The following is a 71,589-nucleotide window of genomic DNA, read 5'->3' on the forward strand; positions in this document are numbered from 1 at the left end:
ACTGCTTTCTCTCCAGGATGACTGCAGGTGAGGAGATCCTGGGTTGCCTGATGAAGGCCCACGAGAGATAACATTTCTTACTATGTCAGCCTCCCGGAATCTCTATCTGTGGGGTCTGGTAGAAGCAAGTGGTGAGAATTTTTTTCTCTTTCTAAATTTAGATTGGCAGGAGAAAATATTTGGGAAACTAGTTTCTTGTGCTTTTAGTGACTGGCAAATTTGGTCGAGTACTCTTGCCTTTATTGATCCTTTCCTCCCAGAGATAGCCAGAGAGCTCTCATCACAAGCAGCTGCATTATTTATGGGGAGATCAAGTTGAAAAGAAAACCCCCTAAAATGTAATGGCTAGCATTAGGGAATCTCTTAATAAAATGAAAGAACAGAAGTCAGACTTAGAACAAAGATTAAAATGGATATTTAATGAAATTCCCCTTCTCGTCCCTCCTGTACTCCCTTATTTCCCCAACTCCCTTTCCCTGATCCCCTAGAAGATCTTTTGGATCTCTTGGGCCCCTGGTTTAAACTCCCCATCTCAAGACTCAGCTCCTCAGCCAGCTCCTCCACCAGTTCCCTTAGGTCCTAAAGCTCCAACTTCTCCAAAAGGCATTTGGCTGTCTATTTTCACTTCCCTCTCTTCAGAAGATTTACAGGGGGCACTCAGGCCTGACCTGCAGGCTAGGGGCATACAGGTTACTTGTGTAAATGCTGAACTCCAGGAAGTGAATTCACTGGAAGCAGCCAGGAAAGGCAGGAAGTCTAGCTTTGCTGTCTCTTATAAAACCTCCTACTTTCCAGGGCTCTGTAATCAGGCTCTGCCAGCTTTAGGGGTTCATATGCAGTGTCCGTTGCAGATGTATCTTAGACCTCTTCTGCAGAGAATTCATGTCCCCTGGACAGCAGCTGATCTATTAAATTACAAAACTCTCCTGCCTCCACTGTTAGAAGATCCTGTTAAATTTAGAGAGGAATTAGAAAGATTAGTGTCTGTTCATAACCCCACCCACAGAGATCTTGACTGGCTGCTGAGGGGCGTTCTTCCAGCCCGTGAGTACACTGTAGTTATCAGACAGGCCAGATGACCCCCTGGAGAAAACCCCCTCACAGGGGAAATAGACGGCCAGACCCTCTCCCAGGCCCTCCTGCAAATGACCAGGAAGTGGCGCAACTAGAGGCTGATTTTCAAGGCTTAATAGGAGTGATTTTAGAGGAGTTTCCTCCTAAAGTTAATTGGTCAAAAATTGAATTATGCACTCAGAATGAAGGGGAGCACCCAAAAGCCTTTGTTGAATGTTTTATGTAAACTTTTCAAAGGCACACTGCACTAAACCCTAAAGCCCCAGAACACAGGAATCTCCTAATTTCTGCTTTAGTTGGAAACTTTCTTCCTGATATAAAAAAACAAATACAAAATAGTGTGATTGGTTCGTCAGGCCCTTAAGCATAATAATGGAGGCTGCCACACAATTCTCTGAAAATGGTCAACAGGAAAGCAAAAGAAAAAGAGAACTAAAGACAACTGTCCTCTCATTACAACTTTAATCTTTAGAGAAGCAAAAATGTAACTGAAAGGAAACTAAAGCCCCCTCAGAGGCCTCCTTATTGGCCTCCAGACAATTGCAGGTGTTGCAAGAAACCAGGTCATTGGAAAAGAGAATGTCCTGCTCTTAAGAGAAAGGAAAGTTTAAAAAATGTCCCCGCTTGGCCCAAGCACCCCCAGAAGGCTCTTTTTTCTCCTCCTGAGGGGCATTTCTCATTTCTCCCTTAAATGATGGGGTGAGCCGATCCTCAGTCGCACCCCTGAGCCTACCATTAAACTTAACATAGAGAATCAGGAACTGGATTTCTTAATTGACACTGGTGCGACTTTCTCTACTATCCATTTGAAGGATTTATCTCTACCTGTCATCTCTCATTCTATACAAGCTGTTGGAGTCTCTGGGCAGCCTATTTCACTGCCCATATCTCAGCCCACTCCAGTTTCTTTAGGCCCCCTTAATGCTCATCATGCCTCTCTAGTCTCCCGCTGTTCACCAGCAAACCTTTTTGGCAGAGATTTGTTATGTAAATTTAATGCCACTATAAATTGTAATGAAAAAGATGTTTTTATCTTCCTGCCCTCTAACCAAACCCAAGTCTCCTACTTTCTTTGCTAGAAACGCATCTTGATTTAAATTCTTCTGAAGAAGATGAGTTTTTAAAAGATGTCCCAGTTAGTCTCTTGTCTACACATGCAAATGAAGTAGGATTGTTGCTTAGCGCAGAACGCATGCACGTTACTTGGAAAAAGAATAAACTGTGTCCATCAGTAGCCCAATACCCACTCTCCAGAGATGCAGAGAAAGGAATTCCATTTTGCAACAGGGTGTACTAGTTTTTAGTTCCTCACCCTGTAACACTCCAATCTTGCCAGTTAAAAAAGAAGGCAAATTTGACTCAGATGGGAACCAAATCTATAGATGTGTCCAAGACCTCAGAGCCATAAACTCTTTTGTAATTCCTCAGCATCCTGTGGTCCCCAATCCAGCTGTCATCCTGACCTCAATACCTGCTGCTGCAGCCTGGTTTACAGTCGCTGACCTCTGCTCAGCTTTCTTTTCAATCCCGTTGCACCCTGACTCACAGTTTCTTTTTGCATTTACATTTAAAGGGAAACAATTAACATGGACTCATACCTTAGGGACATTGTGAGTCCCCCTCAATATTTTCCCAAGTCCTTAAAGCTGACTTGGATTCTGTAGCCTTTACTCAAGGTTCTGCTCTTGTTCAATATGTGGGTGACCTTCTACTCTGTAATCAAGCTGAGCAGGGAGCCCTTACAGACCCCCTCATTCTCCTGAAGGCACGAGCTGAACGAGCTGAAGGAGGCCATAAAGCCTCCAGATCTAAACTTCAGTGGGTGCAAATGACAGTTACCTGCTTAGGACATGAGATATCTCAAGGCATTCAAAAGCTACCCCCAAACACCTTGAGTCCATTTTATCCATCCCTCTCCTCCAAACAAACAGCTACATGAGTTTCTAGGGGCAGCTGGTTACTGCCACCAATGGATTCCTAATTCTGCAACCTTTGCTAAACCTCTGTATGCTGTTCTCCTGGATATCACCCCAGAGTCTATTTCCTGGCCTTCAGAGGCATTAAACTCCTTTGAAGCCTTAAAAATAGCTTTGTCCATACCCCCAGCTCTCGGCTTACCTAATTTTGACAAACCTTTTCATCTATACTGTCATGAAAATGATGGAATTTTTGCAGGCATTTTAGGGCAATCTTTTGCCTCTCAGATACATCCTATAGCATATTTCTCATGCCAACTAGACCCTGTGGCATCCGGTATGCCCCATGCTTACATGTAGTGGCCGCAGCTGCCACCTTGATAGACAAAGCCAGTACTCTAACATTAGGCTCTCCCATTCATCTGTATGTCACCCACGCTGTGTCCGCTGGTTTGTAAATATATAGGACCTAACACCTCTCTACACAGCAACAGACCACCTGTGAGCAGACTGTTTTAACTAACCCTTCCATCATCTTACATCATTGTAGCACTTTAAATCCAGCTACTCTTCTGCCCCTTCCTGATGATGGAGAGCCCCATCCATTCCTCATGATTGCCTTCTATAGAACTGTAGAACTGGTTTCACAACTATAGAAATGGTTTCAAAGCCATGAGAGGTTCTCTCGGACATCCCTTTAGACAATCCAGACTTACTTCTGTCTTGTGATGGCTCCTGTAAATGAAATTTCCAGGGAAACATAATAACTGGTTTACCATATTTTCCCCACATGAAACACTTGAAGCTTTTTCCTTGCCCACTGTAAAATAAGCCCAAGCTGCTGAACTCAGAGCTCTTGCTAGAGTTTGCATATTAGCAAAAGGAAAAACTGCCACTCTGTACACAGACTCTGGATATGCTTTTGGAGTCTGCCATGCTGTTCACACAATTTGAAAGTCCCGTGGACTCTTAACTTCTGCAGGAAATCCTATTGCTAATGGACACTTAATTGCTGCTTTATTACGAGTGACTCACCTCCCTTTTAAAATTGCCACTGTTCATTGTTCAGCCTGTACTAAGGAAGCAGGTATTACAACTTTAGGAAATGACAGGACTGACAGAGCTGCTAAATATGCAGCTCACAATGAACCCTTTTATCCTTTTTCCACCCAATTTTTAAACTTGCCTTTATCCCTGACTGATATCATTAACTATCAGACAAATGCCCCACAATCTGAAAAAGACAATTGGATACAAAAGGGTGCCAAAGAGTTATCAGATGGATTATACACTGGATCAAATGGACTTCCTGTAGCTCCTTTTCTTTTGACTTTTTGGTTTGCACTTACCTCCCACCAAATGGAACATATGTGCAGATAGGGGATAGTTAAGGAACTAAAAGATAATTGGCTTTGCCCTGGCATCCATAAATTTATGACTAAATTATTCCCGGGTGCACTAGTTGCAAATCTCACCAAGTTTCTGGGAGAAATCAGTGTGTTCCAGGAAGTCCTCCCAGGCCCCCACTGCCCTTGCAGCACTCCAAATGGACTTTCTAGACTTGCCCCCAGCTTTAGGCTACTCTCACTCTTTGGCTATCGTCTGCATGTTTAGTGGATGGACTGGATGCTATCCAACTAGACGTGCAGATGCCACAACAACGGTAAAGACTAACTGAAGTTATTCCTCGCTTTGGCATTCCCTTATGGACTGAGTCAGACTAAGAAACTCATTTTGCAGCAGAGATAAACCACTTGCTTGCAAAAACTCTGGGGTACTCATTAAAATTCCCTACCCAATATCATCCTCAGTCATCAGGGCAAGTGGAATGTAAAAATCTAGACATAAAAGGAATTTAGGAAAGGTCTGTCAAGAAACTGGACTTTAGTGGCCAGCAGCTATGCCCTTGGCCCTTATAAACATTCAAAATACTCCAAATGGGAGACATGGATTGACTCCTTTTGAAATAGTTTTTGGATGCCTGATGCCTACTGGCATCTCTAAACCTTCCATTCCTGGATTAAGTGAATATTATGGGAACTTAAGTGAACAATTTGATGACATGACTAGCTATATACAAAAATTAACTAGTGTACTTGAAGCGTATCATCAACAAGTAAAATAGGCATGGCCCACACCTTCTGACAAGACTTGCTCTCCCTTTGGACCAGGATATTGGGTGTACATCAAGATCTTTAGAAGAAAACATGCACCGTCACCTCGCTGGGAAGGACCTTATGAAGTCTTACTGACCAACTACGCTGCCATCAAAATAAAGGAAAAATCTTTTTGGATCCATGCAAGCCATGCCCAAATTGTACAAGGGTGGCTTGTACAATTGTACAAGCTTGTACAATTGTACGAGAACATCACTCCCAAGACAACTGGGAGACAGTCCCCACAGGTGACCTTAAACTAAGGATTTCCAGGGCCAATTCCCATGCCCCAGAAGCAGCTGGCATCATGAAGTAAACAGCTCTTCCCAAGATCACGAATCAAGAAAGCTCACTTTTTATGCTTGCTTTTAAAACTCCCTACACATGCACACACACACACACAATTAGTGAATATATATATTCCTTTTAATCATTTATTAGGAAGCTGACCGGAGAGTGCTGGTCTCTGTCTATCCTACTTCCTCTCTCTTAGTTTCCACTATGGGCTCTTTTCCAATCTGTGTCTTGCTTTTACTAACCCTCTCTTTTTCAACAAGTCGAGCACAGACCAAACACCCCCTTATACCAGTTTACCAAACCCTGGCCAAGCCAACTAATCAATCTGGCTGTTGGCTATGTCAACAGTTAGATAACATAAAAGAACGTGAAGTAGTCTTTGTTCCTGCTGATGTCAACACCTGGTGGACTAAGTACAGAAGATTGGAAGATGGATGAACAACAGGGTATGGTATCCACAACAAGGAAAACTTCACTCTGCCTCTTCTCCTGGTGTGTTACTTGGGCCCCAGAAAGTCTTTCTAGAAGCTCAAGGACTGTCCCTTGCCCAGCTAAAGACAATAGGTAAAAAATTTTCCCTTTGCATTGACCGTAAACATGACACTGGACCTTCCTGGGTGACATACCAGGACAATATTGCAGTCAAACCCTGTGGTTTGATTCCACAGGTGACATCCTCAAATCTCTCAAGGGAATTTTAAGTGACTCTAACACTACTCCCCTTGGCACAGTCATTTTTACCAAGTCACCAAACGTTCTGGATGGCTTATGAGCCACCCTTGTACAACTTGGGGCATTACAGCTGCCCATATGAGAACCACAAACTATATATGGGTGGGTCAATTATCTGGAGTCACTTGGCCAGGTGACAGGACTAGGCTTTATAGATGCCAAAATCAGACTGCAGGCCTGCTGTGCCAGCTGTTCCACAGTCTGTTCTCCTCTCACAGATTGACAGGAGCACACGGAAAATGGAGGTATTTAGGAACTAATAGTACCAGTCACAAAGGTCATGGAATATTCCAGATCCTGGGAGTTACAGATTCAGTTCTAACCTTGTCTGTAAACATTATTTTATGTGGCAACAAAGTATATAAAGGATTCCCACCTAATTGATGAGGACGATGTGGACTCGGATACCTGGCCCCTTCCGTCACCAAATACTCCACTCTAAATGCAAGCCAAATTGCAAACTGGGGTTCTTTTGTGCCACATAAAAGTGCCAGTTGGGAAATCATGGAGAATCCACTTGTGTATCACCACTTCAAGTTCTTTTCAGCATTGCAAGTCTTATTCCCCTGCTTTGGAGATTACAAGTTGGAAAAGGTGATCTTAAATCTCTCCATAGTAATGGAACAAGAGTTCAATACCACCATGCAAACTCTAAAAATACTCTTGTCAAAGGTTAACAGCCTAGCCTCTGTGGTACTCCACAATGAACGTGCTCTGGATACATTGCCCAGCAAGGAGGAACTTGTGCAATCATTGGTGAAAAATATTGTTTTTATGTGAACCAAACAGGGCAAGTGTCACCCAGGGAAATCCCTAAGACATTTTCCATGTCTAATGCTTTGATTTAAGTTGTGCTTGCTTATAGGAAACAAGGCAGAACCATGCCAGATGGCCAAATGACGGAACCGATACAAACCAGAAAAGTCCAAGATGGCGATGGGATGCCATGTACAAAACGAAATGTGCAAAAGGTGTCATGTGCAAGAAGGGAAGATCTGTGCATGTCCCAAATGCCCCTGCCCCGAACAATGACATGGAGACCCTTCCCACTTCATATCCCATAAGAACCCTTCTCACTTTCCCTTGGGGAGAGGGTGTTTTAGAGCAGGAGCTCTGCATCCTCCATTTGTTGATCAATGAATAAAGTTTCTGCTCTGCTACTCTGAACCCAGTCCCGTTCTATTGACATGAGTGGTTCTGGGCAAAAGGATCCACTTGAGGGTCACTGGTCCCTTAGGGCTTGGTAACAAAATATGGCAACTATGGTGGTCAAAAAATGGTCACTGGCTCTTCCCCTTGCTTCCTGCCTTTCAGCTCCCAACAGGTGAAGCAATGGGCTGCAGCAGCCATCCAGGGCTGACTTAATTATGTTGCCGGAGGCTTACGAATAGGAGGGAGACCAGGACTGTCCTGCCTGGTGCTTGTCCACCAGACTCTCCTCACTCTTACCGAAGCTGCACCTGCAGCCGCACTTAAATTTCTGTCTTCTGCCACTTTGTTTGAGTCAAGGGGGATCTCCTGTGAGCCAACATAAAGTCTACCTTTGGTTTAGCATCAGAACAGGGTGTGTGCACACTTGCATGTCTTAAGGAGAAGAGGGGATTCTCCTCAGGAATGGACTGAGGGAGCCTCTCTCCCCAAGAATGGTTTCCCCAGTCCCTTAAGGGAACCCCTCTCCTGAGGACTGGTACCAGTTCGTGAGGGATGGATTGGGTGAAGGACCAGGGAGGCTTGATCAGCCCAGGTCACAGTTGGGGGAGCCCAACCTTACAGCCAAGACACCTCAGTTGGAGGTTTCAAGGTGGCAACAGAGGAGGTAAGGACAGCTGTTGAGAGTTTTGTTTTATTTTTGTCTTTGTGCTATTCTTCTAACAGGACCGGTCAGGAATGATGGGCTTATGTAAAAATGATTACATCTCTTATGCTTGATTGTATTTTAAATTATATTGTGGGGATAAATATTGTGTCTCACTGGGAAACGTTTCCCTTGCCTGATATTGTGAGGGCATATGAACACCCTTCAGGCAATGTTAATTAAGCATGGTAAAGGAGATCTCACTTTAAAATGATCAAGTTGACTTCAAAAACAGCTATATAAATGGTCCTTACCACAAAAGAAAAGAATCTTTGGATAACCCAGGATAATTTAAAATTACAGTGTCCACTTTGGGGCTCCTTGGAGCCTCCAAAACTTGTACATTGGCTACTAAAAGGAACGTTATAGGGGGCCAACCCAATGGCACAGTGGTTAAGTTCACGCACTCTGGTTTGGCAGCCCAGAGTTCACAGGTTCAGATCCCAGGTACAGACCTAGCAGTGCTCATCAAGCCACACTGTGGCAGTATCCCACATAAAGTGGAGGAAGATTGGCACAGATGTTAGCTCAGCGACAATCTTCTTCAAGCAAAAAGAGGAAGATTGGCAACAGATGTTAGCTCAGGGTCAGTCTTCCTCACACACACACACACAAAAGGAACATTCCAATTAGGTAAGATCATTTAAGAAGTATACCACTTAAGTCATGGCTTTAAGGACACCCCTGTAATCTACCTTAGAGGGAGGACACAATATGAGCCCCTCCAAGGGTTAATGAGACTCTGATAGATTTTCTGGGAAACCACTACCCTTAAAAAGTCAAGGGGAGGACCAGCCCTGTGACCATGTGATAAAGTTCACATGTTCACCTTCGACGGCCCAGGGTTTTGCTGGTTGAGATCCTGGGTGCAGACCTAGCACCACTCATCAAACCATGCTGAGGTGACATGCCACAGAGTGGAGCCAGAAGGACCTACAACTAATATATTCTATAACTAGAATATACAGCTATGTACTGGGGGGCTTTGGGGAGAAGAAGAAAAAAGAAAAAGAAAAAACAAGTCAAGGGGAAACTAAAATTAAAAAAATTAATAGAGTTGTTTAATGCTGTCAAGAATAGTTAGTGTTTTTCCCGCCTGAGACTTGACAAGATGTGGTAACTAATGATCAGAAATTTGGCCAAACCATAAGCTGATACTTAAAACCTGGTAGGAATTTTTTAGGCCTTCTTCCCCAAATTAAGACAAAGCTATGTACTCATAGGGAAAGAAGCAAATTAAGGATAATGTAATTGGATGAGCCTGTCAATCCTTTGATAAGTAACTAACTACCCCTGTTAAGCTCAAAAACTTGTGACCTGTCTGGGAGCTATTATCTAGATCATTCCAGATTCCTAAGACTTAAAGAAAGGAAAAAAATGGGAAAAGAAGTTTTTGGAGATACAGACTGCTATGAAAGCACCCTTGATCAAAAATCTGGGGAAAAATTTTAAAACAGCCTATAAAATCTTTGTTGCATCTGTCCATTCATGTGTATGTGTTTGTGTTATGTGAGATATTTTTCTACCTCTGGATGGCATGGCCAAAATTAAGAGCTCTGTTTAATTGGATTAAAGTAAGCACTTACATGAATTATTTCTAAATGTAATAGAAACTAACCCAAATGTTTTTCAAGTTAACATGATAAAATTGAACTTTGGTAAATGAAAGCTTATTTAAGATTGTTGGTTTGATTAAAATGGACATGTCCTTAGAGTTGTCAGCATTGGATACAATGTAGACATGCAGCCTTTATTCTTTATAGGTCAAATAAGCTGATGTTATCTTCATTGCAAATCTGGGTAGCAATAATAATAACTTAAAATGATAGCTAATTTTGTCTAATGTCTCATGAAGTTTTATAGGCAATCTAAATAATTATTGGAAACAGGTAAACTAAATAAATGTAAAAAAAGTAAAAGTTTTTGGGGAAACTTTTTAACAATGATTATGTGTTACGATGTATATATTTAAAACAACTTAAGATGATGGCTAACTGCTTTAGCATCACACAAAGTTTTTGTGAGTAACCTAAATATGATTTTTACAAACAAATTGTCTAGATGTAAGGGAGATAAGAGTTTATAGATAAACTTTTAGCAATAATTATAATTTATGACATGTGTATTTAAAATAACTTCCAAAATCTCTTTGGAAACTTGAAACTTTAAAGTTTTTCTAGGTTAATTTAAATGATAAAAGTTCATTGAATATCTAGATCATTTCCAAATAAGATAAAATACTGAAACAGTAATTGCTAAACATATCTAAGTTTACCTACTTTTGTCCTATTACAGAGAAACTAAGAAGTTTTTGGGTCTATTAGAAAACACGGTGTGCTTTACTAAAAGAGTGTACTATAAAGTAACGTTTCTAGAAATTATAAAAAGTATTTATAAATCTGTCAAGCCAGAGAATGCTAATGTAAGAGACAGTTCATAATTGCTTACTTCTTAGTTTTCACTAAAAATTAAGGTCTATAAAGACTAAAAATTTTAGTTAATACATGTGATTAAGGGTACTAAAGTTAATAAGGGAAACATTCTTGTATTTAAGGAAAGTAAAATTTATGTTTTAAGTAAAGAAGGTATAAAAGATGAAAATGTTTTTGTTCTGTTAAGAAAGATAAATTTGTCCCAAATCACTAGAAGGTAAGAAAGAAGGCATGGGGCAAATTATGAATGTAAAAAGAAAGTTATAGAAGGCTTGTGAAGGAGGAATTCTGAAAAAAGAGTTTTGTACATGGTCAAGTTAGCTAAGACTGAAATGAATTTAATTAAGTAAATAAGTTTTAATATCAAAAGTAAACTGGTGCAAAATTAGAATTTGTTTTTTTCCTTCTCAAAAGGATAATTTTCTTGAACTTTTAGTCTGCTCTTGATAAAGAGATTAGAAAAAGTTTTTTCTTTGAGTAGTCTACCAGAAGGGTAGGGATTTTATATTTCATCAAAATAAATTTCCTATATTGTTTTTGTCAGGTCTTTAATCACAGGTGCTACGGTTTTTCTTACAGCTGCCTATGATATTATGTGGGTAATATTATTGATGTAATAAGTGTTTTAAAGATTATATAACATTCTTAAAATTCTGATCTGTCCTGATTATCAGTCATAATTCTAGTTATTATTTTAAAGTGTTGTATGTTACAGAAATAACCAAATTTCTATGTTAATTGCCATTTGTGTGTGTGTGTGAGGAAGATTTGCCCTGAGCTAACATCATTGCCAATCTTCCCCTTTTTTTTTGTTTGTTTGAGGAAGATTAGCCCTAAGCTAACATCTGTGCCAATCCTCCTCTACTTTGTACGTGGGATGCCTCCCCAGCATGGCTGATGAATGGAGCAGATCCACACCCAGGATCTGAACCCATGAACCTGGGCTGCCAAAGGGGAGTGCACAAAACTTTAACCACTCAACCATGGGGCTGGCCCCATCAATTGCCATTTTTAAGTCTTTTGTCATTTACAGACAGTTTTGTCTTGCTCTGCTTTTATAAATGTTTTTATCTTTAGAGAGATTCATGGAAAAGACTCTGACACTTACTCTAGAATACAGATTTCTGGTAAACTTTCATATCATAAAAGTGAGCTGGGTAAAAAAATTACAGAACTCTGAGAAACTGATGACGATGAAATTACTAACAAAAGATTAAGGTCAAGACTTGATTATATGGGACTGAGTGAACTGATGAGGATGATTATAATTTTTATGACTTTTTGTTTGAAATATTGCTGACTTTTTAAGTGTTTTGTTTTTTCAGGTCTAAGGAAAATTTTTCTCTTTTCTCTTAAGCTAACTATGACTGATAGCAATTTGATAAATTATACCTTTGTAAGCAGAATTGAAACATTTGTCTTTTTCTCCCTACCTGATCCCTCCAGAATTTGGAAACTCTTAGTGAGTGAATATTCTTGTTTCATGGTAATATAGTTATTTGCATATGTTTAATAAGAATCTATTCTCCTTATAGCAGGACACAATTGGAAATATTGGTTATATTGCCAAGCCTTTCACTGGAATGTCATATTTGAGAAAAACATGCAGACTCAGATATGACAAGACAATTTTTGAGGAACAAAGTTGACTTTATGGAATGAAACTACCTGGAAATATTTGCCTGGTGCCCTGTTTACAGGGTTCTCAGCATACTTAGTAGGTGAGTAAAGAAGGTCATTTCTCTGGAAGGTGCAGGGAACCTTAGGATATTTTGAGGAACCTCAACAGAAGAGAGGAATCCACCCAAATCTATAGGCTTTACAGGCAGAGTCTGATGACAAGTCCTTGGCTTTGTTGGCATTGAGAGGCCTTTAAAGTTCAATTTGAGATTCCTTATGAGAAGTTCCAGCAAAGTAGATTTAAAAGAGCCTATATGATCAAATACTATTCTTGCTTTACTTATGTGAATAACTGGGCCAAATTTATTGAAACTAGCCTCATTTTGCTCACCAATTAGTCCTAATTTGGCTATCTTTAGTAAAAATGAAGGGATTTTAGAGAGAAAAATTATGTTTCAGTAGAAGCTATAATACATAAATGTGGATATTAGATTTTAGTTCTATTAATTATCTTTAAGGTTTTTGTTTTCTACCTGTAAACTGGACTGGATCTTAAATTCTTCTAGTTTCCACAAATATCTTTCTATGCATCTCCAAAGTTATTAGCCAGAGATGTAATATAGTTGGGGTACTAGAGGCCCCAGAGGACAAGTGGGTTATTGAATGTCCAAGCTACAAATTAGGTGAAAAACGGTTAACCCATTCCTTTCTATATGTGCTGAAATGCCCTATTCCTTTGCTGGGTTGGGACCTACTGCATAAATTAGGAGCCTCCATTTATTTGAAAGGGTAAGTGAAGGTAAATATCGCCACAGCATTTGGTCACCAGCTGATGATACTCCTGACAAAAGGGACTGAGTCAAAAGACTTAAAGGGAAATAATAGAATTACCAGAGGTAAATCCCTGAGCCATCTGAGTGGACCCCATGATTGTCAAACTAAAACCTGGGCACAAGTGCCCAAATGTTAAACAATATCTTCTCAGACAGGATGCCCTAAATGACATGGCCCCTGTCATAAAGAACTTGTCCAAGTCATGATGTGGTACCAGCTGATGGCACAATGAGAGCAATGGGGGTGAACCATGGAACCAAGGGTGGGTTTCTACTGGGGCTGAGATTCTATTTGCTCGTGAAAGTTCCTGGATCCTTTAGAATTGGTTTTCCTTCCCTAGTATTGTGAGGCCATGAGGACCCCGTGTAAGAGCTCCAGGGGGGCCTCTCACACGGGTCATTCTCTGGTTCAGCTCTCAGCTGCTGACTGCAGGACTGGCTCCATGGCCTTCCCATCTTCTGAGTTACAGGCATTCATGGTTGGTGGCTCCTGTGGTGACCAGAACAGAAACTGCCACTTGCTGAAAGAGGAAATGACAGCAACAGCCTCGGGTCAGGGAGGTGACCACCAGGAAATGAGGTGGGACACAGGTGTGTGAGCAAGAGCCAGAATGTTCTGTAATGGAATTCTGCATCTAAGTAGGGGAGAAAACTTTTCTTCTGAGAGTGAAGATATGTGAAAGGGCACAGACAGGTGTGACAGTGATGAGTCCTGGGGGAATTTTGTGAGCATTTGTTAACACCAGCTTCCACGATTTGAAGTTTACCTCCTAGCAGGCACTGCAAAGGGCATTGGACACACATCGTCTCATTTGACCCCTGAACAGCCCTGCGGGAGAGAGATGGCTGTTACCACTTTATAGACGAGAAAACCAATGCACAGAAATCAAGTAATCTGTCTGAAGTTGCACAGCGAGTAAACAGCAGAAGGGAGATTTTTAACCCAGGTCCTGAGTTCACTCTCTGTGGTCTGAGGCTGTCCAAGCTCTCTGATGTGTATTCAACATGGGGCCAGAGGGAGGGTGACAACTGTGACAGCATTAGAGGTGCAGCCCTGACCTGTGTGTAGCTGTCTCTCTGGAAGGTGATATTCACAAGAGAAAGCCAGAAGTGAACGTTCAGAATGACAAGATGCCCGAATGCTGAGCTCCTTCCTGAGGGAAGCAGCCCATGACTGAGGGAGCCCAAGCAAGCGAAGAGCTAGGGGTGTTCATCAGCTAGGCCTCCAGGGGCCGGGAGGCAGGCCCCCTTGTCCCTGGTCTCAGATGTGCAACCAGCTCTGACAGTCACACCTCTAGCCTGGATCTTAGAGGTTGGGGCCATTGAGGGGAGGGGGAAGAAGAATGACATTTCCAGATGTGGGAAGCTCAGGGATCCAAGGTCTACTGCCCCAGTCAGCCGGCTCTGCTGCATGCAGGAGTGCTGGCATGGCAGAACGGAGGGATGTCCACAGGTCAGCAGGTGGAGCCCGATGTGCCTTCCTTAATGGGTTTTCCAGTTACAAGTTCTGTCTTCTATGTCTACTCTTTAAGGGAAAGTGACGTCTCTCTTCTACCCTCAGCCCTACCTCTCTGTCACCCACAGATCTGCATCCCCAGAGGGAACCACTGTGAAAAGTGTGGCTTCTGTCCTTCTAGATAATCACCTATGAATTTATAAGCATATTTTCTTAACAGAGAAACATGGGTTATGCTTTATGTATTACTCTGCAACTTCCTCTTTTCACTTCCAAAAGATGCTCTCCTGGCCCTCCTCCTGTGTCAGCACACAGATGTCCACTGTCCCTTTTCGAGCACTAACGTGCTATCCCACAGTATGGACACAGACCTTGTGTGTCTGGGTGACTTATTCTGTCCTGAGTGGATGTGGTCACAAGGCTTTCTAGAGAATGAGCTGTCTTTTCTCACAGACCTGCTCGCTCTGAGTGACTGACCAGAGGTGGGGGAGGTGGGAGAGGATGTCGTGTCTCAGAGAACCTGACAGTGCCAGGATTCTGGTCTCCCTGAGGATTAAGGGGTTGAGGGGAGTTGTTGGATCTGAGAGGTGATGAGGTCTAGGAAGTGACGGTTTGGGAGAATGATGGGGTCTGGGAAGTCTTGGGTTTGGGAGGTGATGGGATCTGAATCATTTCCCATGATGCAACGGGCAGCTCTACACAGTCAGGACTGGTCCCAGACCAGCTGAATTGGTCAGAGGAGCATTCATCCCTCCTCCCCACAGGCTGTGGTTTTCATCCACCCTCTTCAGACAGGCTGTTTCCTGCCCACCTCTGGGGTGACCTCTCTGGAGCTTCTTCCTCTGTCATCCAGGTGAGGCAGCCACGGGTCCCCTCTCTTCCTTCCAAGGGCTTGGCTGCTCTGAGTCATAGACCAAGACCTAGAGCTGCCAAAAGCTTTTCCTGCCTTTTCCTTTAGGACACACTTCCTTTAGGACACACTTCCTTTAGGACACACAAGTTTAGGAACCAATGGAACGCAGTCCCTGTGGAGTCTGAGGGTTCCTTGGCTTTCCAGAAGCCTGTCTGCATGCTTCATTTCCCTTCCTTCTTTCCTTCTTTCCCTTCCTCCACTCTGTCTCCTTGTCCTTCAGCAAACACTCATGTCCCTCCCATGGACCAGGCACTGTGCTAAGCACTGGGCACTGAGAGGTGAATCTGAAAGTCCCTCCTGCTCTCCCTGAGAACATGCTGCTCTTCTCTGCACCAAGTTTCATCCTCTACTTGGCTGAGTTCTATGATTTCATTGTATTCTCTGATCTCAGGCTGTTCAAGGTCTCCTTGCTCCCTAGATCAATTCAGAGACCTCTGGGCTGGAGCTTGGACTTCTGTTTCTTTTGGTGTTGTTCCAAGCTCTTGGCACTGACCAAGCATTCTGAGGACTAAGACAGATGGGCACCTGCTGGACTCCCCTCTTTTCCTCCAGAGAGGCCCTCATACTGGCCTTGGCAAGGGCCTTGACGGCCCCCACCTTGGAATGCTTGCAGGGACAGTGGCCTCACCCCCACCACTGAGGATCCCACATGCACCTTCTTTTCCAGCCTGGTTACCTGTGCTCAGACAGCTTGGACGTGGTACTCAGAGGGTGCCTTTGAAGCTGGATGAATGGACAAGTCACTACATGGAAATAGAAGCTCAGAGAGGTAACAAGTCTCCTCTCCATGAGTTCTAGTAGATAATAGGCAGAGATGAAAACAGTTGCCTTGATTTGGAAGAATCCAGGCATCAGTACCATTTCCTTTGCTCTGTTTTCTAAGTGTAAGTGTATTTTTTCCAACAGAAAGCAGAAATGCCAAGAAGAACAGATAGCCGACAGGGCCCACTGGTACGGTAGGTGGGAGGTTAGAGGTTCCCTCACTCTCTCAGTGACTGCAGGGCAGGTGGTTTCTCTAGAAGGTGTGTTCCTGGTCATCATGAGGGTCCATTCCCATGGGGAGGCCTTTGGAGGAAGCCCAGGTAGCAGGATGAGTGTGAGAGTGAAAGGTGGGGGCCAGGGCTGTCCCAAGAGGCATCTGCTAGATTCTGATCCTCCCTCAGGAACCGCTTCCCTGTCTAAGAAGCTCGCTGTGTGGCAAAGGCGCTCTGCAGGGGCTGTAGGTGAAACCTGGGAGGAAAGCGCTAAACTGGGGAGCAGGCAGCCCAGCCCCAACCTGCTGAGGCTGCATTCTGAGGACCCACTGGCCCAGCCCTGTTCTGTGCGTTTGTTTCCCGCAACTTGGGCCAAATTCCCAGTGAAACTCACTGGGTAGGTCGTGAGTTCTCACTCAGAGGTGCAGGGTCTGACCCCTCTCTGGGCAGAGAGAATGAGCTCTGTCACTCTCAGGGCCAAACACGGGACATGACTGAGCTTGATGGATGCCTTATGTTCTTTGAATTTTGCCTCTTTCTCCTTAGCCCAGCCTGCCCTTGGCCTTTCCAGCTCTGCCCCAGGAGCCACCCTGCTCCCCACGGAGATCAAAGGCTCTCTGGCCTCTGGGACTCACCCATGCTGCTCCCTGGCCTGGCACATCCCTCCTCCCTCTTCTCTGCACAGGCCCTCCTCACACTGCCCTGTGGGCATCAGTCCTGTCTCTTCTTCCAGAACTCGCTGCCTGTGCCTGCTTCCTCCTGCCCTGGACCCCCGTGGCTGTCCACGTTCTACATCCTGCGCCCCCCAACCCCCACCCCGCCATGTGCCCCCGATTCTCCTGATGGATTTCTTTATTTATTATTGTTGCCCTGCAGTGTGGGGAGCAGTGCCTGATGCTCCTCCAGGAGATGGCCTGGGGCCTGGCACAGGCTGCTCCTCTGTAGGGAAGCTCTCTCCCCCTCCCCCCAGTTAACCACTGCTCACTCACTCAAGGGGCCCTTCCTCCCACAAGCTCCCCAACCCCCAGGCCAAGCCCGGCTGTGCTGGTGGATGCTCTTGGGGCTCCCTTCCAGCAGCAACCTCGTTACACATTTATGACGCAGGTGTGTGAATGGTGCCCATCTCCTGCCCCCGTGAGAAGCTTCACAAAGGCAGGGGGCACGTCCGCCCTGCTCCCACTGCCCGGCACTCACTGACCTGGTGCTGATGCGGCACTGAGGGCAGGGCCTCTATTACTGCTGCATCTTCAGAGCACCCAAGACGTGCTCAGAAATGGGGGTCTGTCCCCACCCCAGCCTGATTGCAGAATGACTGGCCCGTGTGCCTCCTCTCACCGTCTGGCCTGCAGAGACGGGGAAAGTGCCCAGTGTAGGCCCAGCCCAGGGGTCTATTGACTCTGAGTGTGCTGTCCCTTTGGGAGGGAACTCACCTAGGGAGCAGGGACTCTGTCTTCCCTACTCGCAGACCCTCCGCCCTCTGTTCCTATCCCTGAGACACGTAGACAATGCCAGCCCCTGCTGTGTGCTCAGAATCTGGAGATTGGTGATGACTCTCAGGCGGTGGGGGAGTGCCAATCTCCCTGGAACTAGGAAACACGAGCCTGGAAGAGGGTGGGAACAAGTGAAAAAGATTACATGTGGTGGCTCATTGTCACTGGAGGCCACAGGGCACAGGTGCCCCGTCGGCCCATCACAGCACAGCTCTCTGGTGAGCGAGCACTCACCACCCTGGTTTTCAAGTGTATGGACTTTATGCAGTAGGCAACGAGGCAGTGGCCACAGTCCACCTTCTGGAGTCCAGCGGGCCAGGTGTCCTCCATGTGGCCTGGGTACGTTCCCTCCCCATCTGAGCCTGCAGGGTGGGGTGACAGCTGTCAGAAAGGCTCCATGGGATTAATGAGGTCACGTGGGCAAAGTGCCTATGGTGGGGCCGGGCACTTAGTAGGCCCTCAGCAGTGCTGTCTCTTCTCTGACCTCCTGGGGTCAACGCCGCTGGGACTCCATTAGTCCATTGGGCCAGCAGGTGCCCTTGTTGCTTCTGCCAGGAGTGGGAATCCAGGGCTGCGGGTGACTGTGAAACAGACACAATCCCTTGGGGTCAGTGCTGGCCCAGGGCAGCTCTCTGAACTCAGCCTTCATCCAGCCTCCCCGTCCATAATGAGGGTGATGGCCTCCAACCTTGTGTTCCCAGTCAGGGAGGAAAAGTCCAGAGCCCTGTGAGCCGGGCAGAGATGCCTCAGGGAGCCAATGCTCAGGGCCACGTTTGAGATGAGCACGAAGACTGGATTTGGTGGCTGCCTATGGTCTGCTTGCAACATGGCATTTGATTCACAATTATTCATCTTAAGCATAGTTCTTTTTTTTATTTCTGTTTTGTTTGAATTTTTCCAAGTTTTACTGAGAAATAATCGACATCACTGTATGTCTCAGGCATACAGCATGATGGTTTGATTTACATATAAATGTGAAGTGATTACCACAATAGGTTACTGAACATCCATCATCTGATACAGATACAATAAAAAGAAAAGAAAAAGAAAGTTCTCCTTGTGATGAGAACTCTTAGGCTCTACTCTCTTAACAACTTTCCTGCACCTCACACAGCTGTGTTCGCTGTAGTCACCGTGCTGGACACTACGTCCCTGGTACTTATTCATCTTAGAACTGAAAGTTTGTACCTTTTGACCTTCTTCCAATCCCCCCACCTCCCAGCACCCATCTCTGTCTGATCTCTTTTTCTATGAGTTTGGTAGGATTTTTGTTGGTTTTTTTTTTAGATTCCACATATAAATGAGATCATAGAGTATTTGTGTTTCTCTGCCTGACATTTGATAATAATATAATAAAAATAATATAATATAATATAACATAACAATATAATATAATATAGTATATATAATATAATAATAGTAACAATGCCTTTAAGATCCATACATATTGTCAGAAATGATAGAATTTACTTGTTTTCTATGGCTGAATAATATTTCGTTGTCTGTATATACCACGACTTCCTCCTCCATCCATCCATCCATTAAGTACGGTCTTGATCAGGGGCTTGCAGCTGTGGAGGCGCAGCGTCACTCAGGTTCAAGGCTGAGCTCCACCACTCACCTGCTGTGTGGCCTTGGGCAGCGACTTAACCTTTCTGAGCCTCCATCACCTCATCAGTAAAATGGGGGTCATTCCACAGACCCCAAAAGTAAATCCCACCTACTATGATTTCCTGGCAAGTCCTGCCCCATGAATCTTTCCTTGAACACGTCCCGGTCCCCTAGTCCCTTCTCCCACACCCAATTCCCTCCCCCAACACACCAGCTGGAGGTGACCTCTTCCACCCTCAGGCTAGCACAGCAATCATCACTTTCTAGTTCCTACTTTGTAGAAACCCACCCCAGGCCATGTTGTTATTTTGACAGAAGCCCCAGATCCTCCCAGACTGACCCCATGCTCACACCCACTTGGCTGCTAGGAGGACCGAGGACCCTGCAGTGAGTCATTATGGGCTGAGCGTGTTTTCTCATGTCCTGCTGGAGACCAAAGTGTGGTCCTGTCTTCTTATGGACATGAACCCCCTGCATCATAGGCTCGTGGCCCAGAGCACCCTGGGGCAGCTCTGTGACATGCAGACAGACCGTCTCTACTGACCACACTCTACGTTGAAACAGAGTCATTGTGCTTCCTCCTCGGGCAGTCAAGCACCAACAAGGCTGGGTCCATCCCGGCAGAGGGTGGGTACTTACTGAGCACCGTGCATGAGCTGGGGTCTTGGTTGGGCACTGAGGACATGATGTGGCAGGAAGGAGACAGGCGGATGGGGATGGGGTGGGGGCTGCCCTGCAGAGGGTAGAGTGTGGTCAGGAAGAGGAACATCAAGCAAAGACAGCAGGTGAGATGAAGGTCACAGAGAAAGGGCCCTTCCTAAATCCTTTGTGGCTCTTGGGCCTCATCAAATGAGGCTGGAGCCCATCAGCCTGACTGGGCTGCACCAGGGAGCTGCGCCTTCTCCCCAGAGTCACAGGCCCAAGGCTGAGGAATTTAGCAGCAAAGGTTTGAAACAGCCAGCAGAAAACCCAACCAAAAACAAACGAAAAACTCCAAGACCAGCTGAAGAGGTCATTAAGAGTTGAGAAGATCTTTGTGTGTTTTAATTGGTGAATACTGACAGAGAAATTGCCAAACAGCTTTGGATGGATTTGCTTGAGGGCGGCTTGTGGCTTGTCCCCACCAGAGTCTCCTCGGGACGAAGATGTCCTCCCAGGGCCAGCAGGCTCTGCTGACATGGTGTATGATGCCCTCAGAGGATGAGGAGCTGCGGGGAGGGCCCCTGACAATCTCACAGCCCTTTGTGCCCGGGAAGTCTCATCCAGGCATCAGGTCCTGCCCTGGGGAGCTGTTGGGGCCAATGGGCCCTGGCACAATAGCACCCTGGGTCTCCAGCCACCACACCTGCAGCCCTGAGGAGGCTCACAGAGGCGCAGTGGGATGGTCTCATTTCAAATGCTTGGTCCCTCTCCGTACGTGGTCAGAATGGACAGCTCATGGCATGGGTCTTTTTTTGAAAATGTGTCCAGGAACTTACTTCTCTCCATAGGGACTGGGAAGGAAACAGAGCTGTGCAGAGGGAAGGGGTGAGGGTCCCACAGGGGAGAGGGGGCTGTGCCTGCTGAGGCTGTGGGTGCAGCCTCAGAAGTGCTGGGGAGTCTGAGCTGGGGCTGCCCTGGACTGCGGGCAGATTTTCAGCTTTAGGACTGTAGGAGAAAAACTAAAATAAACAGGCAAACTCCTGGAGTGTGATACTTGTTTAAAAAATAAAGTAAAAAAAATAAAGAAATTGTGGTCCAGAAAACAAAAAAACAGCAGAGGGTAGTGGAAAGACACGGGGAGAGGGAGTCCTCCCACCGCAGAGACGCAGGGCCGCCCCCTCTGAGAGAAGGGCAGGGATCTGCTCCAGGCGGCCCTTCCTGTCCCTTGGATTCAATGCAGATCCGCCCCAGCGCCGCCTCCACCGCCCTCCTCCGGGGCTGGCAGGGCTGAGAGCAGCCACCTCCCCTCAGACGGACAGACTGAAGCTCCAGCACCGAGTGGAGCAGACTATGTGTGCAAGGTTCCTGGCGTGGTGCTGGCTCTGAAGGCAGGAAGAGAAGGGGTGGTGGCCAGAGCTAGTCTGAACGACGCCCCTGCAGACCCCCAGCCTGCAGCTGCGGGCAGGACGAGGATCTCGTCTCAGCGCGATCCCGGACGCGGAGGTCGCCCATATTAACGCACCCAGTGGAAAGACGAGGGAGACCGACCCAGCTTAAGAACAGTTAAAGTAATGGTGACCCGAGCGGTGCCGCGGTGGGGAGTTTGGAGCCTAGTTAGTGATGGTTCTCATTCTTAAGGGATCCTGATCCCCTGCGAAGAGGGAAAGCGTGCGAAGCCCTTCGTCAAAGCGGCTTTTCCTGCTCCCCACGGGAGATGGCACCCGGGCGTGGGACGCAGGAGTCAGGCCCGCGCTCCAGCTGGGCAAGCCCGCCGTGAGCCCTCCGCGTGGTTCAGGGCGGCGCCCCAGGCAGTCTGGCTGGTCCCTTGGGGGCGGGGCGGGCGGCGGCCCGGGCTCCTCCCTCGTCAGCCCCTGGCGTCTCTGCTCTTAACCCGCGCGGGAACCGGGGGCGCCCGAGCCACTGGGCTCCCTGGAGCAAACGAGCGGTCAGCGCGGAGCTGGACACCAGCATGCCAACATGGATGACAACATTAAAGTCTTCACCACCTTCCCCTACCTGCTCTTCATCTTCGAGTTTGTGAGTAGCTGGCGCGCCCGAGCCGAGGAGGGGACGGGATGGGTCGAACCTCGCGCTGTCCAGGGGGCTCCGCACAGCCGTCTGGACCGGATCCACAACTTGCTGGGTCTGGGAGCATCAGGATGGCGGGGCCGGAGCGAGGAGAGTCTCCCCCGACCCAAGTCGGTTGGCCCCTTCTAGACCAACGACAAAGTGGGAAGCAGTCTCCAGAACTAGGTGGAAAAACCACATTCGCGGGCAACATGGGTCAGATGTTGGGAGCCGGCCAGGGTCCTTCGTTTCGCCCTGGTTCCATAGCTGTGCTCCTGACCCCATTAACATGGAGGGAGAGGAAGCCCTTATTGGAGAGGGACATTCTTGTAGAGGTGTCCAGCTTTGTCCAGGGTTAGGATTTCCTTTATAAAAATCGGCAAAAGAAGCCTGAGCATCACCAACCGAGGTTTGGGGATTGGGCTGGTGTAGGAGGAACTGAATCCGGATGATTCTCTTCTGGCCTTTGAAACTTGCTGACAAGAGAATGTATTTCCGACAACTTTGATCTGGAAATAATAAAACAGACGACCGTTTGATCCACAGTCATTCTGCCCTGTGTGTGGAGTAGGGGGAGGGGAGAGGCTGGCCCAAACAGTACCCTGCCTTGGCTGACCTTGAGCCATCCAAAGGCCCCCCTACCTGTGGTTGGTTCCTTCTTAGGCTGCAGCCACACAGGTCAGCTGTTAGCTGCTGGAAAGCACTTCCTACCCTGGACTCCTGGTACAGTGCTCACTGTGTCAGGAACTTCAGACCACGCTCAGCCTAAACTCCCCAAGGGCCACAGGCCCTTACCTGGGAGAGGCTGCTTGTGTGTTCTGTGGGCGCCCGGAGATGCAGCCGGGGAGGCTCTTTTTCTTGCACCCCCACCACACAAGAGTTGGTTGGAAGTTTGTCTTTAAACCTGACTGTTTAAAAACAGGACCCCAGCTCCTTCTTGCCTGATTGGAGGTGGGGGGGTGTGACCAGGAAAGGGAGCAGGCTCTGTCATCCATGGAGGGTTTGGGGAAAGGGCTAAGGGGACCTAGGTCACCTGGTGTCACCGTTTCACTGCATTTGTGAGGGTTGAGTTGAGCCCACACCTGGGTGTATCCAGAGTGATGTCAAGTCCTGGGGCCAGCCAGGGTCAAGGAGGTGGCATCTAGAAGAAACCCTGGACACCACTGCCCCCCGCATTTATAGATAGGGACACTCAGGCCAGAGTGGGGAGGGGCTTGCACCCACTGGCACATCCTTTCCCCAACTGGCTCCTCTGGGTGCATCTGTTCAGGGCTTGGCCTGTGCTTGCCTGAGGCTGGACGTCTGAAGATGAGCACACAGCGCCCAGGATGAGTGGTGGTGGTTCCTTCAGAGGCCACTGTGTTTACAAAGGCAGATTCATGACCAAAGAGATGGTGGCTAATGGTGAGGTGTGATGGGCAGAGGGATTTTTAAGCAACAAAAGGTCCTCCTAGTGTCTCTTCAGGTGTCCTAATGAGGGGCTTCCTCTGCCTTTGCAGCTGTTTGGGGAGCACTGTGACAAGAGTCATGAGAGGGTGTTAGCTGGGCTTCATGCAGAGGACTCTGGGGCACCTCCTTCTCTTGCCTTCACAAGAGCTGGCTCAGGCGGCAGCAGGAGATGGCGGGTGTGGGGGACCTGGCTTCACAGAAGAGTGTCCCAGCCCAGAGGAAGGATTGCCCCTGGGGGAGGGACAGCCCAGCCAGGCACGGTGGTCTGTTGGGGAGGGAACAGGAGGATCCCCAAAATCCCACTAAGTGAAAGGAGACAGCAGGGGGTGGGAAATCTCAGAGCCCTGGGTTAGTGGAAACTTTCTCCTCCAGGGTGGTTTTGTGACCTATCATAGCAGGGGCTTTTAGAAGAGATAATTTTGCCTTGTCCAGACCACTTCCCTCTCAGCTGTCTTAGAAGTTGTTTTTACTCCTCTACCGCAGTCCCTGCTCCCCAGATGCTGACCCCACCTCCACTTCCTGAGAGATGCTGGGCACCTCAGCTGTCGCCTCCAAACTCTCTCTTCCTCTCTAGATTGGGGGTGGCTCCCAGGGAGCAGGGAGAACAGGAAAGAAGGCAGACACCAGTCCTTTAAGTTTCCTCTGCACACTTTGTACATACGAAGCTGGATGTGGTTTGTTGTATGAAAGAGCAGAGAATGAAAGGGCCCAAGGAGGTGCTGGCCGCCCTGGGAGAGGTTTTTTAATTATGGACCATTACAACACAACAACAAAAAGATAAAGAAGCCAGTTAGAAAATGGGCAAAGGACTTGAATAGACATTTTTCCAAAGAAGATATATTAATGGACAATAAGCATAAGAAAAGATACTCAATATCATTAGTCATTAGAAAGATGAAATCAAAACCACAGTGAGGTACCATTTCAAATGAAATTAGAATGACTGTTATCAAAAAACTGGAAAATAGCAAGTGTGGGCTAGGATGTGGAGAGTTGGAGCCCTCACACATTGCTGGTGGGAATGTGAAATGGTTCATCCACTGTTGAAATCAGTTTGGAGGTTTCTCAAAACAATCACCATATGACCCAGCAATTCCACACCTAGATTTATAACCAGAAGAATTGAAAACAGGGACCTGAATAGGGGCATGCACATGTGTGTTCATAGCAGCTCTATTCACAGTAACTGACAGGTGGAAACAACCAAAATGTCCCATCAGCAGATGAATGGACGAACTGTGATATATTCACCCAATGGAATACTATGCAGCCATAGAAAGGGATGAAGTACTAAGACATTCCACAACATTGGAAACACTGTGCTGAGTAAAGGAAGCCAGACACAGAGCCAGCCCTGATGGCCTACCAGTTAAAGTTCGATGTGCTCTGCTCCAGCGGCTTGAGTTCAGTTCCTGGGTGTGGAACCACACCACTTGTCTGTCAGTAGCCATGCTGTGGTGGTGGCTCATATAGAAGAACCAGAACTTACAGCTATACACAGCTATGTACTAGGGCTTTTGGAGTGGTAGAGGAGTGGGGAGAAAAGGAAGGAAAAAAAAAGGAGGAAGATTGGCAACAGATGTTAGCTTGGGGTGAATCTTCCCATGCAAAAAAAAAGAAAAAGAAGCCTGACATGAGGGTCACATATTGATTCCCTTTATATAAAATATCCTAAATGGGTAAATCCACAGAGATAGAACACAAACTGGTGGTTTGCCAGGGGCTGAGGGGAGAGGAAATGGGGAACAACTGCTTAATGGGTATGGGATTTCTTTTTGGGGGATGAAAATGTTTGAGATTACATGGAGCTGGTGGTTGCACACCATCAAAAACGTATTAAGTGCCATTGAACTGGTCAGTGTAAAATGGTTTATTTTATGTTATGCCGACTTCACTAATATTTTAGAAAACAATAACAAATATTCCAAATGTTACAGAAAAGTATGTATAATACTTTAATAGGCACCCATGTAATTATCACTCAGCTTTGTCAAATCTTAATATTTTGCTTTATTGACTTTTAGTACGAGGGAAATAATCTTTTCAGGTGGCTTCTAAGCCCTGGATGTGCCACTGTCTTACTCCCCTCCCTCTATCCTCAGGAGCCCCAGGCTGGACATGGTGGTCCTGACACCCAGGCAGGGTCAGCCCTTCCCTGCACCCTGGCTGCCTGTGAGCTCCACGGGGCTCTGTTTTCTGTGTTTTCACACTTCATGGAAATAGTGTCGTCCTGTCTTGTCCTTCTGCAGCGAGCTTTCCATGCAATGGTGTTGAGGTTTATATACATTGATGCTGTTTGTCCATTCTTCTGATGATGGACATTTTTCCTATTTCCAGGTGTGGCTTTTTGCTGTTGCAGACGGCATTGCTAAAGCACATTCTTGTATTGGCCTCTGTGGTTACATATTAGGAATTTCTTGGGGGACACACAGAGGATTGGACTCACTGGGTAATAGGGAATGCACATCTTCATCTTCCCAGCTGTTACCACATTGCTGTCCAAAAGAGTTATTCCAATTTACACAGCCCAGGAGCGGAGTCACTGGGAAGCTTATGAAGCTTAATTGAGCTCAGGACCCCCACTTGCTCAGGCCCCTTCCAAGACCCAGACTCCTTTTTTATCCTTTTATAAAGAAAGTCCCCAAATTTTATAAGCTTCAGGCTAACCCTGGACCTTCCCGAATCCCACTGGCAGCAGGTGAAAGTCCCCATTGTTCCTCATCATGGCCACACTTGGCACCATCAGACTTAGTAATTTTCTGCTAGTCTAAAGAGTGTGAAATTGTTACTGCACCAAGCTTGTTTTTGCCTGCCGCCTGGAAAGCCAAACACCAAGACAATGAGGTTGCAGCAGAGAGGGGGTTTAATCACAAAGCAGCCATGTGAGGAAGCAAGAGCATGAGTCTCAAGTCTGCTTCCCTGAAAATTGGGGCTCAGGGATATTTATGGATTAGGGGGGCAAAGTGCTCTGAAATGTGGAGCTGGGTGATTGGAAGTGAGAAAAGGTGAGGTAATTGATTATCTGTCCAAACGTAGCCAGACTCCATGCCTCTTCACAGGAGGCATGCTCACAAAACGGCGGTGTGAGCATGATCTGACTGTGGAATTTTTAGTCTCTTGCCATCAAAAGGTTGCTTATTGGATGTCTGTGGGGGCCCAGTTGCTGAGTTGGTGGTCTCAACTGGCCTGGAGTGGACAAAGGGGTTCTAATTCCTGAAGAACAGCTCACCAATTCACCTGAAGGAGCACACCGCTTACCATGGTGACCCAGGGTCCAGGGAGATGTTATCTACAGGGGCCTAGTGGGAGTCAGATAGCATAGTGTCTAAGCAGCACAGTTAACAATGGGTGGTCTAAACAGCTAAAAGCTATAATCAGTAATTGCAAAAAGGATAAAAACCTTTAGTTCCTAGCTACTTAATAATCAATGACTATCTGTTTGCCAGTTTCAATCCCCCTATTCTTTGGTCATTCCTCATTCTTGAGGGATTTGGGGTGACGACTGACCTAGCTACTTCCTGCTGAATTGAGGCATAGAGCTGGGTTAGAGGAATGAAACTGTTTAGCACTCATTTGGAAATATTCTCTTGTTCCTGGCTTCAGGTTGACACTTTGCGTTATTAGAATTTTGTACCTTGCTTAACAGTTTTGGAGCAACATCTAAAGGTACATTTTATGATCAAGTATCCGACCAGAAGGATAAGAAGTATAGACAACCCAAATTTTAACAGTCTCTGAAAAACAGACCTAATCCCAGTGGGGCCTCCATCTGATCTCCAGGTGGGGGCAGACATCTGGTCTCAGTTCCTGATAGTCTTTTATGTTACTGGATATGCGTCAGAGACTGGAGCAACGCCCTATACCCTGATCTTTCAGTTGTCCTTGATGATGGCTATAGGTCATTCAAAGTTACAATATGGTTTCTTTTCTACAATATGGCTTCCTTTATGTCAGCCGTGTGCTGAGCTGGTATCAGAATAGTTGATTACTTTTTAAATCTGTCGTCCAGTGAGTTGATTACTCACAGTTCCTATTTCCATGCCTGAGCTCCCAATAGCCTGGGAGGGGCAGATGTGAAACCCTTGGCCTCCAGGAGCAACAGGATGGGGCTCCCCTCCCCTCCCAAGGCGGGGACACTGCCCACCAGAGCAGGGAAGGGCGATGGCTCAGGGTGGGGCATGGCAACCTTGCCCTGCCCAGCACCCCACACCAGAGCTCCTGCCCTCTGAAAGCTCAGGGTCCTCACGGGAGGTGGAAGGCAGCCCAGCCAGGGCTGTGATCCTGCCTCTCTGAGCCCCCAGAGCCCACAGGCCACGCTGCTGTTGCAGGCAGTGGGGTCCCAGTGCACCCCACACAGGCCCCAGTGGAACGTCCATGGTCTCCCCTCCCCAACAGCTGCACCCAGGGCTCTGCTTCTGGCCTGTTCCCTGTCCCCACCCAAGGGGGACATTCCTTTTGGAACCACAGTCTCTGTTTCTTCCTCCTCCTCCCCCCTTCTAAACCAGGGGCATCCTGACACTGGGCCCCCATTCATAGCACAGGATGTTAATATAGGATGCTGTTTGTCTCAGCTCTGGCCAGGCCCCAAGAGGAAACTTCTCTCACAAAGCACCAGGAGGTACCCCCCACTTTCAGAATTTGGGGAGGAAATGCCTGGAAAGGGGTAGTGAAGTCATTAACCCAGCTCCCTCCCCCCAGCCTGTGTGCAGTGCAGCCCCTGAAAGAACGGCTGGAATGGAGAGAACTTTTCTGTGGACAGAGCCTGCTGGAGTGCCACCCCCTCTCCAGGGTGGGCGCCCCCTCCTCGCATGCCCCTCAGGAGCTTGGGGACTCAGGAGCAGGGTCACCTGGTGGGAGGCAGCGCTTGTAGGGTGCACTTTTGGGGGGGGGGGGGGGGGGGGGAGCCACCTGGAGTTGGTTTGCAGTTTCCATTCTTATAGTGAAGTGGACACAGTAGTTACTAACATGAACCTGTGTCTGTGACCCAAGGTGACTGGAGACTTTTTGTTATTTGAGAGTGACCGAACAAGTCCTGGGACCAGCCCTAGATTTTTATTTGTGTGAGGAACAGCGGCCGCCAGGCCAGGACTGGGCAGTGGGGTGGCGGGCAGGGTGACAGAGCAGCTCTCTGGTGAGTGGTCCACGTTCTGGCTCCATTGAGAAGGCCACGCCCCCTCAGGCCTGCTTGTCACATACACACCCTGGAGGTTCTGTGTCACTAGGTCCAGGGCAGGCCCAGGAATGTGCGTTTGATAAGCACTGACAGCCCCCATGGATTCAGCGAGGTTTGGAGTGGTCATTGGTAGGCCAGCCCACCCCCTTGATGTTGTTATGGGGGAGAGGATAGTCTTGTTGATGCAAATAATCCATGACCAACCTAATCAAATCAAAATTGGAGTGAGTTTATTATGAGCCAGAGTGAGGATTATAACCTGGGAAGGCCTTAGAACACAGTCCGGAGAAGCATGGGTTTCAGTACAGTCTTATGTCTTTTTAGAATGAAGAACATACATTAAACACACCCAGGATACATTTCCACCAAAATTTCAAAGAGGTATTCAGTCGCAAATTAGCAGGTCAACGTGACTCTGATGTCAGGAAAAGGGACTAATTTGGGCTGGCATTACCAATAGAGCATAGGAGGGGAAGTCTGCATTCTTATCTTAAGAGAGTACATTCTTTACTTAAATGGTTAAACAGATGTACAGTGCATGTTTGATAGGCCATAAGTCAGGCTTTTTAGTTCAAGCTAAGTCATTTTTGAACTCGAATAGTTACCCTATATGCCTCAATATGTGAACATTTCTTGTCACCAGAGACTGAGAAATAGTGTTTTGGACCAAAGGCCACCAAGGGCAGGCCCTATGAGATACCCCAGCAGGTGTCCTCCTTGGGTGCTGATGGATGAGGACAGTGGGTGGGCCCCTCGTCCCTGGAGCACTGATGCCATAGGGAAGTGTGGCCGACTCCTCACAGGTTGCAGACTGTCCCAGGAGCAGGAGCAGCTCCCTGGGTTCTCTGCATCCTGGGCCCTGACTTGCCCTCTGCATTCTGGTGGAAGGTTTGGTTCCTGGTTGGCTCCTGCTGGGCCCCAGCAGCATAATGACTTCCTAGGGGGATGGCCTGGCCTTGAGTCTCTGCTCCAGGCTCTCTAGCACTCCCAGCTCATTAATAGCTGCCATTCTGTCCACACTGGGGCAACCACCCCTGTGGTGAATCATTTTGTGGCACCAAGGCCCTCGGGCCTGAGAAAAATATGCAGGAGCCAGAAGAAAAGCCTTGTCACCAGCCATCACACCTTGATCTGCACAGGCAGTGGAAGAGGAAGGCCCAGGGCCACCCAGCCCCTCTCAGCTGACCTGAAATTGCACCCCAGAGCCCCCCTCCTGTTAGAAGGCAGTTGGGCTGGAGGGGAGGGGGCAGGAAGAGGAGGAGGAGGGGGAGGACCCCGAAACTCCTGGATCCACCTTTGAAGGAGGCCCTTGGAGGGCTCAGGGCATAGGCTTTGGGGGCAGACACTCCAGGAAAAGAGGAAAGGAGGAAGGACTGGAGATGAAGGCCACATCCTGACCCTGGTAGTGGGGGTGGGAGTGGGGTGACAAAGGTCGTGTTGATGGACCCGGGGGTGAGGACCACAGGCCTGTGCCTGCTGAAGAGGGAGCGATGTCCTTCAGGGTTTGGATCTTTTGCTTGTTTTTGGTCTTAAACACACACCTTGGTGTTCTTTCCTCTGAAGGGACAGAGCCTGTTAGCCAGTGGGGGGTGGGGGAGGGGAGGCTGCCTCCCATTGCTGCCTCCTTTGGGTTCTCTGCTCCTCTAGACCTGGGGTGGCTGCGAGCAGGACGAAGGCTACCGGGCAGTCTCCTCTCCCTCCATGTTACTGTTCTCATGGCCATTTCCAAAGCTGGCCCTACACACAGGAGGTTTCATGGTGAACTGCCTGTGGGTGACCTTGAGTAACTGCCACACGCAGGGCCGTCCTGACCTGGCTCCACAACCAGCCTGTCAGAGCTGGCCCTCAGCAGCTGTGGGAGTGTGAGCGGGCCACTGCGCCTCAGTTTCTGCATCAATGAAATGGGGATATTAAAATATAAATTAAAAAGATAAATAAAAGAAGGGAAACCCTTCCTGGGCAGGGTGCACAAGGCAGTGGGGGAGTGAGATTTGGGGGTGAGTGGGGCTGTGGAGGGCACACGTGACGTGTCCTTGGGAACCCCAAGTACTGTGGGTTTTCCCTGCAGAGTGACTCTAAGTAGTCAATCCTCTGCTCAGAGCTGCCCCTGGTCAGCCTGATGGGGAGGCCAAAGGGAACAGGGGTCAAAGGAACCAGTTACCAGTGGGCCCAGGATTAAACCTTTCAAAACTGATTTGTCATTGGTATCAGTGCATCACCGTCTGGGAAGATGTTGGTTCAGGGAGGCGGCAGCCTCTGGCGCATAATTGTGCCCACCTCCTCCAACCTCCATCCCGCCATGTGGCTGCTTGGTGATAAGCCAGGGACGGTTGGACTGAGGGCCCTGGCGGGAAGGAACCACCCAGCTGTTACATCTTAGGACTCTTTCCAGAACCAGCCCCACAGTCCTCGCTGGTCTCCATTTGTGATGCTCCTTTGGTGCAGGTGGCATGGTGGGGCTAAGTCCTCTGTCCTTCGGGCCTGGCTTGCCCAACACCTCCACCTGGAAGCCTACCCTGAAGGCACACTTTTACTGTCCTGGAGGCCTTTGCTTGTGGTCTGTCTCCCATCTGGACCCCGAGTCTGCCCCTGTCCTGGCCCAGACCGTGGCCTCTGAGACACTTGTTCTCAGCGTGCACTGGTAGGAAAGCCAGCTCTCACCTGGCTAATGTTTATGAATCACAAGAGAGTCCTTGACTCCAAGGGCAGAGAGAGGGTGAAACTGACAGTCACCACCACTCCCCAGGGAGACCCCAGAGAAGTGCTGGGCCATTGATGGGCGGTTTCTTCTCACTGTCGGCAGGTGCACACCTGTTTTGTAGGCTGACCACATTGATCACCTATTTGGTGACTCCCATCAATACCCTTTGTTTGTCTTGCACTGAAGCCTCTCCCGTCCGGTCTACATTTCCATAGATTTTGTCTCTTAGGGGTGGCTTACTGTATTTTTCACAGAATCTTCTTGTTTCTGTTCATCCTGAGGGTAAATTCAGTGGTATAGTCGTGGTGGGAAACATTTCCACCCAGGTGAGGACAGGCCTGTGTGAGAGCCCCAGCTTTGTGGTCTAGGGCAGTGTCCTTCCCTCAGGAGCTGGTGACTGTCCTCTGCCTCGTGGGGGAGGCCGACACTGGTCAGCGATCATCCGTCATGCTCACGGCCGGTGCTGGGGAGCAGAGGGGTAGCGGGTGCTACGGGGAGCAGACTGCGCGGGGAGGGACTTCGGGAAGTGGAGGGAGGGCTGAGCAGGGCCTCTCCCAGGCCACCCTCGCCCTGGTAACATCAGCTACAGACCTGGACGCCCTCCTCTCTCTGTGAATCCCAAATCTCTTTCCCTCTCTCTACAAACAGACTCATGGCCCGTGAGTCCTGGGTTTGCCGTCAGTGTAGATGAAAGGACACAATCTAAGCTGCCTTGGGAGGGATGGTGGCACGATAGGTCCCCTGGAAGGAGGGAGCCTGCTCATGAAGGGCGCAAGAGGGCAGAGCAACTGGAGCAGGTAAACTGAGTCAGGTGGCCTTAATGTCACTCCCCATGTTCACCTTGGGAGCAGCCTCAGAGGTCAGACTCCCAATAATTGACAGAAAGGTAGGGGGTCCCCACACAAGAGTCTTCTGACTCCCCCCAGACACCTCCCCTGGGTTCAGAGTGGGGGGTCCTGAGCAGATTTCTGGGTCCCCTTTGCTGGGCAGAGGTGCTGAGCTGTGTTCACCCTCACTGGGGCCCCGACACTGTCACCAGGACCTGACTCTGCCCTTGCTGGACCCAGAGCTGCTCCACTGGACCTGGTAGCAGGACTGGAAGAGAGAGGACAGGAAGGGAGAGGTGGGCTCCATTTATTCGTGTGTGTCTTTGAATAAAGTCTGTCTCCCTCGATGGACCTGCCCTCAGTGCTGACCGTGGTCGTGGTCACTCTGTGCGTCTGTTAAATGCATGAATGCATGAATGAATGAATGAGTGAATGAGTGGATGAGCGAGTAGCAAGTAAAGGAAGCCCCTCCGTGGACTTGCTGAGCTGAGGTCCTCCACATGAGGGGGTGGGGCTCACACAGAACTCGGGGGGCTGGCAGAAGCCCCTCCGTGTTTGCCTCCTGCTCTCCCTGCCTCTCAGCCCCAGGCCGCCCTCAGCCCTGTTCTCTGGGGTCTGGGAGGCCCCAGTGTGTCGGGGGCTTGGTCTTTCTCCTCTGACCTCCTCTCTGAGCTTCTCATGCCCCCTGGGGTAGGGTCCTCTTGACTTCACCTTGATGCCATTGCCCTTCCCTGCAGGATCTCATCCTTAACCAGCCTCCACACACACTCACACACACACTCACACACACACACTCACACACGGGACATGCCCTCTACTCTAACTCACAGAGTGGTTCACTTTTGAGTCAGCAACCCTTAGAGTTGGGACCGTGAACCTCTCCTTGGGCACACATTCACTGTGCTGGTCAGTCCCCTCCATAGCACCCCTCCTGGCATTGCGTGGTCCCTGACTTCTGACAGAGCTCGGTGGGGACAAACGCTTCCAGCAGCAGAATCGGGGCTGCTGATCCTGAGGCCTTGGGAGAGTACCCAGGGCCCAGAGCGCACAGCACCTGGGACGAGCCTCATCCGGTGTGGTCAGCTTTTCTGTTCCTTCCTGGAGGATGACTTTTGCCCACCTGACCTAAGTGACAAGATGGCTGAGTGTTGGGAGCACAGCCTGTGTTCTGTGCTCAGAGTCCTTTACTTCTCGAGTTCAAGGCACCAACTCCTGTCACACGCACCCCGTGCCCTCGGAGCTGGTGGGAGTTCTGACGCTGGGCTCCGAGGGGCCGCACGAGCAGACGTGTGTGTGGGAAGCGCTCTGTGGTTCACGTCTTGACTGGTTATTGGAAGAGGCTCTGCTTGTGGAGACCCTGACACAGTAAAATGGAGCCCCCGAGAAAATCCAGAGAATTTGAGCAATTCCTCTGCACTGACCTCAGGTGTCCACGTCCTGCAGCAAGAACACTGGACGGTTGTGCACACTGAGCTCCTTCAGCCCTGCACGAGCAGGGGGACACCACAAAGATCACAAGAACGTGCCGGAGGATCACTTCCCCTTTGTGACCGAGGCTCACTGTTTGCAGGAGGACTTGCTCATATTTTTACGTTCTTTGTGTTTTCTTCAGCAAAAGGAGACCTTTTCCTCAACTTTCAGTTTCTGGGTGATCATAGGGTTTTCTCTTTTTGGTGATTTTGAAGGTGCCTTTAAACCCTGCGTTGCACCCGGATGAGGAGGGGGTCCCTGTGCACGGTGAGATCCTAGCCCTCCTGAGATGTCACGTGGTTACAGGGGAGGCTCTGCCTCATCGTGTGACAGCTGTGACAGTGAGCACTTCAAGTGCTCCCCACGTGCCAGGCTTCTGGGCCCAACCCCATGAGGCAGGCACTGCTGTTATCACTGTTTTTCAGAGAGGGAACAGAGAGGTTAAGTGACTCGCCCAGGGACAACAGGCCACCCAGCTAGTAAGTGACAGAGCTGATTCCAACTCGGTAACTCTGGCTCTAAAGTCTACACCCTTAACCATCCTTCCCTGCCTCCTGTGGATTAATTCAGAAAGAAAAAGAGAGAACCTTCTGTAAGATTACACAAGAGCTCCCCCCATGACTAGCTCCTGAGGGAATTTTTTTCACAAAAGTCATTTGATCGGGTAGACCACGGATGTAAACTCTATTAAGCCTTCGGAAATTTTTGTCTCGTTTTGTACATTATCCTTGGTTCTTAGAGAACCTCAGTTCTGCTCAGCATCCTAAACTGGACTGAATTAAAGATGGGCGGTTTCCAGTCCTGAAACACCAGGGTGGGTGGGGCCTCAGATCACCAGGTCAACCCCATTCACAGACGCTGAGACTGGGTCCCAGCGTCTAGAGGACACCCAAGGTCGAGCTAGTGTCACGTTCAAGGCAAGAGAGGGACTGAAGCTTAAGGAGAGGAGACGGGAGGGGAGGGGAGGGGAAGAGAGGAGAGGAGAGGGGAGGAGGGGAGAGGGAAGTTTGCCCATGTCCAGGCGGGAACTGCAGGGCATCTGGGCCGGTGTCGCTGAGCCGGGCAGGGCGTGCAGACAGCAGGCGCTTCTTCTTCTGTCTGAGGGTGTCACCAGAGCATCGTCCACAGGCTCGTGTGGTGTAGACACATCCCCAGGCCTTTGACAAAGAGCCCGGGTGTCTGTTCCCTGTCCTGTAACTCTGCTTCTCTGCAGTCTAGTCAGACCCTGGGCCCAGACCTGGGCATCGGTGTTCTTCCAGGTGTGTCAGTGATTCCAGTGTAGACTGAGGGCTGAGGACCACAGAGCCTTAGCCCAGGCCCCGCCCCCATTTTCCAGCTTGGGGACCTGGGCCCAGAGAGAGAGCTCCACCAGGTGACTGTCGGCCCCCCGACTTAGAGACCTTCGTCTGAGAGCACACCAGCCAGCTGCACCCTCTCTGGTGTGGAGGACGGTGACCCAGGGGCAGGCGGGGGTGGGGGAAGTCCAGCCTGTACTGTAGACAGAGACGAAGGGAAACTGAGGCCCTGCCTCCACTTGTGCGCCTGATGTTTCAAGGTGATCGCCTCTGAGCATTTTGCCGCCTGGAGGCTGGGAGCTGCTTAGTTTTCTTTATGAAGGAAAATGCTTGAACCCTCACCTACCCCTTTGCTCTTGACAAGTATTTGTCCAGTGGGGTCCTGATGTCAGGATGGGGTGGGCTGCTCCCTGCCCAGGAGGCCTGGTCTCCCTGGGTGTGGGCGCAGCGTCTGCTCTCCCTGGTGCTCTCTGCACACTGAGTAGGGGGAGGGCGGCAGGCGCTGGCTGTGTCCGTGATTCCCACCGAATCCCAGCTTTGCACTGAGCGGGGCCTGGAGGCCTCCACACTGGCCCAGCGATCAGTTCTGTCTCAGGCTCACCCTCCCTCGAGCCCCCTCTCCTGCCGCTTCTTGTCCCCCACCTCGTGCATGGCTCCCCGGCCTTCTGAAGCCCTCACTGGTGCTCCAGCATCCTCTGCACTCGGCGTGTACTCGTCCCTCCCCGTGGAGAGCTGCTTGGTGACCCTGTGGCCAGGTCAGCCAGTTACATCCATCTCTCCCTTCAAAACTCCACGCCACAGTCCAGGCTGCTTGGCCTACTCAGGTGGGGCATCATCCTGCATTGTACCGGGCTGCCTCTGCATCTGTCTCCACCGGGCTGTGGGCCTCCTGGGTGAGCAGTGTCCTACCCCAGTTGTTGGGTGGTGCTGGCACAGCGCCAGCAGCTTCAGACTCACCTCCATGGTTTCAGCCAGTTTGCACCAGCCCGCAGTGTGGGGAGACAGCTGCAAAATGCCGTTACAGACGAGGAAGCCGAGGCCCAAGAGGCTGAGTCACATGCTCCAGCTCCTCCAGCACATGCTGGGAGAGAGCCCCTCTCCAGGGCTCACGTGTGCCCCCGCCCATGTAGACGCTGCGTGGTGCAGATGCTGCGGGAGCTGGCATGTGCCCTGGAGGAGCTGGGCCTTCACAGCTGCATAGCTGTTCCAGCTGTGACCCTTCCAGCACGCATCCGCACTGGAGCTCTCACAGCAGCCGTGTCTGTGTCCAGGGCGCTGCTCACAGACATCCAGCTGGAATAGAGCCTCTGTTCTCAGCCTCGACTCTTTTCCTTGCTCCACCCGTCCTCTCTCAGGGGTGTTCTGCACCCACCTCAACCCCCTCCCAGGTGGTCCCCTGTGCAGGTCGCCCTGCATTTCTCCCCTGGGCACCTGCTGGGCAGGGCTGTGAGGGGTACAGGGTAGGCCCACAGCCCATCTCCTGGGAGCAAAACCCCCAGGGGTTAATCATTTCCTCTGTGTGAGGACATTCCCTTCACATGACGTGTCACTTAGAATATGTTTCTGGGACAGACGGGGCCTGGTGGCATGTGTGCTATGAGAACGTCCCTGGGAACCAGAGGCTCCTCTGCTCTTCCCAGTTGGAGGCTCCAGAGAGATGAGCCACATTCACTCAGTGTCCCCACATGGTGGGTCAGAATGGCCGGTGGGCTGTGCTGTGATGGTGGAGATATTTCGTAAAGGTCCCCTCGAGGGAGAATTTCTAACTTGGAAAGACATTTATGCCAAATGAAAGAAGCTCATCACAAAAGTCCACCTTTTATTATATGATTCAGCTATTGTGAAGGTTCAGAATAGGGGAATCCATAGAGACGGGAAGTGGGTCAGTGGTCGCTTAGGGATGGGAGGGGTGGAGGGAGCCGTAGCTAAAGGGCACAGGGTTTCTTTGAGGTGGTGAAAATGTGCTAAAATTGTATCTGGAGATGATGGCTGCACATGTCTGTAAATATCCTAAACCATTGAATTGCTGCTTTAAATGGATGAGCTGTATAGTGTGTGAATTCTCTCTCATTAAAGCTGTCCAAAACTTCTCCCCGCCATCTTACCATGAAACTCAGTGCTACAGAGAAACCAAACAAAGAAAAAGTCAGCATGATTTTTAAAGGCCCTTTGTAAGGTGGTGCACCCAGAGGCGGGACAGGGTCCTCTGGTCCCAGGGGGCAGGGCTGGGATGGAGCATAGGGTGGGCTTTGTTCCTGTGGATGGAATTCTTACCAGAGATCCCGGGGATCTGCATAAGGGTGTGTGTGAGTGTGTGAGAGTGAGTGCATGTGAGTGTGTGAGTGTGTGTGAGAGAGAGAGCATTCCTAGGGAGCTGGAACACAGTCTTCCTCACACTGGTGGAAGCGCACACCCAAAGCAGGTGGAGAGTCGGGGTAACCTTGAAGCTTCCCTCTGCACTGGGGGCTGGGAGCTCAGCCCAGAGCTGCGGCCCCGTCTCGCTGGCGCTCACTCAGGACTCTGTGAGGAGCACTCAGTGTGGGGACTGCGCTCTGACTTCCCCTCACTCTTCCTGCCTTTGATTCCTGACTGAGCCACACGGGGAGGAATCGAGCTGAACGGGGTCCAGGGCACTGAGCCTGAGACCAGGGTACCCCTGTGCCTTAATTTACCTCCTATGTATTTTACAGTTAATTTGTCCAGAATAGCTATGTCACTAGCTTAAAAATAAAAGCCATGTCCTTCTCCAGGTCACCTCTGCTCAGGCTGTGGGGGAGCTCCAAATCCCTGGCTGCCCCCTGAGCCCTTCTCCTTGCCTTAGTCAAAAAACTGAAGAGTGACAAAGAGAACTGTTTCCCCCACATGGTATTCAGCATCCCTCAATGCCATGTCCACTGGCAACATACAAGCACCTCGGGCCCGCTGGTCCCAAGTGGGATTCCATCATGGAGGGCTCTCCCTTCCACATGCAGCGCCAGCTGCTCCTCTGGGATTTGGTCCATCAGCCACTTGTTTGGGCACACCCTTCTCCCAGGAGGCCCTGAAGGTCAGGGAACCAACTCGGACACTGACACATGGCTGGACGGGTTTTCCCTGTGTCCCACACCCAAGAGTCAAACCTGAGCAAGGGGGACCTCACCCCCTCCCTCACCTGGTAGGGACAGTGCCACTTTGTGACTAACCAGATCCACCTGTCTTGTGCTAGATGCTGCAAAGGGGCAGTGCAGGGCTCACTGAAAGCACGTGAACAGGGACCTAACTTAGATTGGTATTTTTTGGATGGTCACCTGTTGACCAGGAAAAGGATGCCTAGGAGAAGCGTGTCCCAGGCCCTTGCCTCTGCCCACGGGATGGGCATGCCCGATCCTCCCTCCTCTCCATGCCACACTCTCGTGCCTCCTGAATCCTAATCCGTCTCAGCCATCAGCATGCTCATGTCCCTGTGTCAGTGCCCGTGATGGAAAAGGCCAAGTAACCTGTTTGATCTTAAAGGCAACTGTGGATGAAAGCGACACACATATCTTATCTGTGGCAGTCTGAGGATTTGCATTTAACTGATTTTGCTCCAGTGACTTTAAGTTGTAAAGTGTGTCCCACTGCCTCTGTCACGTGCCTTCCTCCAGGCCATCTCAGGTTCATCAGTAGAGGAAGTCTTCTGGGCAGAGATGCCCAGATCTGATTCATTAAGCCCAGTTTGGTTTTGATCCCTCCAGATTCTTCATTGCACTGATTTTTCTACCAAATGTGATTCTCTCCTGATGCTTCTCAGCTAAGAGGCTCGGAGAACCCCTGTGAGGATAGTGGTGTCTCTTACCCAGCAGGTGGGTAGCAGGTCAGGGAGGCGAGGTCAAGGTACCACTTGAGTTCACACCACAGGGGACATAGGCCTGGGAAGCAGCCCGTCCTCAGCCCCCAGATGCTCAGGAGGATGGTGCAAGTATCACGGTACCTTGGAATCTCTGACTGCAAAGCCATCTCCCCTGTGTCCCAGCCCACTCCCAACACAGGGCTTATCTGCATGAGGATCGTGGATGAGGCTGAGCTGACATCACTGGGATGAAGAGCGGAAGAGAAGTACAGAGAGTCCCTGCTTGGGGTGTGCTTGTCCACAGGGGGAGCGGGACTGTGGCACTGAGGGGTGTTGTGACCCCCACATCTGTCCTTACGCTCCTCTTTGGGGCTCACTGACCATGTGAACATCAATTGGAGTGTCTTCTGGGTAATGCCAGGGGAGTGCTGCTCTCATGCCATCCTCAGTCTCCCAAGAAGCCCAGGCTGACCTGGGTTCTCTCTCCAGACCCAACTCCGTGACTCAGAGTACTTCCTGGAGGTAGGGATTTAAGCGGCCAATTTTTTAAAAAAATGCTAGTGATGTTGTGTGCCCAATTTATTTTGCCAATAAAGACCTAAAGAATCTTCGCATCACTACCTTTTCATAACAGAAAGGATATTTTTATATCAAAAATACTAGGAAGGATATAATCTCAGAATTAGCCCTTCTAATGATAACACCGGATGGTGTAAGTCCTTTCTTGGGATGATGAATTACTTACCTTCCATGTTCCTCAGTTTCCCCATCTGACAAAGGGGTCAGTACCTTGCTCATAGGATGATTGTATGAACCCTAACTGAGTTAATATTTGTAAAGTGATTAGGACAGTGCTTGGCATATAAATGTGATATAAGTGCTCATTAAATAAAAAATTAAATTATATTTAAAAGTGAATAAAGGCAGGCATGCAGAACATTGGGCAAGAGTGAGACTGGAGATCAGGCTAGAGCCTTGGGGGCTGAAGGATTCATTCTTGGTGAGGAAAATGCCCCCCGCTGTTCTCTGCCTCCTTCCTGTTTTTCTGCCCCTCGTGCCCCAGCGTGACCTCTGGGTCTGGCCCTTCCTGGGCGTGGACTCTCCTGGCCCGATGCTCACCCTGCCCTCCTTCCCTCTGCAGGTCTTTGGGGGCCTCGTGTGGATCCTGGTCGCCTCGTCCCTGGTGCCCCTCCCCCTGACCCAGGGCTGGGTGATGTTCGTGTCCGTGTTCTGCTTCATAAACACCACTGTCCTGTTCTTCTTGTACGTAATTAGTGGCAACTATGAGGAGACTTCCTGGGTCTTCCTGGTGAGTCCTAGCAGTGGATGTTTGAGGAGGGTGGGTAGTATTGGACCATCTCCCCTGGGAGGCTGGCTTTTCCAGTGCTGGGTGAGGCTGCCCTGTAGACATCTCCCACCCATGTTCCAAGGCTGAGCTGGCTGGGCCTTCAGCTCCGAGCTGTGCACAGCAGCCCAGAGCTCCCTGCAGCCAGGAGGGCAGGAAAAGGTGATGGCAGAGGTTGACTGTCACCATCTCCTCTCATTGGGGCTGCTCTGCTTCCTCCTGTGTGACTGCCTTTTTCATGGATAACCAGCAGCCCAACCCCCCTCCCATCCCACCTGCACCTGCCAGGGCCCTGTTGGCACCTTCCATCATCCAGGGGGACTGGTTTCCATCTCCTGGGAGCAGGGTCCTGGGGGCTGGCCTTGGCTGCCCGGTGTGAGGCCATGCTTACTGCTCAGCTCCATGTCACAGCTTCTAAAGCCAGGTCACCAGAGAGGGAGCTGATGGGGGAGAGAGATGGCCTGTGGTCTCTGTTCTGCATAAATTCTGCCTTGAGGCCCATGAAGAGGGCAAAACTTACACATAGAAGGGCTGGGGCCATTTGGCCGGGCATCTCACTCTCAAAAGGTCTCCTACTTGCACTTGTGAAACCACCTCCAAATTACAACTACTCAGAACCCCATTCCAGTACTTTTTTGCTTGTAAACACACCTGGAGCCCCCTGACTCTCCCCCCAAGAAAAGGAACAACAAAACTACAATGGAAATGGCGTGGGCCTCTCTTCCCTGCACTGGTCACTGAGGCCACATCGGAACCAGGACTGTGACCACGTATGACACTTCTCAGGTCCAGAACCAACTTCTGCCTATTCAGTCGCAAGCTGCCCCCTCACTTGATCCCCCCTCAAGGGAGAGCAGTGTCCCTTCTCCACTGAAGTCCTTACTCTGCCCCCAGACCAGCAAGATAAAACTCAGCTGACAAACGACCTCTGTGGGGGGTGGTTTGGAGGGGGTGGTGATGGGTGAATGGGGTGGGAGGAGTCAAAGGAAGTAGCAGAAGATGACCAAGGGAACTGAGCCATGCTGGGCAGGGACAGGTGGGGTGGATGGGCCCTGCTGGGACCACAGATGCCCCACATTCCCACATATGGTCTCCCTACCTCTCTGACGGCCCTTTTTAACCCTGCAGGAGGCAGCCTACCACTGTATTGCCTCCGTGTTTTATCTCAGCGTCTCCATCCTGGAAGGTTTGGCTACTATCGTTATACATGATGGCTTCGCGTACGAACATTACCTTGAGAATGTTTTTGCTACGGTGAGTGCCCCAGTCAACCTGCCCATATTCACAGCTCCCACCGCCCACTGACAGGGTCTGAGCGGAAGGCTGCCCGAGCCCTCCCCTCTGTTTTTAGTTCACTGACTTTTGAATGAAATAGACCATCTCCTCATCATGAAGACACAAAGTCCCAGAGAAGGGGGGAGACGTGCCCAAGACTGCCTTTGTCACCCACTCAGGGCTGCATTGCCCAGGCGTGGGCTGGCCTAGGGTCCAGGCCTGGGTGGGCTTTGAAGAGGGCAGGTGTGTGAGGACATGACCGCTGATGCCCGGCACCGTCCAAGCTCTCCGTGAATGATCGATTGAACCCTCACAGCAGCCCTGGGGGGTGGGCGCTGTGTCATCCCCATTTCACAGATGGAGAGCCAGGGCACCACGAGCAGGATAACGTGCTCCAGGGTCACTGGGAATGGGTGGGGCTGGTGTCAGGCCAGGTGCCCTGTCAGCACCCTCAGCACCAGCTTGGAGCAGTGAGTCTGGCCCCTGGGTGTCCTGGCCCCCTGAGCGGTCTTCCATGGAAGCACAGTCAGGGGCGGGAGACTGAGGCCTGGGGTGAAAATCGAGTGGCCAGGGTCTCCCCAGGCCCTGGCTCTGGGCTGGGCTGTGGGGGGGGTCCTTCTGGGCCCAGCGAGTCCAGACCCCAAGCTGTGGGTGTTTGCTGTGTCATCAGGCCTCAGCTCCTCCTGACGGTGTCTCCTGCCCCACAGCTCTGAGCACCTGTGGGAGGAGGAGGGGCCGGAGGTCATGTCTCCTCCAGCTCCCCGTGCACGTCCCCTGTGCTCCCTGAGCCTCGGCCTGCTCCTCTGTGAAATGGGATGGCAATTCCTGTCCCTTCCCCTCGAGGACTGTGGATATTGAACAGCTTCCTGCTGAGGACTCACAGGAGTCCTGAGGGGAGCAGGGCTTGAGCTTCGTCCACCCCGTCAGCAGAACAAACGTGGGGGCCGACTGTGTGTGACTGAGGGCATGGTGTGTGCAGGTATCTGAGCTCTAAAAGGAACGTTCTCCACTGCGGGGCCAGACACACTGGTGGGGGAGGTAATGTGAGGTCGTGACCTGGATTTTCTTTTTATGGAATGGATCAGAATGACAGGAGTAAGAGAATATATTGTTTCATAGAACTTTTTTCCAGAGCCGTGCATGGTGGGCTTGCACACGTGTGCTGACTCATCATTCCAAATGTATTTCTAGCCAAGGGTATTATTTAAAAAATAAGAAAAAGTTTCAGAAATAGTGCTCCTCAGATTTCTAGAGGTCAACCTCCGAATTATGGAAATCCCAAGGTCAAACGTAGTGACAGATCACAGGATGTCAGCTCCAGGAGCCAAAGCTGTGCCATCCCCCCAGTTTGGAGAGGACAGAGCAGAGGCTGAGAGAATCCCACAGGGTGGGCACTGTTGGGCTCTGGGAAAGGTTCCTCAAAGACTTGTCTGCTGGTCCCTATAGGCCTGTCCCCTGCCCTGGGGAAGCCACATGCTCCTCTTAAGCTCCCAGCCTACTCCCCAGGTCCATCAACATGGCCACCTCATGGTCCCTGCACCCCTCAAATGTCCCACAGTATGGGAATGTCTCCCATATTGGCTCATCTCCCAAGATGGCTGGTTTCTAAACAGTAGCACAGCCAGGCAGCCCCTAGGATGCTCTTCCTTCCCTTGGGAGGCTGGTCATCCACTTCCTCCTCCATCCTTCAAATGACTCTGTTTCATCTCCCCCTCATCTAGAGAGCCTTATACCTCCCCCATCCCAACCCCAGAAGCCTTCTCTCCAAACAGACATCAGCAAGGCCTTTGACAACAACCTCCGTAAAGTTATTGTGGACAACAGTAATGACACGTAGAAGGAATTTGGCTACTGGGTCCACTTGACGGAACAACACAGATAGGGTGGATTAATGCCCCTGCCCGCTGGACAGATCTCTAGCTGAGAACCACTGGGCTCTACCGTACTCCAACTTCTCTTTACGTTTTATTGAAATGCAACACACATCCGGAGAAGTGAGCAGGATGCAAGTGCACAGCTTGATGACTTTCCATAAAGTGAACCCCTCTGTGTAACAAGCATCCAGATTAAGAAATAGAGCATCATAAACAGCTCCCAGAAACCCCTTTCCTGTGCTGCCGCCATCACTGTGCACCCACACCAAGGATGACCATGGACCTGATTCCTAGCTGCCTAGCTTGATTTCACCTGATTTTGAACTTCATGTGAATGGAGTTGCACAGTGTGTGTCTTTTCTCTCTGGCTTCTTTCTCTCCGCCTTAGGTTTGTGAGGCTCATCCCACTGTTGGGTGGAGATGCAGACTATTTCTTCTCGTTGCTGTAGAGTATTCCATTCATGACTATACCAGCATCTCTTTATCCAGTCCACAATTGATGTGTCCCCCTTTCTGTTAGCTGAGTTGGAGAAACGTGAGCACACCCAGGCAGAGTCAGGAGTGCCAGAACCAGGAATCACGATGTCCTCAGCAGGCAGGGGCGCTGGGCTGAAACCATCAAGGGGAATTATGAGCCTGGTTCAATGTGAAGTCCCGCCTTTCTGTTCAGAATATCAGCTGTGTCCATACACAGGGGGAAGGAGTCCTGGTCACTCAGGGTTCAACCCCAGACCCTGCCCAGCCATCACACGGCCTCCCATGGTCTCGGGGAGGCCCGTCCAGGCTGTGGGAGGCGTCTCAAAACCTTCTCCTCAGACCCCTGGCCTTTGGGAGCATCTGGCCTGCCTCTCACCCTCTGTGACTCCTAACTGGGACCTGCCTCAGAAGCTGAGCTTCTCCCCCGTTTGCTGACAGCAGAGTGTGTGCACCAAAGGGATCCCTGGGGTTGGTGGGAGCTGACTGAGGGGAGCTGGAAATTTCTGCAGAGATCTGGAGGCTTCTGGATCCTAACAGTGGGGGGCAATAATGGCAGCCATTGAGGGAAAGGGGTTTATGAAAGTGTAAGGATATCCTTTCATGTCCCTGCCGTCCGTGTCCCCAAGGTGCCATTTCTTGCCCTCACTTGGAAAATAAGCTCTGTGTCCTGTTCCTGTGGGGACTTCTGAGGAGCCTCTGCCAAGGGTTCTCGCTGGGTCTGGAGTTGCCCAGACAGTAACCTCCTCCCGCCTGATGGGCTGAGGTGTTTTGGGGGGCTGCTCACCCATGGTGGCTGCTCCTTTCAGCCGGGCTGCCTCAGAGTTCCCGGATGAGCTTTCTCAGACGTGTGATCAAATACTCAGCCTACTCATCGCTTCTGGAAACGAGGGTGAAGGGTTCACCCTGTGTGGGGTGGGCGAGGGTAGGCCTGGTGACGGCTGGTGTCTCTGGGCATTTTCACGGGTCATGGACGCTTAGCCGCCCTAAGTGTTGTGCCTGGTTGGACACTCCTGACCCCACGCCCCAGGTCACAGATCCAGGAGCAGATATGGGACTCGGGGGCAGCGGGCCTTTAGGAATAGGTGGTGCCCAGTGAGCACAGCAGGTCAGGGGCTTGACAGGCCACAGGTGACCGTTTGCCATGTTTCCAGGGCCTTTGTTCGCAGCATCAAAACAGCCGACTGCATCTTCCCAGCAGCTTTCTCAGGAGCCCCTCCTTTGCAGCATCTCACAATCCCACCTCCCTGTCCCTGTCCCTCAGTCCTGTGAGCCTGGCTCCTCACCCGTATCTATGAGATCATGATCCTAGAATAACATTCTGATGGGTCTGAGGACGTCCAGGCAGCATTGAGACCTTCACCAGAGCCAGCAAACCCTGTGTTCATGTTCTCCAACCGAGGCTGCTGGGCTCACAGCTGGTGGACCCGGCTCTTCCTGGTGTGGAGGAAGCAAGTTTCCCACGGAGAGCAGTTGGTACTCATCTGTGAGTGTCATTTGAGGGGTCTCTGTGGATGCCCATTTCCAGGTGTTGGCAGCAGCATCATGATGTGAAATGGAGACAGTGGACCTTGCACACCACGTCCAGGGGATCGTTAGGTTTCCTGGAGCTCTGTGCTGAAAGCATTGAGGGCCACATCTGTGCTCAGCAAGAAAGGATGTCTGTGTGGGTGGTGGGAAGCAGTGGTCCACACACTTCAGGTCTGTCATCCAAGCGCCATGTGAGCAGCTGGCCCAGTGTGGATGACCCATGCCTTGCCCTCTCCCCCCTCATACCCATTAACGGTTATTTATCTTGGTTTCAGGTGTTTTCATCCATAGCCACTCTGCTGTACGTGGAACATGCATGGTTTTCTTTAATCAGATGGAAGTGGTTTTCCTTAAGGAGGAAAAAAACTTCATCTCAAAACCCAGACAGTGTTAACTGATTGGCCGCCTTCCAGCATAACTTTTCAGCATGCAGAAATGCTCTCGATGGTGGAAAAAGAAACCAAAACAAGAGCAACGCTGTGTGTTTTGTGGGAGTTATGCTGACTCTCCATGTCCCCTCCTGTCAGGGTTGGGACTTGCCATGTTTAACCTCCAACTACTGAGCCATCTTTCTTTCAGGGTCATCTCCTATTTGGAAAGGGGGCGGTGGGGTGGAGTGTGGGGACTGTGACCTGAGAGACCACGAAACAAAGATCCCTGCTGAGTCCTGGACCAGAGCTTGAGAACTCTCGACTGGAATCTTCCACAGGCTCTTTTGAGCCCCCATCTGGTGGCGTGTTTCTAAGTCTTCATGGAGATTCTCCCTGTCATAGGGATAAAACTCACCCAACAAGTACTTACAGATGTCCACGGTGAAGATGATCAAGCTTTGAAACACTTTATAAAGTGCCTTATGTTTAATCCTTTTGTTGGGTGTTTGTGGGTTTTGTTTTGACTCCCCAGTATCAGGACCATCATTCCAGGTTTCTTTCTGAGGAATCCTGAGCTTAGACTGAATCTCCAGAGGCGGCATCCAGTGGCAGTTCAGATGACAGCTGTGTGTGCTCGGCCACTGCACTTAGGGAGCCCGGCGCTTGGTCTCCCACCCTCCCCAGCTACCAGGGGAGCTCAGATGGCTACTGAGGGGGCCTCAGATGGCTTCACCCTCTCTGGAAACTCACCAAGTACCAGCCTGGGGGTCCCCTTCTTTTTCCTACAAGACAAAGGGGTCTGTGCTCAATTGGAAAGTCCTCAAGCCGCAAGAAACCAGGTGCAGAAGTTTCCTCTCACTCTGTGAAGCTGATCAGAGATGTTCTGGGCAGTGGGCTGTGTGTTCTGTTCCAGTTAATGATGTGGATAATAAGCTGTGTTTAGAATTTCCTTGGGCCACTCCATAGGGGAGGAAGGGGACCAGACTGCAGAGTGACAGGAAGTGAGGCGACAAGTGCTGAGTGCCACATTCTTGGGATGAGATGCCCGGGTTGAAAGGAGAGGAGATAATAGGAAGGGGGCGCACAGTGAGGAATCCTGAGAGTCAGCTCCTGGCGTGAAGTGCTCCTTCATCCCTTCACTCGAAGAATCCATGATGTCCCAGAGCTGGGGCACTAGACCAGGAGCCTCAGAAACTGGTCAGCCCCCAGCCGTGGAGGCGGATGGGCAGGGCTGGCTGACCTCTGGCTCGGGGCCACGAGGGCAAAGCTTCCAGCCTCAGGCGGAGGTTTAACTAGTTGACATTTTCCTTCCCTCCCACCTTGGGGACCCCATTACTAAATTGGGTCTCAGTGGCATCTCCTGGAGGTCCTTTATTATCCCAGGATAATTATTCCAGAAAAGGGCCACTTTTAGTGAGTCCACTCAAATGAAATTTAAGTAAAAAACCCCCTTGTAAATTAGGAGAAAAAGGTTTGATTGGGGCTTTATCCTGGAAAAATTAAAGTACAAATTAAGAAATGACGGGAAGTTTGTCACGTGTTTAACAAAATTTGCAATCAAGTGTTGATTGAGAGAAGTCTCATTTTTTCTACAAGACCTTCTGATCGCATTCCTGTGAGCCACCAGCTCCATGATGCTGACAGAGGCGCACTGTTGACCCTCATGCAAAAGAAACCAAAGGCAAAGGCTTAGTTGAATTTCCCAAGGGTTTCTCAATGTTTTGAAATTTTAATTATTGTCTTGAAAGAAGTCTTAATATAGTCCTTCTTTATTTTCTCTTTTTCGGTTGCAAATTGGTCTCAGGATAAAACCCTTATTAGTCCAAGCCTTTGCAGATGATGCTCTGATACAAGTCTCTCTCCTTCCTCTCAACCCAAGTCAGTGTGAAATCCGCAGTTTCATTCGGTGTTTGATTTGCATCCTATTCTCCTTGGATATTATGGGATGGGCAGCCTCAAATGATGCTCTTTCCTGGTCTTGCTTTTCCTTTCCCCAGACCATCCTTCTCCTCGAACCCGCCCTGGTCCAGATCTGTTGCTCATGCATCTCATTGCTCAGCTCTGTCTGCATCCAGCTCCTTGGGGAGTGTTTGCAAGTTCAAGTGCTGGCTGATGAGCAGGCCTCCTGCTGGGGCACTGCCCCCTGGAAGCCCACGTGCCTGGGGAGGAAGGGGCTGGGGAAGGGGCATTTAAGGAGCCTGCTGGGCAATAGCTGAAAGGTGTCAGACTGCAGAGAAGGGGCATCGACTGAGCACCTACTGTGTGCTGGGTCCATTGGTCCCTGGAGATGCGGGATGGTATCTGGCACCCAAGCTTCTTGCGGCCGGCATGCCTCACCTCTCTGCCTCTGGGTCTTGGGCAGGAGGGAGCCTCCTCTGGGGCATAGCTTGGTGGCACCCCAGGGACAGGTGGCACATTCCTGAGATGTTGCCTGCTTGGTGGCCCTGACTTGGACCAAAGGGCAGGAAGCATCAACACTGAAGCAGCCCAAAGAACCCACGTCCACACCTGCATAACCACACTGCCTGCCACTCTAGGAGCTCTTGCCTGGCCCAGACACTAGGTAAGGACCTTGCATCTGTATAGCTTCCTGTCATCCTCCCCGTGACCACAGGACATGTCCCGCCTGTCCTTTACAGATGATGAATCAGACTCACTCAGCTGGGGAGAACTGGAGCTGGATTTCGGGCCTGCTCCTTCTGTCCCTGGGGCCCTGTTCTTGCTTACAGCCCTAGGGAGCCCAGACTTGTACCCATGCGGATCTGTCCTCCAGCCTCTCAGGAAGTGACAGTGAGATGAGTCCTTGCAGTGGACCTGATGCCAGGGGGCAGGGGCCTTCAGAGGAGGATTAAGCCAGGCATTCGGGACAGCCCCAGACCACTGGCAGGGGCAGCCCCAGACCACGTGGCTGAGTGAGGTCCTTGTTTAAAGGGGCTGGCTGCTGTAAGCTGCAAAGTCATGACAATGCCAGTTCAGGCAGCTGCCGAGTTCCACTTTGCAGCTTCCACAAAGCCAAAGGCCCACCCAGACCAGCTGATGCTTTGTAAAGAAGGTGAGGAAATGGGGCTTTTTAAGCTCCTGGGACAAAGAGCTGAATGCCTCCATGGGCCTGAGAAAGGATCAGGAAGAAGCTGATGTCTCTGATGTGACCAGGAGCCAAAGCTTGCAGGACAGAAGAAACCACGGTCCCTACAAATATGTGCTGAGGGTGTGTGTCAGGAGAGGCCCCACAGCCAGAGGCAGCTGTGGGTCATGTCCACCCAGGACGTGTTGGAGGCTGTCGTCTGTGACTGCAGTGGCTGGGGCCCCCTTGTTCATGGGGCTCTGGGACACCTCCTGGGGGCATTCTCCTGGTGGCCTTCCCAGGGCAGGGCAGGGTGGCCTGGGAGGGGCTTCATCCACACGCAGTCCTCCTCTGGGACCAGCCCCCTGGCCGCTGTTCTGCTCACAGTTGGTCCCACTGGATCTGCCCTTCTTCTGGAGAGGACGCAGTTTACAGGAGCTGAGCTTCATCGACATCCTAGAACCAAACTCAAGAAAGCATCTCTGATCAGAACCCAGCAGCAGCCGAATGGGGGTTTAAGGCTCCTGTGCTGACCTTACAGAGGAGCAGAGGGTCCTCACGCCAGCCGGGGGCGGAGTGAGCAGGCCTGTGGGGCCCATACAAGGGCCTGTTGATCCGGGAATCACTCGGGGCAGGTTCAGGGTCACAATGGGGACTTTCAGGCGACAAAGTGCCCCTGGCCCCGTCTACTGTCCTTGCTCACGTGGGGATCGGCCCAGAGCAGTTAAAATAACATGATTTGGAAAAACAGATTCACAGTGACTTCCCCACTCTCTGTGACTCAGAGGCCTGTGTTCTGTCCCCATCGTCCCCGGTCACGGCAGCCTCTAAGAGCAGGGGCGCTGCAGGCAGACCCGGGGCTGCTGGTTGGGACCACTTTCGTCCCTCACAGTAACATGGGGACAGTCCCAGTGCAGCCTCTACAGATGGCCCTGAGAGGTGAGGTCCATGCAGAGCGCTCAGCTTCCAGGACTTCCTTCAGCCCACACACTGTCAGAGAGAGCCTGCGAGGAGGCCGACACCCGGGGACGGGACCCCCAACAGCACTGGGTGCCCGGGGCTGCTGGAGGTGCTGTACTTCTTCACTCAACCCCTGTGACAGCCATGCGGGGTGGGTAGGATTCAGATGAGGAATCTGAGGCCCAGAGAAGTTAAATGATTTACCCAAGGTCACACAGCAAGTAGGAGTGATTTCCAGGGTTCTGGCTCCAGAGCCACAAAGTTACCTGTCATGTGCCACATCTCACTGTGACAGGGTCCCTCTCCCCCTGGGAGCAGGGGCCACAGACATGCCCAACCAGTCCTTCACACCCACAACACTGACAACACTGACATGATACTGAAGTTTCCAAAGGGCACACGAGGAGTGTCGGGGAAACCCAGCCAGGAGCCCACCCTCCTGGGAGGAGTGTCCGGGATGAGGGTTTTACCAGGCAGAGAAGGCAGGAGGGCTTTCCTAGGCAGAGCGGGGAGTGACCCAGCCAGGTAGGTGGGAAGGGGAGGGATCAGGAGGCTATGAGGCCCAGGTGCCCTGAAGGTGAGGCTGCGGCCTGGCGTGTACCCAGGGGCACCTGTGGGGACTGCCTGTGGGACAGTGGCAGCTGGGCAGGTGAGAGATGCTGTGGGTCTGGGCAGCAGCGGTGGGACAGGCAGACAGGCTGGGCTGGGGAGGGGACAGACTTGACCAGGTGCTGGGGAACTGAGAGCCTGTGGAGGGGACTCTGCGGATCCCTGAGCCGCCCGAGTGAGCGCCTCTCTCGGCTCAGCTCCCTTGCCTGCAGAGCGGGAACAGCCATCTTGCCTTGTGGGCTGTTGGAGGATTCCAGGACTTGGTTCAGGTCAGCCCCGGACCGAGGAAGGCCGAGGACATGCCAGCTGTGGTCACCATTATGGGAGTGAAGCAGGGAAAGGTCTAGAATGATCCTGAAGTTTCTACCCTGGGCAGACGATGGTTATTCACTCTGTGTTCAGGATTCATCAACCACGTCCCTGACAGTGTCATAAACTTGTGTCGATAGTTTTGCTTTTCCTCACAGAACTGACAGTTTAATCAGCCATGTCAGAGGTTAAAATGGCCCCATCTGGTAAACCAACTTCAGTCCCTTGGGAAGGAGACCATTTCTGCCAGAGCCCTCTGACCACTCAGTGAAGTGCACCGTGAGGGCCCCAGAGGGTCAGGGTCATCCGACCAGACCCTTCGGACTCTCTGTCACCTGGGCCTGAGCAGCCTCACCCCTGGGGGACAGCAGTGCTGGGAGGGAGCAGGGATGTTACCGATGAAGAACAGGGGGCCCCCCGAGGCCCAGAGACTCCTGCAGAGCACCCGGCAGGTTAGTGCTGGAGCCGGCCTCGGCCTCGGGCACCCTCCTCTGCCACCTCCCACTGGGCTTCCTGCCCCTGCTGTCCTGCTCTTTCCCCAGGTTTATTGAGATACAATTGTCAGATAACATTGTATAAGGTTGAGGTGGACAACATTACTGATTTGGTGTCTGTATGTACTGTGAAATGATCACCACAATAGGTCTAGTTAACATCCATCCCAGCACGTAGTTACTAGTTTTTTTTCTTTGTGGTGAGAACTTTTAAGATCTACTCTCTTAGCAACTTTCAAATACACAGATCAGTGTTGTCAGCTGTAGTCATCATGCTGCACATTTCATCCCTGAACGTGTTTATTGCCGGAGTCCCGCCCCAGCTGAGTCCAGGTTCCTGAGGGATGGATGGCGTCGGCGCATTGAGGGGAAAATAAAGGGGACATGAGACTTGGGTTGGTGTTAGCAAGTCCAACTTTACTGTGCACAAGTGTCGTTTATATATTTTTCAGGATTAGTACAGAAATAGTTCTACAAATATTCTCAGAGAGATAAGGAAGTAAAAAACGAGCACAAGAATATTTATTAGCATTCTGTTCTATAGAGCATAAGGTTAATGGTAGTCTTCTCTGCAATTAACTAGTGTTTGTTGTCTCTAAGCTAAAGGATGGTACCTAGGCATCTGTTGTAATTCATGGTAAAGTTAAATCAAAGAGAGAAGGTCCAGGCCTCCGGACAGGACAGCAGTCCGTCTGTTTACATCCTGGGGGAGCCATCCCTGCCTCCCTCAATCATTTACGCCATTAGTGTAGATGGTTAATGGGAACAAAAGGCGACTCCAGGGTATCTTATCCCCAGGGCTATCTGCATTCTCAGCGGGCAGTTAAACATCTTTACATTTTCACGCCCTTTAGGAGGTGACAGCATTCCTTTGTCTTTTAGATTATAGAGCTAACAGTCCCTTAAGCACACTGCCCGGAGAAAATATCATTTTGTTAGTAAAGTAAAGGGCTGAAAAGCTAAGCTAAACTATATATCTTCAAGAATAAAAAACAGAAATAAGTATAGACATAACCTTGATAGAAAGCATGCACATAATTCAGAAAATATCAGGGGTGTCGGCCAGCCATTCTTCACCAAGGGGCATCCCTGCACCTCTCGGCCCTTCTACTCATCAATTATTTATTATTTATTGCTTTTAGGAGAAAACCTCTGTAACATTTTAACAGAAAGCAGAAGGTCAAGAATAATATATAGATACTTCTTGATCATCCAATTAACCAGCAAACTTAGAAGGACGATGCATATATATTTAGAGAAAGAACTGGAGGGAGAAGAAAACATTAACTAGATAGAGGCCATAAACCTAATTCGACATCTTATCTGGGCAGGATTCCTTTCTGCTTGTCTCAAATGGGACTGTGTGCTCCTCCATTAATTAACTGAAAAATATCTTGAAAGTTACCTGCAGGTGGTCACATTCTCTTACTATATCTAATTTTCCCGGGAGGTAGTGCCTCCCAAGCAGCCACCCAAAGGAGTGAAAACTGGAGGTTAAGAAAGGAAAAGGAATGAAGGGCAATTAGAAGCAGCACAGGTTTCAGAACTATGTGAGGGGCCGGCCGGTTATTCTTCACCAAGGGGCGACACGGCACCCCTCGGCGTTAGTCAGCTGGACCCTGTCAAACAGCCGATCAAATGATGTAGCCACGGCTCCCAGCATCTTATCTTATAACTGGAAGTTTGTACCTTTTGAGCCCCTTCACCCACTTCTCCCACTCCCGCATTTTGCAACTACAGATCTGATCTCTGTTTCCATGAGTTTGTTTGTTTTGTTGATTCCACACATAAGTGAGATCACACAGTATTTGTCTCTCTGTCTGACTCATCTCACTCAGCATAAGGAAATCACTATCCCAAAGAGACTTCTGCACCCCACGCTCATTGCCTCATTTTTCACAATAGCCGAGACCCAGAAACAACCTAAGTGTCCATTGACAGAGGAATGGATAAAGAAAATGTGGTATATACACAGTGGAATACTGTTCAGCTATAAAAAGGACATACTGCCATTTGCAGAAACATGGCTGGACCTCTAGGGTGTTGTGTCCTCCTGTTTGAAGATACCCACCCTGCTTTCTGCACTTGCACTCAGGATGAACAGAGAGAGGGGCTGAATTAGCGACCTGCACTGAGGACGTGGCCGGGGCGGAAAGAGCCACCCTGTAAGTGTGAGCATACAGTGCCTAGACTCTGTGGCCCATGTGTCCCCACTGTTGAGGTTAGACCTGATGACAGTCTGGTGGCTCACACAGGACATGCATCCACCAACAGCTACAGTGAGGGGCATGGCTGTCCCTGAGCATCATGCACGAATCACCCAGCACACTCTACATACAGTGTACCATGAATGTCGATTATGATGACAATGTCATCCACCAGCCCTACCCAACTGGTATGCTGCATCCTCCAGGGAGCTGTCCCATCCCCAGCCAGCTCCAGCTCCTGGGTATCCTGGCTCTCCACACCCCCCAGGCTCTGCTCCTTAGAACTGCAAGCTCCCCCTCTCACTTGCCACCTCCCAGGCACATGCTCTGACCGGTTCTCTGCAGATGCTTGCTCATACCCACCCCTAATGGATAGATTGAGGTTAGTAGAACTGAGGTGCTCTATGCAGCCCCCAGCATGGGCTATGCCAGAGGAAGGAGGAAGTGAATGGATCTGAGGGCCCCTCCTAGGACTCATCCTGTCACCCAGGCCAGGAAGGGTCAGTTAGCAGGGGATGTGCAGGTGGACACACCTCATATTTCCACGGACCTCTCACTCTATAAGCATGGCTGGGGCCCCCACTCTCAGGCTGTGTCCTATCTTGGGCAAACAATGACAGGAATGTACCCGAGACAGCATGCCCAGCACACTAGCCTTGTTGGCCAGATGCTCCGCTAGGCCCACTCTGCCCCTCACCCCACTTACCTGAGTCCAGCGGTTTTCTGGCTCCTGATCTAACAGGAAAAGGATGCTTGAAACTTTTTGGGGTCTCGCCATAGGGTACCTTCTGTGCTCTGGCACAGCCCGGGCTGGAATGGAAGGGGCAGGGGTTCTGGCCTCACTGGGCAGGAAGGTGGGGGAGAGTGTGATGGAGGGATCGAGAAAGCCCCTCCCCATCTGCTCAGCTTTGCTCCCTCCCCTGTTACACATGAGGGTCCCCAGGGGCCGGTGTACCTTCTCCATGTGACTGAAACTAAGAGCTCCACAGACGTTCTCTGCTGTCACCTCACAACCAACCCACAACAGTCCTGTTATCATTTCTACTGTGCACATGAGGAAGCAGGTTCTTGGACACTGAATGATGCCCGTCTGAGAACCCTGCTAAGTGGTGAGCCAGGCCTGAACCAGGGCAGGCGGACCCGGAGCCCAGGCGGGGCTGGAGCCGTCCCTGCAGAAGTGTCCCATAGACTAATGTGTCCCCCATGTTCCCTCCTCCCTTGACCACTGGTCTCCCCACTTCCCCGTCCCCAGGCCTGGCTGGATGCGGGTTCTCAGCTGCCCCCATCACCTTAGGGGCTAAAAGGGCTGCTGGTCCCGAAGATGCTGGCAGTTTAGCAGGAGACTCTGGAGAACCTCAAGGAAGGCTCTCATGGTGTGTCTCAGGCCCCAGGACCTGGCTCTTTTGTGCCCTGAAACTTTGCTCTCAGTGAGCACGTTCTTCCTGCTATGGGGAGAGAACAGCCCACAGGGAATGGACCCCCCGAACTGTAAGGAGCAGGAGGAAGCCCCCAGCTTGCTTAAGCAAACTCTGTCTCTTCAGGTCTAGAGAAGCTGTTTCCCAGACAGCTGTGAGGAAGAGCAGATGTGGCTGCAGAGGCCGTCAGGGTCTGTGAGGTGGCAGGTGGCTGGGAGAGGTGACGGCGCCAGGATGGATAGAGACCTCTTCCTTTCCTGGGTACCACCACACCAGCAGATGGGTGTTTGTGGCCTGATTTCTGGCTCCCTTGGGAGCTCCATATCAGGATTAGGACCAAGACAATGGCAAGACCACTCTCCTGTCACCTATCCAGAGGGTTGGCACCTGGACCCTTCCTTCCTCCCTGGTCAAGGAGAGATGGCTCTCTCTCTCTCTCTGTCCTCCCACCCAGGGTGCTGAGAACACTGACTTGCAGAGCTGGTGCGTCTGCCACCGCCCTCCCTGCCTCCCACTTCAGCAGGCCCTTAGCCAGCAGTAGAGGCCCAGCCATCACCTGATTTGAGACTCACGTCTCCCCTCAAGCCCCAGTTGGTCACCCCCTCCAGCACAGCCAGTGACCTCACATTCTGCTCCTAAAGAAGAAGGAGAAGAAGAAGGAGATGAAGAAGAAGACCTCATGCCTTGTCCTTCCTGGGCTCCTCTTCCCGCCCCGTCCCTCCCTCCATACAAACCTACCTCCGTCCTCCTGGTCACCTGGAGCCCTCCCCCTGCCCGAGGCCGCTGCTCTCCACACTCCTGGACCCCGGGCTCCTTCCAACACTCCCCCAGCCCCAGTCCTCAGTGGCTGCCCTGCTCCCCGCTGGGGCTCCCACCACAGCATGTTCTCAAATGCCTGCCTCCTTGAGACAACCCAACACCAACTCCAACCAAAACAGATCAACAAAGAGGTAGTAAAACCCAAACACAAGAAATCAACAATAACTCAAATCAAATCAAACCAAAGGGAAGCCCCTCCATGAATCCTGCTCTTCCACCTCACAGCCAGACTTTCAAGTCGGCTCCACGCCCGCTTGGAGATGAGCCGCCAGTGTGCCATGGCGCCTTTCCTTTCTTTAGGTTTGTTGTTGTTTTATTTTCCTTATGGTTAATAATTGTCGGTGGTTTTTTGTTTTGTGTTTATTTTTAAGGGGGAGGAGTTTATTTTTTCTACTTGTCACTAATTCAACCCAAATACTGTGGCGGTTTCCTCAGTCTCTCTCAAGATCGTCAGATGCGTCACATGTTCTATCAGTTTCCTCTTCCTGAAGAAGTCTCTCCCACCGCCTTCCAGTCTGCGTAGGTCGCCCTCGACACCTGGTGTCCAGCCATCCCCTCAGCATCCCCTTTGTGCTCCATCATCTATCTCTCTCTTATTGCTCTGTGGTTTCCTGTAGTCCCTACAGTCCTTGCCCCTTGTTTGGTTCGTGGCTTCATTCAGGAGAGCATGTGCTCTAGTAACTTCCTAGGAAATAGTGTAAGGGGAATTGAGGTGATTGCTTTTTAGATTATTCCTGTGTGAAAACGTTTCATTCTATCTTTACACTCAATTAATAGTTTAGCTGGGTATAGAATTTGGGTTAAAAATAATTTCCCTTTGATATGTGTAGGAAGCATTGCTCTGTTGTCAAGATTCTAGAGTTGCTTTTTTTTGTGATTTCCTCTCCTTTCTTTTTTTCTGTACTTTTTCAGAGTCTCTACTATTTGGCTATTAGAATTTCTGAGCTAGTTCTCTAAGCTTCTTTGCTTTTCCATTTTCCATCTCGGTCATTTTGCTCTAGTTTCTGGGAGGAACCTCACATTTATCATTCAACCTTTCTATTGCATTTTTAATTTTGACTTTTGCTTTTTTTTTTAATTTTCAAGAGCTTTCTTTTGTGCTCTGATTTTCCTTTTGGAGGTGACCTTCTCTTGCTTCATGGATCTGTTATCCTCTTTTGTTCTCTGAGGATATTAATAATTCTGTGGATGCTTTCTTCTCCCTTTATAATCTCTTTGTCTTCTAAGTTGCCTTTTCTGTTTGTGTGGCTCTCTACTTCATATTAGGGACACTCTGGAGATGCTTGTTAATCTTTAGTTGTTGTCTTATATTTTAAACCAACCTTTTTGAGGTATAATTCACATATAATAAAACGCCTCCATTTTGCACATATGTTTTGATAAGTTTGGCCAATATATACACCCATGTAACAACTACCATGATCAAAATATAGAACATTTTCATCACTTTGCAAAGGTCCCTTGGGCCCCTTCCAGTCAGTCCCTACCGCTTCCACCCATCAGTCCCAGGCAACTGGTAATCTGCTTTTTGTCACTAAAGATAAAATTTGTCATTTCTAAAGGTTCATATAAAAGGAAGCTGACAGAATGTACTCTTTTGTTCCTGGCTTCTTCTTCTCAGCATGATGTGTATGGAATTCATCCCTGTTGCTGAGTTCTCAGCAGTTCATTCCTCTTATTGCTCTTTTCTCCTAGTATCCCATTATATGAATATGTCATCGTTTGTTTATCCATTCATCTGTAAATGGACATTTGGGTTGATTCAACTTGAGATATTATGAATAAAGCTTTGTCTTTGTGTGGACATCTGTTTTCTTTACTCTTTGGTAAAAACCTAGATGTTGAATGGCTGGGTCCTGTGGTCAGTGAGTATTTAAGTTTATAGGGAAACCATTTTGTTTTCTAACCTGGTTCTACCATTTTACACTCCCACAGAAATGTATGAGAGTTCCAGTTCCTCCACATCCTCACTAATACTTGATATTGTCAGCCTTTTAAAATTTTAGCCATTCTCGTGGGTGTGTAGGGGTATCTCACGGAAATTTTAATATGCACTTCCCCTAATAATTAATGATGTCAGAAAACTTTTCATGTCCTTATTGGCCATTTGTATACCTTCTTTTGTGAAGTGTGTGTTGAAATCTTTTGCATATTTTCTGTTGAGCTCTCTCTATATACATTTGTGTGTGTGTGTGCATGTGTATCAGATATATATTTGATTCTCATTATTTGCAGTAATATCCTATGAAGTCACCAGAAACACTGATTTTTATATTTAGGTTTATGACTTGTTTTTTTAAAATTTTGGTATGTAGCCTAAAGTAAGGTCAAGATTTATTTTTTCCATATGAATATCCAAGGGTTCCAGCACTGCATGTTGAAAAGACTATCCTTCTCTTCATAGAATTACCTTGGAGACTTTGTCAAAAATCAGTTGACCAAATGTATGTAGGTCTATTTCTGGATCTCCTAAGTGTACCATTGATCTCTGTGTCTACCCTTTTGCCAACACCACACTGTTTTTGATTATTGTGCTTTTATAATAAGTCTTGAAATCAGGCATTGTAAGCCTCTTTTTTCTTCTTTTGCAAAGTTTTTTTCACTAGTCTAGGTCCTTTACATTTCCATACAAATTTTTTGTTAATTTCAGCAAAAAAGCCTGATGGGTCTATGATCAGGATTGCACTGAATCTATAGATCTATCTGGAGAGAACTGACGTCTTAACAATATTGAGTTTTCTAATCTTTAAATGTGGTATATCTCTTTATTTATTTAATCTCTTTAATTTCTCTTACCAATGTTTTGTTTTCTAGATACGTATCTTGCACATATTGTTAAATTTCTTCCTTTTTTATACTATTGCAAATGGTATGGGTTTTAACTTTTAAATTTTTGGTGCTATATAGAAATATAATTGATTTTTGTATATTGATCTTGTATGATCTTGTTAAACTCACTTATTAGTTCTAGCAGTTTTTCATAGATTCCTTAGGATTTTATATGTAAACAATCAAATCATCTGTGAATAAAAATGGTTTCATTTTTTCCTTTTCAATCTGGATGTCCTTTATTTCTTTTCCTCACCTTATTGCACTGGCTAGGACCACTTGAATAGATGTGGTGAGAGTGGAGATTTTTGCTTTGTTTCCAATCTCACAGAGAAAGCATTCTGTCTTTCACTATTAAATACGATAATTGTTGCAAGTTTTTCACAGATGGTCTTTATCAGGCTGAAGAAATTTCCTTGTATTTTTAATTCTCTGAGAGATTTTACCAAGAACGGTTGTTGAATTTTGCCAGATTCTGACAAATGCTTTTTCCGTATCTGTTGTGATGATCACATGGGTTTTCTTTATTCTGATAATACAGTGGATTACATCACTTGATTTTTTAATGTTAAACCAACTTTGTATTCCTAGAAAGAATTCCACTTAGTCATGGAGTATTTCTACCATCTTTATATAAAAATACATTTTCCTGGATTCAACTTTCTGATATTTTGCCAAAGATTGTCATCGTGTTGTTCATAGTGTTATTGGTCTGTAGTTTTCTTGTCTTGTTATGTATTCACCTAGTTTTGGTATTAGGGTAATGCTGGCCCCATAAAATGAGTTGGAAAATTTTCCCTCCTTTTCTATTTTCGGTGTTTGTGTAGGATTGGTATCATTTTATTCTTTAAATGTTTGGTTTAATTAATCTGGACCTGGAGTTTTCTCTGTGTGACACGCATATTTGAAGTGGGGTCTAAAGGCTGCTTGGTATCCTGAGTGCGATGCAGGGCTTTCCTGGAGCATCACTGTAGGGCAATCGGACTGGCTGTTCAGTGAAGGAATCTCTAATATCACTCTCTGTGAGTCTGTCCTCTCATCTGGTCAGATTCCCCAGAGCAGCCCGACGGGGAAAGGCTGGCAGCCTGCCTTGTGGGAGCCCAGGAGGAGAGCATCCAGCAGGGACGTTCTTGGACGCCCCTGTGTGAGTGGTGTGCCCTGCGCCTCCTCACCTGGTCCAGCCTCAGGCGTCCCTCAGTCCACAGAGAGGGTTGGAGCTGGGGCCTGGCTTGGGGAGCGGGACTTGATTCACTATCTCCAGAGAAATCTCCCAGCTATACAGGGTGGAGGAGGAATGTGGGGGATCTTACTCCTTTTTAAACATCTTCCAACCATTCTTATTTCAAACGCCTTCTTCAGCCCCACCTCTAGATCTCTGTGGTGTCCACAATTCCTGAGCCTTTTGAGGATTTTGTATTACAGACTGGGTTGATTCTAGACTTTCCCTGTTGCCTCTTCAGGATCCAGAGGGCTTTTTAGTCTGAAAAACCAGTTACAGTCCTCCATCTGATCAACTTTCAACATATTGTCTTTTTCCTCCCATTATTCCTGTCTTGTAGGTTTATGCTTTTTAAAAACAACCTTTACTACCTTTTGAATGTAGTTTCAAGAAAGCACTAAAGTAGACATGTATGTTTAATCTACCATATTTACCTCCCTCAAAGAACTCCTTTTTTATTTTCAATCCACTGCAATCTGGTTTCTGATCCCACTATTCTGCAATATACTGCTCCTTCCCAGGTCACTAATTATCTCCTCTTTACCGAGTACAGTGAGCCCCAATCCACCATTGTCTTCCTGACCTCTCACCAGCATCTGATGCCATCAGGCCTCCCTCCCTGACACTGCTCCCTTCCTGCGCTTCACTGACTTCACACTGTCCTGGTCTCCCACCTAGTTCTCTGGCTTGGTGACCTTCAGCACTCCATCTGGGGCCATTTTCTCTTCCCCCTATGTCCACATTCCTCCTTGGAGAAATCACTGGGACCCATACCAGTGACCCACAAGTCCATTTATCACCTACCTGTCTCCCAAGCTCCAGATCCATGTACCCAACTGCCTACTGAGTGCTCCCAACCATGAACGTCACGTGTCTCCATTTGATCAAGATGTTTTCATCCTTCACTAAAGATTTATTGTTTTTCCCTTAAAAATCTTGCACGTTTTTTGTTATGTGTGTTCCTATGTTCTTTATAATTTGTCTTGCTATCATGGCTGGAAAAGAGTTGTGCTACTTTTTCTAACTGACTGTTCTGGAGCACTGGTCACCTGATGATTTCCCATGAGGTCACCTGCATCTGACCACCTTGACCCTCCCTTGTGCTCACTCTAAGAGTCTGTCCATTGATCTTCTTGGACTATCTAGGTGGACAATCATGTCCCCTGTAAAGGAAGTCTGCTTTGTTCCTTCCTGTTCCCCCTCTTGTCTTACTTTGCTGGGTCAACCCCCAGGACAGAACCGAATGCTGGAGGAGCAGGCATGCATGTCCTGTTCTGTCCTGGAATGGAAGGAATGTTGCTAAGGTTTCACCATTAAGTTCCAGGTTTACTCTAGTCAGTACTGTTTATCACAGGAAGGAAGTTCCCTTCTACTCCTAGTTTGCCAAGATATTTTATCAAGAGTGGATGTGACTTTGATCAGTTTTTCTGCCCTCTCTTGGAGAGATCCCAAGGTTTTCCCCTTTTAAACTGCTGCTCTACTGAATACATTGATTGACTATTGTTGAACCAATCCCGCAGCCACTGTTCTGGCAGCTTTATGCACACTCTGACCCCATCACCTATGATTTCTCCTTCTCAGGGGAGCAGACAGAGAGAATAACTCAGGGCCCATGGTCTCAGGCAAGTTTCACCAGCATCTATGAGCCCCCTTCCTGGAAGATAAGCTCAGGGAGCAGCATCATGTAGGTCTGCACACTTTCCCTGTCTGATCAGTCTTCAGAGATTGGGCTTGCTTTTTTGCGTTTTGTTTTATTTTTATTTATTTATTTTTGTTGGGCTAATGTTGGTTTGTAACATCATATAAATTTTAGGTGTACATCATTGTATTTTGGTTTCTGTGTAGACTACATGGTGTTCATCACCCAAAGATGACTGCCATCTGTCACTGTACACCTGTGCCCTTTTACTCCTTTCACCCTCCCCCTCCCCCTTCCCCTCTGGTAACCACCAATATAATCTCTGTATTGATGTATTTGTTTGTTGCTGTTGTTGTTGCTTTATCTTACACCATATGGCTTTTGGCTTTTTCCATCTAACTTATTTCACTTAGCATAATACCCTCAAGGTCCATCCATGTTGTCTCAAATGGAAAGATTTCATCATTTTTATGGCTGAGAAATATTCCATTGTATATATATATCACATCTTCTTTATCCATTCATATGTTGATGGGCACTGAGGTTGTTTCTAAGCCTTGGCCACCGTGAATAACGCTGTGATGAACATAGGGGTGCAAATATCTTGCGTATTGTTTGGTGAAGAGTTGCACACTTCAGGTCCTGAAGGGGGAGAGGGCTGAGCCAGGCTGTGATCCAGACTGCTTTAAGGGATAGAAGCCAGTACTCAGAATATGCCCCCCCCCCCACCTGGTCATGCTCTCAGGGCCTGGCTATGGGTTACAGTCAAACCCCTCTGTGTCCATGCCTGGGACCAAGTGAGCCACAAGCTCTGGAATCCAGGACATTCGGGCTTGGGAAAAATTGCACCTTTGGTATAGAGGTGGCTGAGTATGAGCAGCCCTTTAGCTGGTCTCCATCTCTTGGTGTCTTGAAACTTTATCTCCCTGAGACCAAAGGAATCAAAGTAAAGCTTCACCCAGAAAGGGGAATCATTCCTCATTCACTAGCATCCAACATAGTAGTGGTGGGATGTTCTTTACGTGTGCCATCATTAATTCGGGATTTGGGCGTCTGGATGCGTAGGTGGGATTGATATCTTTTTCTTTTCCGGTGCTGCCTGGACTTGGAGAGTTTTAAAAAATACAGCCCTGGGCCCAAGCCCTGGAGATTCTGATCGAGTTGTCCTGGGGTGGACACAAGAATCTGCATCTTTAAGAAGCTGTTTAGAGGGTTCTAAGGACCGCCAAGTTTGGGAACCACTGACTCAGAAGTTACTGGAAGCTCCTGGCTTCAGTCTCATCACCACTGAGATCTAGGGGTACACAGAAGGTCTCAGAGATCACATGGACCCCACAGACCACACAGCCGGGTCCTCTGTGCCCGTTCCAGCTGGAAGCAGGGGTGTGTATCTGTTGCACACTGCCCAACCCACTCCCCTGGGGAGTCAGGGGACTCGGACTTCATACACCTGAGGCTCCCACCCTGAGGCCCTGGGGACTGGACCTGAGCGTCCATCTGTGGCCAAGCACCCATGCACTCGTCAGTGCTATTTTTCCAATCTGTGTAGATGTGTTTGTGATGCCCGCAGTAGAACATCATTTAAAAACACTATGACCTCAGAGCAGCTCTCTGTAGGTTTTCTTTTTCTCGATCAACAGTTACTATAAGTGCACCTACCATTATATATGTCTTGGGTAGGGACCTAATCCATGATTTTTATCTTTTATTTTTTTGTTTTAAATTTTAAACAGAGACCTTCATCCAGGGAAAGGCTGAGAAGTCCTGGGAGGGGGCCTCCCTGGAGCCAACAGTGGCCTTTGAGTTAATGAGCAGCTGGGTGGCTGCTACCCTGGCCACTGTGCAGTCAGTCACTCCCCACTCCCACCTCACTCCAGTGACTAACTGGCCCAGATGCTTTCTAGGACTTGAGTCATCCTCATGTGACAGTGAGGGCTCCATTAGAGAGGAGGCTCGGGTATGGAGTGGGCTGTATGATCACGGAACAGATCCAAGTGGACTCCCTCATCCTGCCCCCACCTTTCAGGCTGACTCTTGAATCCTTAGGGGATTTCTCAGCCTGGCCAACTTTGAGTGGAGGCTCTATGTGTTAATGGTCTCAAAGGCTTCTGTAAGGCCCATGAAGACACCATGAGCAAGCCCTCCTTCCCTAATCAACTTCATGGCCCTTCCCCAGGTGCAAGCAAGCTATGGATTTAGGTGGACCTGGGGAGTGTCTGATTTGCAGGCTCAATCAGATGGCCACTGAAAGTCCCACAGGCTCCCTGCTGAGAGATCAGACTTTGTTCCTGTGAATTCCAGGACACAAGAAGCCCTGACAGTGCCGCCATCTCCAGAGCACACAGGACACCGGAGGCATGGGTGTGAGGTAAAGCCTGTGTTCTGAACTCTCTCAAACCCTTGTTCTCACAGCCTTTTCCCCAAGCCCCATTCACCCAGCTGGAAACCCTATTTGGTCCTGAGTCAATGCAGAGTTTCTGAGAAATAATCACTCCTACTTTCTGGAGGAAACTTCAGGTCCTTTTGTTCTGGCTCCTGTCAACCATTGTCCTGTTTTGCTAGAACCTGCCTGACAGAATGCTTAGGACTCTGCTCCTGTTTCCATTCTCAGAAGTTCTTCCCTGTTGCTCAGAGGGCCTGCAGCCCCAATCCTGTGAAGGCCTTTCCTGCTCTGGCACTTTGATGCAGTCCCTCTGGCAGCTGTCATCCCTGCCGTCAGGGTCACAACAAGGAGTTCCTCCAGGTCATGTTGATTTCAGCAGAGGGAACGAGGGGCCGGACAGAACCGGTGGGGGGAGCGGTTTCTTGCTCTGTGGAGGCTGCCAGCTTTGGGGTGGGGCTGCCAGTCTGAGGGCTGCCAGGATGGCTCTGGAAGGAGAGAGGCCCTCCCCAGCCCTGGGAGCAGAGGGTGGGGGCTGTTGTGGCCTGGTCACACTATGGGCTTGGGGTAAACAGGGATAAGGCCCTCAGGGCGGTGGGTGAGGACAGCTGGGGGCTGGAGGGAGAGACTTGCTCCCTAGGAGAAGGCTGGGACCCAGCAGGGCAGCCCCACTCAGATCTCTGTGGGCCTCTGGAAAGGGCAGGACAGCATCAGGCAGGAGGAGGCTGCTGGTGGCGGGACAGCTGGTCACCAAGGGGACATAAGGAAGGTTGCAACTGTGAAGTCTCCTCTGAAGATGGCTATGGCCCCAGCATTAGCAAAGGGCCTGAGTGAGGTTCAATGCCCCTTTCAAAGGACAGAGGCATTGAAGGGTTTCCTGAGGGCCACAGAGAACCCTGATCCTGGGCTTCTGTTTGCCTTCAAGGAATAACCTTGGCCACGCTGATGGGACGCACCCCCTGGCATCTGTCCCAAGAGACTTCTCCCAGTTCTGGCCTCAGGAGGCAGAGAAGACATGTGCTGAGCCTCTCTCCTTTGCCCTGAGGATGATGTGTTTTTAGAGGGTTTGTTGACATGAGTCTTCGTGAGTTGAGTCCCCGTAGGCCTGGGGTCAGCACCAGCTACCGTAGCAGTAGCTGCTTTTGTAAGATGAAAATCTTATCTTTGTTTTTAAGTTTTATGTCCAATATTTTTAAAGAGAGAGTCTCCTGGTTTATATTTACTGGACATGAATTGAATTGATCTCCAGGGATAAGATGAGACCAAAATAGGGAGTGATGTCAGCAACATAACAGAGTGAGATGTTCCTTTTATCTCTCTCCCTTTTGATCTACAAATAAATGGACATTCATTGACCAGTGGAGGAAGCCCACACAGCACAAAAGGGTGCCTGAAAGACACATGCAGCTATACATCCGAGGGTGGATTGACTTGCCTTCCGGGAAGTGGTAGAGATATGTGGGCACTCCATGCCCTCCCAGACAGCCTTGTGCACACACATGAATGCTTTCCACCCTGGCACAAGCTCCCCAAAAGTGGGAATGCACCCTGTGGTGGCTGTAGGAAGAGGCAGCAGCATCCCTTAGCCCACTCATTGTCACTTTCCTGGTAGTAGGGGAGCCCACTGCACCCATGTGGCTCCAAGGGGTGGCTCTGGCTCAGTTCCTGTGAGGAAGCCCTTTCCACCAAGCACAGTCTACACAAGTGCCTGAATGCTCTCCAGGCCAGCACAAGCACCCATAGTACCCCTACAACTTCCAGCAGACTGGGTGGGACCAGAAACTGCTCTTGCTTCTCCCTAGTGGTAGCAGGCGGAATCTGTGACCTGATACTACCAAAAATACACTGACAAAGAATTAGTTCATCAAACACCATGAGAAACTGCAGCAGCAATTCAGATCAAAAGGAAAACAACAATCCTCCATAAATCAACCCTGAAGGCACAGAAATTTATAATCTAAATGACACAGATTTCAAAATAGCTGTCATAAAGAAACTCAATGAATTACAAAAGAACATAGAAAGTCAGTTCAATGAGCTCAGGAATAAAATGAATCTCTTCACCAAAGAGGTCAAAACTATTAAAAAAGTCAAGCAGAAATTCTGGATATGAAAAACACAATCAGTGGAATAAAAAATAATCTAGAATCCTTAAGAAACAGAGCTGATGTTATGGAGGGAAGAATTAGTGATTTAAAGGATAAAAATATAGAAATGCCTCAAGTGGAGGAGGAGACAGAACTAAGATTTTTTAAAAAATGAAGGAATTCTTCAAGAATTATCTGACGCAATTAGGAAAAGGAACATAAGGATTATAGGTATGCCAGAGGGAGAAGAGAGGGAGAATGGAGCAGAGAGCTTGTTCAAAGAAATAATAGCTGAGAAATTCCCAAACCTGGGGAAAAACTGGATTTACAAATACATGAAGCTAATAGAACCCTTAATTACCTCAATGCTAAAAGACCTTCTCCAAGGCATATAATAGTAAAACTGGCAAAAGCAAATGACAAAGAAAACATATCAGGAGCATCAAAACAGAAGAAAACAACCTACAAAGTAACCCGTAATAGGCTTTCAGTGGATTTCTCAGCAGAAACCCTCCAGGCTAGGAGAGAATGGAACAATATGTTCAAAATACTGAAAGAAAAAAACTTTCAGCCAAAAATACTCTATCCAGTGAAACTTTCCTTCTGATATAATGGAGAAAAAAAAAGATTTCCGAGATAAACAAAATCTAAGGGAGTTCATCACCACTAGAACTTCCCTACAGGAAATAATTAAAGATGCCCTCACACCAGAAACAAAAAGGTAAAGATCTACAAAGCTTTGAGCAAGGAGATAGACAGATATAATCAGAAAACTACAGTTGTCTATCAGAACATGGAGGTAAATACTCAATTATAACAATAGATAAAGGGAAAGAAAGCATCTAACTATAAACACTTCAACTTAGTCACAAACTCAAACATTAAAAACAGAATAATTTGTAACAGCAATAGCTCAGAAGGGGAAGAGGAGACAGATGGAAACTGCTTAGGTTAACAGAGATAAGAGACTATGAGAAAATGGACTACTTCATCTATAAGTTCTGTTATACAAACCTCATGGTAACCACTAAACAAAAAATCAGAGCAGAGAGCAGAGCCACAATTCACAAAAAGAGAGAAAAGTAAGAAAACCTCCTCAGAAAACCACCAAAATTAAAAGGTGGTCAGAAATACAAAGGAAGAGAAACAATGAAAACATAGAACAACCAGAAAAGAAGAGATAAAATGACAGTATTAAGCCCTCATATATCAATAATCACTCTAAATGTAAATGGAATGAGTTCTCCAATAGAAAGACCTAGAGTAGCTGGATGGATTAAAAAACACGACCCAACAATTGGTACTTCCAGGAAACACATCTCAGATCAAAAGATGAACATAAGCTCAGAGTGATGGGATGAAAGATGATACTCAAAGTTCATGGCAAACAAAGTAAATCAGGTGTTGCCATACTTATATCAGACAAAGTAGACTTCAAGTTAAAAAAGACAATGAGAGACAAAGACGGGCAGTATGAATGATAAAAGGGACATTCCACCAAGAGGACATAACACTTATTAATATATATGCACTTATCACAGGGGCACCAAAATACATAAAGCAACTATTAATCTACCTAAAGGGAGAAATTAACAGCAACACAATAATAGTAGGGGGCCTCAACATCCCACTTAAATCAATGGACAGATCATCCAGACAAAAAGTCAACAAGGAAATAGTAGATTTAAATGAAACATTTGATCAGATGGACTTTATAGATATTATATAGATATAGATATAGAGCATTCCATTGAAAATCAGCAGAATACATATTCTCAAGTGCACATGGAACATTCTCAAAGATAGACATATGTTGGGAAAGAAAGCAAGCCTCAATAAATTTAAGAAGATTGAAATCATATCAAGCATCTTTTCTGACCATAATGCTATGAAACTAGGAATCAACTACAAGAAAAAAACTGGGAAAGTCAGAAATATGTGGAGACTAAGCAACATGCTACTGATTAACCATTGGATCATTGGAGAAATTAAAAAATACCTGGAGACACAGACTAGGGAAACAAAAGAAAAAATAAACAAGTGGGAATTCATCAGACTATAGAGCTTCTGCAATGCAAAAGAAACTAGGATCAAAACAAAGAGACAACTCACCAATTGGGAGAAAATATTTGCAAATCATATATCTGACAAGGGGTTAATCTCCAATCTCCATAATATATAAGGAACTCACACAGCTGAACAATAAGAAAGCAAGCAACCCAATCAAAAAGTGGGAAGAGCAGATGAACAGACATTTTTCCAAAGAAGAAATACAGATGGCCAACAGGCACGTGAAAAGGTGTTCAATATCACTAATCATCAGGGAAATGCAAATCAAAAGTACACTAAGATACGACCTTATGCCTGTTAAAATGGCTGTAATCACTAAGACTAAAAATAACAAATGTTGGAGAGGGTGTGGAGAGAAGGGAAGCCTCATGTACTGCTGGTGGGAATGCAAACTGGTGCAGCCACTATGGAAAACAGTATGGAGATTCCTCAAAAAACTAAAAATAGACCTACAATATGACCCAGCTATCCTACTACTGGGTATCTACCCAAACAATTTGAAGTCAACAATCCAAAGTAACATACGCACCCCTATGTTCATTGCAGCACTATTCACAATAGCCAAGACATGGAAGCAACCTAATTGCCCATCGACCGATGATTGGATAAAGAAGATGTGGTATATATATACAATGGACTACTACTCAGCCAGAAAAAAAGACAAATTCATCCCATTTGCAGTAACAGGGAAGGACCTGGAGGGAATTATGCTCAACGAAATAAGGCAGTCTGAGAAAGACAAACATCAGATGATTTCACTCATATGTGGAATATAAACAAGTATGTGGATAAAGAAAATAGTTCATCGGCTACCAAGGGAAGCAGGGTAGGGGGACACAGGGGGTGAAAGGGAGCACTTATGTGGTGACAGTCAAGAAATAATGTACAATTGAAATCTCACATTGATGTAAACTATTATGAACTGAATAAAAAAATACCTGGAGACAAATGAAAATGCAAATACAACATACCAACTCTTATGGAATGCAGAAAAGCAGTCATAAGAAGGAAATTCATAGCAATACAGGTCCATCTCAACAAATGAGAAAAATTTCAAATGAGTAATCTTAAACTACACCTAACAGAACTAGAAAAAGAAGAACAAACAAAGCCCAAAGTCAGCAGAAGGAGGGAAATAATAAAAAATCAGAGCAGAAATAAATGAAACAGAGACTAAAAAATAGTAGAAAGGATTAGCAAAACTAAGAGCTTGTTCTTTGAGAAGATAAACAAAATTGACAAACCCTTAGCCAGATTCACCAAGAAAAGAAGAGAGAAGCCTCAAATAAATGAAATTAGAAATAAAAGAGGAGAAATTACAACAGATACTACAGAAATACAAAGGATTACAAGAGAATACTATGAAAAACTGTATGCCCACAAATTGGAAAACTGAGAAAAAAATGGATAAATTCTTAGACTCATACAACCTCCCCAAACTGAATCAAGAATAAATAGAGAATCTGAATAGACCAATCACAAAAAGATTGAAAGAGTAATAAAAAACCTTCCAAAAAAAAAAAGTCCAGGACCAGATGGCTTCTCTGGATAATTCCACCAAACGTTCAAAGCAGATTTAATACCTATCCTTCTCAAACTATTCTGAAAAATTGAAGAAGGTAGAATGCTTCCTAACTCATTCTATGAGGCCAACATTACCCCAATATTAAAAACAGACAAGGATAATGCAAAGGAGCAAAATTACAGGCCAATATTACTGATGAACATAGATGCAAAAATCCTCAACAAAACATTAGCAAATCAAATACAACAATACATTAAAAGGATCATACACCATGGTCAAGTGGGATTTATTCCAGGGACACAGGGATGGTTCAATATTCACAAATCAATCAACGCGATACACCAAATTAACAAAATGAAGAACAAAAATCACAGGATCATCTCAATAGATGCAGAGAAAGCATTTGACAAGATTCAACATCCATTTATAAGAAAAACTCTCAATAAAATGGGTATAGAAGGAAAGAACCTCAATATAATAAAGTCCCCATATAGCAAACTCTAAGCCAACATCATACTTAATGGTGAAAAACAGAAAGCCATCCCTCTGAGAACAGGAACAAGACAAGAGTGCTTGCTCTCACAACATAGTACTGGAAGTTTTGGCCAGAGCAATTAGGCAAGAAAAAGAAATAACAGGGATCCAAATTGTAAAAGAGGAAGTAAAACTCTCACTGTTTGTGGATGACATGATTCTATGAGTACAAATCCCTGAAGAATCTACCAGAAAACTATTAAAAATAATCAACAATTACAGCAATGGTGCAGGGTACAAAATCAACATACAAAAATCAGTTGCATTTCTATACAGTAATAATGAAGTAGCAGAAAGAGAAATCAAGAATATAATCCCATTTACAATCACAACAAAAAGAATAAAATATCTAGGAATAAATTTAACCAAGAAAGTGAAAGACTTATATATTAAAAACTATAAGACATTATTGAAATAAATTGAAGAAGATATAGAGAAATGGAAAGATATTTCATGCTCATAGATTGGAAGAACAAACATAGTAAAAGTGCCCATATTACATAAGCAACCTACAGATTCAGTGCAATCCCAATCGGAATCCCAATGACGTTCTTCATGGCAATGCAACAAAGAATCCTAAAATTTATATGGAACAACAAAAGACCCTGAATAGCCAAGCAATCCTGAGAAAAAGGAACAAAGCTGGAAGTATCTCAATCCTCGACTTCAAAATATACTACAAAGCTATAGCAATCAAAACAGCATGGTACTGGCACAAAAACAGACACACAGATCAATTCTGCTCCTAGGTATATATTCAGAAGAAAACATAAGCCCATGCAAAAACTTGTACACAAATGTTCATAGCAACATTATTCATAATAGTCAAAAAGTAGAATCAACCCAAATGTCTAAACGATGTAGGAATAAATGAAAATGTAGTATATCCATACAATGAAGTATTATTTGGAACTAAATGAAGTAGTGATGAACCTTGAAAACATTATGCTAAGTGAAAGAAGCCAGTCACAAAAGACCATACATTGTATGATTCCACCTAAGTGAAATGTCCAGAATAGCCAAAACCACAGAGAGTAGATCAGTGGTTACTATGGGCTGGGGAGAGGGGTAATGAGGAGCGACTGCTAATGGGTACAAAGCATCTTGTTGGGTGATGAAATGTTCTTAAATTGGTGTGATAATGGCTGCACAGCTCTGTGAATATACTAAAAACTGCTTAATTGTTAAGAAAAAGTAAAAGAAGAAATAATTAAAACTTCCTAAGTTTGGCAAAAGATTAATAAACTGACAGATTCAAGAAGCTGAGCAAGCCCCAAATAGAATAAACTGAATAACCAAGACGCGTCATAATCAGACTTCAGAAAACTAAACACAAAGGAAAACTCACGAAAGCAGAGAGAGAAAAACAATACCTTGTCTGTAAGGGGAAAACAATTCAAATGAAAGCAAATTTGTCATCAAAAAACGTGGAGGCCAGAAGGAAGTGGCACATTTTTCAAGTGCTGAAAGAAAAGAATTATCAACGTTGAATTCTCTACCTCATGAAATTATTCTTTAGGAAGAAAAGGAAAATACCTTCTCAGACGAAGGAAAACAGAATTCACTGTCAATAGACATACCCTTAAAGAAGCTCTCAAAGCAGAAAGGAAATGTGTGAGATGATAGAAAATATATATATTGGTCTCTGCCCCTGGCTCCTGGCACAGAGTTCCTAAAACCCTTGTAATTTCCTAAGTGACAAGAGCACTAGGAGCATCTTTTGTTCTAATATTTGGTCTTTGATCCAGGTTCCTGGCAGAGTTTCTAAA

General features: G+C 48.3%; 1 protein-coding gene across 1 annotated transcript; it reads left to right on the plus strand.

Annotated features, from left to right (window-relative positions):
* The first annotated feature begins 21,335 nt into the window (after positions 1-21,335).
* LOC124239097 (myelin and lymphocyte protein-like) lies at positions 21,336-45,871 on the plus strand. Its single transcript, XM_046660482.1, has 4 exons — positions 21,336-22,038; positions 39,933-40,100; positions 41,265-41,390; positions 45,565-45,871. The coding sequence occupies exons 1-4, from the start codon at positions 21,979-21,981 to the stop codon at positions 45,685-45,687; spliced, it is 477 nt and encodes a 158-aa protein (XP_046516438.1). The 5' UTR covers positions 21,336-21,978; the 3' UTR covers positions 45,688-45,871.
* The last annotated feature ends 25,718 nt before the right edge of the window (positions 45,872-71,589 follow it).

The sequence above is a fragment of the Equus quagga genome, chromosome 5 (assembly GCF_021613505.1).
Source record: "Equus quagga isolate Etosha38 chromosome 5, UCLA_HA_Equagga_1.0, whole genome shotgun sequence".
Classification (NCBI taxonomy): Eukaryota; Metazoa; Chordata; class Mammalia; order Perissodactyla; family Equidae; genus Equus; species Equus quagga.

Bases quoted from the DNA above. Each gene is read 5' to 3' on its own strand.
- LOC124239097 (XM_046660482.1), top strand. From the start codon at position 21,979: ATGGATGACAACATTAAAGTCTTCACCACCTTCCCCTACCTGCTCTTC. The intron at 40,101-41,264 runs GTGAGTCCTAGC...TTAACCCTGCAG, and splicing joins AGACTTCCTGGGTCTTCCTG to GAGGCAGCCTACCACTGTAT. The intron at 41,391-45,564 runs GTGAGTGCCCCA...TCTTGGTTTCAG, and splicing joins TTGAGAATGTTTTTGCTACG to GTGTTTTCATCCATAGCCAC.